Source organism: Brachyistius frenatus, unplaced genomic scaffold (genome assembly GCF_029030835.1).
Source record: "Brachyistius frenatus isolate BFR_SWC_R1_liver_20210118 unplaced genomic scaffold, ASM2903083v1 Contig_85, whole genome shotgun sequence".
Lineage (NCBI taxonomy): Eukaryota > Metazoa > Chordata > Actinopteri > Embiotocidae > Brachyistius > Brachyistius frenatus.
In genome coordinates, this window is record NW_027210684.1 from 396,726 (window position 1) to 468,250 (window position 71,525).

General features: G+C 41.4%; 4 protein-coding genes across 5 annotated transcripts; 1 reads left to right on the forward strand and 3 right to left on the reverse strand.

Annotated features, from left to right (window-relative positions):
- Positions 1–3,858: 3,858 nt before the first annotated feature.
- LOC138627477 (E3 ubiquitin-protein ligase MARCHF6-like) lies at positions 3,859–23,762 on the reverse strand. The gene is made up of 26 exons (XM_069709827.1): positions 23,624–23,762; positions 21,178–21,277; positions 20,850–20,923; positions 20,586–20,729; positions 19,125–19,197; positions 18,689–18,869; positions 17,732–17,978; positions 16,661–16,722; positions 16,320–16,352; positions 15,640–15,691; positions 14,465–14,523; positions 14,302–14,382; positions 13,791–13,859; positions 13,540–13,614; positions 13,217–13,351; positions 13,011–13,130; positions 11,572–11,672; positions 11,305–11,442; positions 10,413–10,605; positions 10,242–10,311; positions 9,940–10,121; positions 9,669–9,803; positions 9,195–9,284; positions 8,812–8,944; positions 7,317–7,452; positions 3,859–5,000 (listed from the first exon to the last, which is right to left on the reverse strand). The coding sequence occupies exons 1-26, from the start codon at positions 23,640–23,642 to the stop codon at positions 4,913–4,915; spliced, it is 2,790 nt and encodes a 929-aa protein (XP_069565928.1). The 5' UTR covers positions 23,643–23,762; the 3' UTR covers positions 3,859–4,912.
- A 205-nt stretch (positions 23,763–23,967) lies between these two features.
- Positions 23,968–26,605, reverse strand: atpsckmt (fATP synthase c subunit lysine N-methyltransferase). Of its 2 annotated transcripts, none has more exons than XM_069709782.1 (4): positions 26,123–26,605; positions 25,547–25,684; positions 25,337–25,387; positions 23,968–24,263 (listed from the first exon to the last, which is right to left on the reverse strand). In XM_069709782.1, exons 1-4 carry the CDS (start codon positions 26,321–26,323, stop codon positions 24,051–24,053), a joined length of 603 nt encoding a protein of 200 aa, XP_069565883.1. In that variant the 5' UTR covers positions 26,324–26,605; the 3' UTR covers positions 23,968–24,050. The 2 variants fall into 2 exon arrangements, with proteins under 2 accessions (XP_069565883.1, XP_069565882.1); XM_069709781.1 differs by having other exon boundaries at positions 26,048–26,602.
- A 283-nt stretch (positions 26,606–26,888) lies between these two features.
- Positions 26,889–40,291, reverse strand: LOC138627471 (neuropilin and tolloid-like protein 1). Its single transcript, XM_069709813.1, has 10 exons — positions 40,153–40,291; positions 39,899–39,964; positions 38,777–38,911; positions 38,442–38,690; positions 32,570–32,611; positions 31,303–31,430; positions 30,017–30,245; positions 29,368–29,481; positions 29,130–29,274; positions 26,889–28,169 (listed from the first exon to the last, which is right to left on the reverse strand). The coding sequence occupies exons 1-10, from the start codon at positions 40,178–40,180 to the stop codon at positions 27,635–27,637; spliced, it is 1,671 nt and encodes a 556-aa protein (XP_069565914.1). The 5' UTR covers positions 40,181–40,291; the 3' UTR covers positions 26,889–27,634.
- A 9,444-nt stretch (positions 40,292–49,735) lies between these two features.
- Positions 49,736–63,930, forward strand: crispld1b (cysteine-rich secretory protein LCCL domain containing 1b). The gene is made up of 14 exons (XM_069709811.1): positions 49,736–50,037; positions 55,908–56,026; positions 57,097–57,229; positions 57,546–57,661; positions 57,984–58,084; positions 58,337–58,504; positions 58,645–58,705; positions 58,846–58,912; positions 59,007–59,137; positions 59,810–59,853; positions 59,954–60,026; positions 61,278–61,347; positions 62,026–62,159; positions 62,332–63,930. The coding sequence occupies exons 1-14, from the start codon at positions 49,771–49,773 to the stop codon at positions 62,381–62,383; spliced, it is 1,536 nt and encodes a 511-aa protein (XP_069565912.1). The 5' UTR covers positions 49,736–49,770; the 3' UTR covers positions 62,384–63,930.
- The last annotated feature ends 7,595 nt before the right edge of the window (positions 63,931–71,525 follow it).

Below are 71,525 nucleotides of genomic sequence, written 5' to 3' on the forward strand. Positions count from 1 at the left end.
ATTTTAAATTTCCGTTTGTTTTTTGGCTTGCATTTGCTTCCATAGCGAGTTATGCAATGAGTTGCATTCTTTGTATTAGTTTGTAAATCATTCGCGGTATCATGGTTACAATCTGAACTGTAATATCAGACAATTTGGGATTAATTCAAAGAGTATCGCGTCAAGTAGTTTAGGCAAATTGGGCTGAGGACACAGTTCACACTGAGCCAACATGTTTACTGGCAAAATAACATTTGTCTGTTGCTGGTGAATCCTATATAATTTTGTGATATACAATTCAGTTCTTGACTAATATTTCCAAGGTGTGAAACTACTTTGTGCAGTCATAATCAGTGCTAGAAAAACTACTGGTTTTACAACAGAGCAGAGGAAGAAAGTCTTTCTGAATCAGCACTAATCTCTCCAGAGCTCCTTAAACGGGGACGAACCACAGGCGCTTATACTCCATGATCTGATCGCTATGAAAACGCTCATCCCATTGTGGTTGTGAAAAATGAAGGGCGAGTTGGAGAAATCACATTCAGCCTGACAGGAGAAATGTTGTTTCAGCTGCGTGTAGGCTCCTAATCCGTAGCCTTCTTGGACTAACTGTTCAGACTGCGCATTGGCAGAAAGGTAATTGGATTCAGCAGAAATAACCCCCCATCCTGTTTACAAGGGCTGCGCTCTCCAGCAGCAGCAAACATGAGCCCAATATAGAGCTGGGCTGCTTTTAATGACTGACTCTGATTTATAGTACGCGTGTGTCTGGTTGCATGTGTTTGCTTAAGCTACATTTTGTTGCTCTCAACCAACAACAACAATTCATTCATTTGTTTTTTAGGTAAACACTCAACTCCTTGTTATTCCTCAAACTATTTGTCTGCGCTGAAAGGAAAAATGGCACAACACCTTGTTTCTTCTAATGCTTTTATATAAAATGTGTGTGGCATACTAGTTGTTAAAAATACTGGAGCAGACTGTGCAAGATATAATCATGAAATATATATATATATAAATATACAGCTTTGATTTTATTGTATTGTTATCTTTATTTTCATGATTTTTATCTTATTACTTTTACAGCCCAACTGATAGTGGGTTTAGCGGGTCGATGCCAATACTCATATTACATCATATAGTGAGGCTAATGTAGATATATCACTGCAGTGACACATAAATTCACTGGGAATTTAATAATCATAAATATCGATTGAACGAAACAAAGCACAAACAGGACGATTTCTAATTTACCTCGATCAGCTTTTACTACTTTTTGTTTTGTAAACCCAGTTTTCATATCGGCCAACATATACAGATACCAATATATTTCTAAATAGATCTGCCAGCCAGACTATCGGTTGGGCTCTTAATATATGGTCTTCATCACAGGATGCATTTGCCAGAAACAATGATTCATTTCTAATGATTTATCAAGTTTATGATTTTTCGAGGCCCGTGGAGGATTTTCTGAGAATAACAAACTTCATAATGAAGGTTTTTATTTTGGTTTAAGCACCTCACGACTCCTGTGATTTATCATACGACCGCTCGTGACAACGATGGGAGCCTCAGCTGTTCGCCAAAGTAGACACGAGGAACGTCAGTGACATTTATTTGAATTGCATGTTGTCTGCAGTGTAAAGAAGGAAACAGGACGCTTGAGGAATCATTACAACTATTTATTATTGTTTCATATGACTGAAGCAACAATCAATAGACCTTTAGGTATATACCTTTATGTTTCAGTACATGCCGCTGCCTTTTTCTGCACATATAAAAATAGAAATCATTTGCTTCTAGAAATTGAAACACCAAAATTCAAAGTGTCCAGTTCAGTTCAAAGATACTAAAAGGTCACTTATAGCATCATGTATATTTATATACATATATATATATGTATATATATATATATATAAATAAATAAATAATGTGAGCATTCCACACAGCAGCAGCCCTAAAGCTGTCTGCACTAGATTTAATGTAAGTCACAATCCATATCAACAGAAAAAGCAGCCTATATGAACTCCTCCTAACGCGGTGCGAGATGCAAACCTGTGATTCATCCTTTGAGTTAAACCCACTAGAGTCACCACAGTGAAATACTGACATCGCTCAGTAAACACACACATCCTGCTCTGCTCACTGTTACAACGGATTGTGAAGTGACTGCGAATGTGGTTTAAAGTGCAACACATTCAAACACTTGCATGAAGAAAACATTTTAATCACTACTCGCTCGTAACTGGTCAGAAAAAAATAAAAAATAAAAAAAAAGGTAAAAGATTTCAAACGTCTCTTTTGGGATCGTTGACCCCATCTGACCTTTTGACTCTGTTCTCATTGGCAGCAAGAAGGATTTGACGGACAGCCGGGGCTCCTTTCTGACACTGAAAATACTTTAACGCCCCTTTACGTCTTTACTCTTTCGTTGAATGGTCTCGCTCCGTGCTGGCTCTATGAATGGAACTACCGATGACTTCTACTCTCGAGAAAGGAGGACTTTTCTGGAGGCGAGCAGAGCTGAAGAGACGCTGTGGTCACACAGGTGAGACACGGAGCACAACACCCGAACGCTCACTTCACAATCACGCGCGAGGAGGGATTTGATCTTTTGGAAAATATGCTTCTTCACATTGCTGTCAGCTGAATAACTTCCAGTCATTGTCGAGCAAAGACCGACTTCCCGGTCTGTGACCTCCGGTGAAGCTGCAAATCTAATATTTCACATTTCATTTTGTTTGGTGAGAATAATCGTACATTCGTGAGCTTGAGACTTGTTGGCAGGCGGATTTTGGAGCGTTTGGATGAAGACGGTCTTTACGCGAAGCTAACCAGCTCCTTCTTCGCTGCATATTGTTAACGGTGGTATTAATGATCTTATCTAATTTTAGGGAGTATTCACAGAATGTTGAACTTTCCCTTAAAGTGTAAATTTGCAAAGCCAAGTTGAATGGAAAGTTATTCTGCGAGTGTGTTGCTGATTAGTGTCTGGTGTGTAGAATCAGTAATCTGTGCTCTTCATGTAGAATCAACTGTCAGGACTATTAAAAAAGCAGCGTCTCATATTTTCCCAACAAAAACACCATCTTGATATATTTTTTATTTGACTTCTGTTGCATTATATAACAACTCAGTACGACCAACACCAGAAAATGGTATGAAAAAGTGATGCAGTAGGCTCAAGGATAGAAACCCAATGAACCAATGACATCACGGTGAGTCAACTGCGATTGGTCGAGGACAGACGTGCAGTCTGTCTCGTCTTTCGGCGAAAACTGTAGAACTTGATAACCGCCTAATCTACCGAGAAACTCAATTTATTACGAGGTGATTTGAACACACTGACATGACTCAGCTCACCAGGTCACAGACGGGAAGGAATTCATCAGAGCAATGTGGGGGAAACCCCCCCCCCAAAAAAAAACAAGGTCAAAGGTCAAATCCCCACCTCCACCGACTCTGTATGGATCTCGTGGCGTCGTCTCCTCCTTTACTGGCCCATGCAGCCGGCTCCGATCAGGCGACTCCCGTCTGCCAGTTGAGAGTTTCACACCTGAACTAGTTTCGTTCACGAGTCCCTTTTTTCTGACGGTAGTTAGTGTTTCGCTGTTTGTTTTCAGCTTTAGTCTGTGAACCACTGAGAATGCAGACAGATAACAGTTTGATCAGCTGATTAGCAGCAACACAAGCCCCGCACACCAGTCGGCCCACTTTCTGCTTTTATCTTCAGAATAAATATTTCCATGGGATCAGCGGGGTGCAGTTTGTCCGGTTTAAAATGCGCACTGCGCGGTGCCTCCGTCCTCGCTGACGCGGGACCCTTCTTCCTCTAAAACCAACCGCAGCGCGTGGAAATCTAAAAACAACGAGTTAAAAACCCGAGCGCTGAAAAGGCCGACGGTGGCGGCGAGCTGATGAGATGACGTTAACTCCAACCTGGTGAAGATGCAACGAGATACGTAGCAACAGTTTCTGCCGCCGCTGCGTTTCTTGCGTGTTTCTCTCTTCTGTCCTCCGCTGCTCGGCAGGAGCAGAATCACCTGCTCCAACGTTTCCGTGCGGATGGAAGTATTTTGCATAAACGAGCTGAAACGCCAGCTGACGACGTGCGCGACAACAGAAAAGCACCGTTTCTCAGGCTTAACGTGGACGCAGCTGAAAGCGCTCCGGCTCTGTGCTGCGTTAAGTCAGCTGGACTCTCCCGCTTAGGAGCAACACGTCCCGGGCTCCGGTTCCAAGTCACAGGAGGACGCCTTCAGAAAAAAAAAACAAGAGCGGTGTCCACAACAACAACAAAAAAAGAAGTCATTTTCTTCTTCTGTCGTTGAAAGGAATCCTCAGAGGACCATCTAACAGCTCACTCCAGAAATAGAACACAAAAAATATATGAAAACACGTCTAATAAAAAATATCTAAAAAAAAAAGAGACAAAAAAATACAATCACGTTGCTACGTCTATGTCCCTCCTTAACACTGACAACCTCCATCTGATGAAGAGGTCTTTTGAGAAAAATCAGAAATGAGAAGAGGACCATGGAGGCAGTCCAAACATCTCCACGGCTCCAAAAAAAAAAAAAGAAACACTCGACAATATTTCACAACAAACATTCAAAGGGAAGCACAATCTGAGGTAAAAGCTCTTCAGCCGACCCGACTTCAAGCCAAACCTTTGTCAAATGAAGGAAATGAAAAGACGAGTCGCGCCGTGACACGTGTAACGGGACGGACAGTTTGTGGTTCGGCTGAGATTCGGCCGAGCTCACAGCTTTTGCAGGTCGGTTATTAAACGTGTTCAGAATCGAGACGTTTCTGTCTTTAAAGTGTCCTCGCCTGTGATCGTGGCGGATTGTGTGTGTTTGACAGCCAAGCAGGGACAATAGAAAACCTTTTCACCAGTGGAGCTGGTGGAGGCTCCCGGAGCGGGTGGGGTCTAAGAGGAGGTGCCGTAGGAGGAGGAGGAGGACGGGCTCCTTCCCGCCTTACGTTCATAGTTGACCAGTCGCTGTCCAACCAGGTATCTGCAGGACAAACAGCAACGTTTTAGAAAGACAACCGCTGCATCGCGGTTCTTCTTGTTTCTAACTTTACAGACGGAGCTGGAGGAGACGGCAGCCAAACAATCAGCGGATTAATAGCACGTCGGCTTTTTACTGCTCCAAACTGTTCGACCTCCGACAGTACAGACCGTTATTGGCACAATTGTTGATTTGTGTCCGAGCACTCCTGCAACCAAACTTATTTGTTAGTTGCAGCCTGAACGTTCGAGGCTTCGATAAATCAGCTGTAACATGCTATGAGGTTAGCATTTCAAGCTACGCAGACTTCTCAATTTGAAACTCTAAAATACATTTTTAGTACCGGGCGTTCACTCACACCACGAGTCTGAGTGAACTTTCCTGCACGCAAACAGTCTGGTCACACTAATGTCAGCACAAAGCAGTTTTGTTGAGAGTCGCTGACGTCGACCAAACAGAGAAAGGCCGAGTTCATTTGTTCAAATCTAAAGTTTAATTGCACTTCTGCGTTTACCGCAATTCAAAGGTTTAATAAAATCCCCGCAGTGTCTGCCCAGTTTGTAACGCTAATCCTGCTAATGTTCCAGTCCCTCCAGGAAACTGGATCGCAATCATTCATGCAAATTAAAGCAAACTCTGCAATATTTGCGGGAGCTTGCAATTTCGGGGAAATTGCCGCAAAAAAATGCCGTCAGCAGAAGCTGTGCTGAAAGTATGAGGACAGAAAGGAAGTCTTTCCAGACAAAACGCGCTTTACGAAAACAAGTAACTGTCAGTTACAGTGAGTACGGCTCTCCTCCTGACAATAACAATATGAAGCTACTTCTTCGAAGTCAGACAGGTGAGCCGTCTCAGACTCAGTTTATCAGCTGCAGTTCAACTATTGATCCACAGCGTCCGTCCTCACAGCGAGGCCGAGTATCAATAACAGCTGTCGGGATACTTGTATTTTACCGTTTGGAAGTCTGATCTGCTTTCTAAACTCCCGACAGTCATGTCAGCGTTTTATTACGGAGAGATTTCACAGTCTCACAGCGGCATATTTGCAGTGTATTATTGCGCGTGTAGATGAGCTTCCATTACTAACGTCACCTCTCCGATCAATAACGGAAACTAACGACCAAAATGTGGAAATGAGTAACCCGGCAACAATAAAAACACGTTGTTGTCGCCAACTTTGAGTTGCATTAACACAACTGTCTTTGTTTAGGGAATCACAAATGAACTATACCAACACAAATATTGTATCGGCTCCGCACGCAGCAGATCTGAGCCGATTACGTTTACTCATTTATTTCGGGCCAATTGTGTTTCGGGACTTTATGAGTGAAGAAGTCCAGGTTTTTACAGCCTGCATGAACACACGGGACAAAGTGTCGACGATGCGCTTTTTGTAGCTCATCCTGTGAACATTGGAGTTTCACCCGCCGTGGCATCGTTACGGAGCGTCGTGGAGTCGGAGTCTCCCAACGGTCCTTAGGAGTTCTCCTGCTCATCTTTCCTTCCCACCTCGTGACGTTTTCTACCGGGGTGAAGGAACAGAGCTGAGGAACGGACTTACGAGGTCGACCGTCGGACCGCAGCCAAACTCTGCTCACCGGTGGAACAAACGGAACAAACGGAAGTGGCGGGTTTGCAGAAAATGCAGCCGTCACAAGACATTTTTCGAATGAAATGCTTATTATTAATGGAAGTGATTACATATTACTGGATGCTAAGATTTATACACGTCAAGTTGTAAGAGACTGCACTGGCCTGTGTTGAATGAACATGAATTAAACAGCATCTAAAGCTCTTATTCTGACGGCTGATGTCGTCGTTGTTTCTGTTAGTCACAGACTCCGTTCTGTAAAGCTGCGTCACTTTTATGATTTATTTTTGTAACTTTTATCTCCGTGGTTGAATAAATAAATAAATAAAAAAGATTATAACTAAAATATTTCTGTGACGTGCACGCTTGAAGTTTTGCTTTGACAGGGCGATGCTCTTATTTTGAAATTGTTTGTATTTCCCGAACCATGGAGGTCCGATGGCAAAGCGAGCATCGCGTCCTGAAGAGTTCAGGACGAACACACGCAGCGTTACATCCATCACAAATACACAGAAACAGATTTTCAGCTGAGCTACAACTCCCGCTCAGGTTTACAGGTTTTGAATGTAGGACGTCTTCACCCTATCAATGTCCATTTCTGCTCGTATCCCACAGCCTACTATTCAATGACAGAAATGTCTTATCATCAGTAAACAGAAACACCGAAACAATTAGTTGTTGTCTTTTTCTCTGCGCGTTGACACGAAACATTTTCAGGTTCTACCTACTTGTCGTTTTTGATGTGTTCGTAGAGGCGTTTGAACTGTCGTATCTGAAAGGACAGGATGGCCAGCAGCATCACCACCATCATCAGGAACGGGTAGATCCTCCTCTCCACCAGAGTCTGCATGTCCGGCTGCACTCCTGCAGAGAGACAGAGTGACACACTGTTCATCATTTCAGTGTAATAAGACAGCGTGGCGAGACTTGAGCCTTGAGACAAAACAATCAGTTTCACTTTGTCTTGCGCATCAGATTCCTCTTCATCCCCACAAGGCTGGCTGTTCTCAACAGGGCAGCTGTTTCAATGCAATTCGCCTCCGAGTCAACATCAGAAACAAGCGTCTGCACTACAACCGGTGGCTCGGTGAGCTTTGCATAAGAAGCAGTTTTGAAATGAGCCCCGTGTCTAAATGAGAGAGGATGTGTGTCCGGAGCAGTCGGCTGCCTCTCGGCCTCAATTTCATCTCTTTCTAATTTAGTCAGAAACCAAAACAACACTTTGCACAGCTCTCGCTGGGAACTCCTGTTCATGTGGGGATATTTAGTTATTCATTAATGACAAGTCTGAATCACATAATTACTCTTAAATTTGTTCTGAAACACTGATGCTTAAATGTCGTGTAACATTAAAAAATGACACTTCCATCAATCCTTCCCAGCTGTAACCCAGAGGACACACACGCATACACAGTTGTTGTATTGCAGTAGAACCGGGTCTTGTTGTTTGGTTATGTTTTATGTTTCCTTTATGTTTGGGTTTTCAGCATCGGCAAGCAAGCTCCTCTGTTCAATGGTTCCTTTTTTGGTTTAATTCTGTTCATTGTTGTTATTTCTTGCTTTGTTGTGCTGTAGTCTAGAGGCAATGTTAACACGTGCATTCTCATAATTGTTTAGTAACTGCGCGTCAGCAGGAGAATGCAATTATGGTCTTACTTAAACAACACAGGGGCGGTGATGTAGTAGTGAAATGCATTCAGGGATCTGCACAGAGATTTATTGTGAAAATTGTCAGGATTCTTTGTCCTCTTCCTGTGTCTTACTTCCTGCCTGGCTGATCTGCTCTGTGCAGCTTGACACAGCTTCAGTCATAAATAGACCAGGTGTATATTTCGAGTGCTTGTGAAACACGCTGCGGCGCATCGGTTTGAATCACCAGGATTCAGTAGAATAGCTGCGATCGGCTCCTGTGGCTGCGTCGCAGCTGAAACGTGACGCAGTCGTTTCCTGATGGGATCCAGCCTTAAAGAACTCACGACGGCTTTTGATAAAAGACATTGTGCATTTTGACAAGGGATCCGAGGTTGTGCTCAAAATACAGCTGAAAGAAATACAGCCAGAAAGCAGTTCTGTATTATTTCCCCAAGTCAGACCAGTGTGATTTTGAGCTGCTGTGTGACGTTACCACTGGATACAGATGCAGGTTTTGAACGATCCAAAAATCGGAGAGAATGAAAGCAAAGATATTATTCCCCGTGAGGCCATCGACACTCAGAGACTCACCCAGCAGTGGTGTGATGCCTTGAGAGATGGTGTAGGGCACGCAGAGAGACAGCAGCAGGACACAGATGACGGGGGCCGCCAGCCTTCGCACGATGAAGTGGAGGTCGATGTTTCTGATACCGTTAGCATAAACCTGCAGTGGAGAGAGAGAGACGGGCGGGTTTTACTTCATCCGATGTCACATACGTTCCTTCTGTCCAGGATAATACAAATTAAAACATTTGAAAACAATATGAAACAACAAGCAACCCTCAATACAAAGAAGATGGTTTTACTACAGTTGGATAATAAAGATTCTTGCTTTTTTTTTTTTTTTTTTTGACTGTGTATGTAAACATCAGTGTTTTTCCTCTGTTCTAGTTGACTGACTGTAACTCGCCCACCTGTTCGATGACGGTTTTGAGCCACCACTGAGGGCCCATCAGTGTTATGGCAGCAATGATTTTAGCATGAAGCACACCCAAGGCCCAGTCCTGCAAGACAAACAGGGAGCGGTGGTCATATTACAACCAAGACACAATGAGGCGGTCACAATTCATCATCGACCCACTTTGAAAGTGAACTGCACTCGGCCTGAATTCAAAGAAAGATGTCAAAGTTCTCAAACAAGAAAATAAACTTGCTTAATAGTGTAAAAAATAACTGATATCAATCAGGAACGATCACTCATCATTTTATGTCCGAATTTTCTATACTTTGTGCCGTGAAACATTTTTGTAGACTCCACAACAGTCTGACTGACAACATTCATTCACCAAAACAGTGACAATTTCTCAATAAAATAATCAACGATATCTTCAGATGATACAATCAAGCGATATGTGTCGGGTATAACACTCATTCCCACGCAGTCCTACCTGCCAGGGGTAGAAGAGAGGCGTCTGGTCCAGTGCAACTCTGAGAGCAGCGACGATGACCAGCTCAAACAGCAGACCCAACAGCAGAGGGATCACCCCGGCCAGCAGCACAGCCACCACCACCGTCTTCAGGATCTGTTCCCACCGAGACATCGCAGCCACAAAACCCAAACACACATTCAAACACGGCACTTGATCACGGAACACGCAAGGAGAGGCGGTATATCTGTTGAAATTGGCCGGGATGACCGCAGAGACACGTCCACGTTACCATGAGTGTCCACTCGTGGACTTTGACCATGATGACCATCCGTCCCTGCGGCATCCAGGACAGCAGCACTGTGGCGGCTCGAATGGACAGCCAGCACACGTACAGACCGCTGGCTGCTGTGTACAGCTCGTGAACCATGGCGCTGCCCATCCAGAAGGACATCAGCCAACGACCCACACACACTGGAGGAGAGGAAGGGGACAGAGTGAAGTGGGGAGGACACAGAGAGGGGAACATGTCTTACTGACGGAGAACAGGGAGGTGGAGCGGTGATGCGCAGACAGAACCTGCAGGTGGTTTACCTGGCAGCGTGAGGCAGATCAGGCTCGCTAGTAACAGTGTGACACACATGAAGACAACCAGCATAATGATCTAAACAAGAAACACACACAAAATAACAAATACCACTTAATATGAGCACAGTTCAGAGCTGACAGGACCGTGATATGATTGACAGTCCAGCTGTCCGTCACCTTGAGGGGGAAGTTGATGGGCCGATGGTACGGCTGGAAGCCCACAGGACCGCCCTGCTGCAGGATGGCCTGATGGGCCGCGTGAAGCCCCTCCCCCAGACCAGGGATCCGGTTGTTGTTATGGCGACCGGGAGGGTTATTAGGTTGGTTGTCATCGTCCTCGTGGTCTCCCAGCAGGTACGAGTGAAGGTCACTGAGGGAAGCCATTATTATCTTACGATGTATGTGAAGTGACATCATTTTTCGAGGATATAAAATGTTTTTATATCGTGACATAATGTAATGACGTCGTACTTTTACGCAGCGGAAAAGTACGACGTAGATTTGCAGCGTATCGAGCAACAAGTATGGCTGACAGCCGCTGAATTCTGCAGGAGCCGAATTGACGGACTCCTTGCTTCACACGGCGAGCAGCATACGATGTACAGCGCAGCACACGCTCAGCTGAACGAGTTACGTTCAACAAAAGCCCAAAACCACGTTATTAAATGGACAAATGTCGACGCGAAACTTCAGACAATCCGGCCAGACGATCGCTGAATCTGCCGACAGCGGTGAGGAAGTAATTAGAAGCTCTGCAGCGGATTACGGTCGTCCTGACAGAGCAGCAGCTCTTCTGCAGCTCTGGACACAATCTGAATCTCACTTCGAGGGACGGTTGGTGCTGACATAACTCTATAACCCTTTTGTTGAAATTGAAATTAAAATTAATAATCACATATTTTTCTGTATTTTGTCATATCGTCAAGAATATCACAAAAATAGCCAGATATATCGTGATATTATTTTAGGGCCGTATCGCCTCGAGAAAGCTAACAAACATGGATGCTCATATTCTTGACATTGTGTGTGTGTGTGTGTGTGTGTGTGTGTGCGTGCGCCTCCAGCTTACAGCATGTATCCAGCTGTGAAGGTCCAGGCGTGGACGAGGCGTTTGAGCCACTGGCGGGTGTGACCCTGCTCCAACAACGCCGGCAGAACCACCTGCAGTAACAACAGCTCCAACGACAGCTCGCTGACCGGAGCGTCGCTGCGGAGCCACGACAGGAACACAAGCTCATTCACATCCTCCAAATTGTATATTTGTGGCAGCTCATTTACTCCAGCAGGGTCCTATTTTTGGTGATGCATCAACAGAGAATAGAAGAATCTGGTGTACCTGTAGAGCATGACGTTGTAGGGCAGGAAGGTTGGGAAGAACAGTTTGATGATTCTGATGGGAAGCCAAAGCATCAGCAGAACTATGGAGCCAAACACCACCTGCACACGCGCACACACACACACACACACACACACACACGTAAACGGATTTACGAATACATGCCAGACGTTCAGCTAACTAGACGACATCCCGAGAGAAAAAAAAGTCAAAGTGCCTCTCTGCATCTCTGTTCAGCCGTTCCTGCCGGCTCATTACATTCTCACATTACTGCTTCGAGCCATCCACATCATTCCCACACTGAAGTATATGTCCCAGCTACTGTGTAGAACGCTGCCATGTTTACGCTGCATCAGCAGTGTCATAAAAGATTCACCACATACCGTTGGACTAATTTAATAAGTTGACATGTGTGCCGGCTCAACGCTGTCATTAGCAGCAAATAGTACATCTGACTGGCCCTGACTGCTCCCCATTACTGAAGTCATGTTCTGCTTTATCTACTGGGACACACACCTACGCAGTGTTACTGGAAACACCACATTCACACAGATTAAACTGGGCTGGAGTACACAAAGACCAGTCTGCATGATTCTAGTGAGACATTTATCCTCCTAAGAGCCTGGACAAAAAGTTACCATGTGTTTGACTGTCCACCATCACCGCCTTACTACTGCCGGAGTGGCTGGATTCTACTTTCTTTCTATATGCGAAAAAGCCATTTCCTGACAAATTTCCTTCATCCTCAGAAGAAGGCTGTGCTCATAAAAAAGTCTCCGAACCACCGTCCTCATGAGATCTTGCCACACGGGTTTGGTTATATTAGTGCAGGTTAGGAGATATCTCAAATAAATGCTGCCACTTAAACACAATAGAGATGCACCAAATTTTATTACGGTGCTAAAAGCTCTTCGTCAATACACAAAAACCTCCAAAATAAATGTCCCTGTAAGAGCCTCCATTCATACGGACTATTCGTTTGATAGAAAATAGTTTAAATTAAAACTGATTACAGTGAAGTCTGTGACTTATCTAGAATACCGTTTACAGAGAGAAACATTGGTGTTTTCGTGCTGCAAGACAAACAGAGATGAAAATCCACCCAACTGCATTGTAGGATGGCGGAGGCAGAAATCTCAGAACCTCGACAACTAAAAAACAAAACTCCAAACAGCTAGATACACTTCACTGGAGGTAAAAGCCAAATATGTACTGATGCTTGTTTTGTGCACTTATATCTGTCTGTGTTGTTTTTTTCTAATTACTACTTTTGTCATTTTTGCACTTTTATTATACTTAATTCTTTTCTCTGGATAGCAACATAAAACCCTTTAACTTGATGTAACGACAGCATATTTCTGTATTTAGTATTAAGAGTGAACAGATATCTGGGTGTTGTTGTGACCCCGAAGTTTGGGTTTGGGGGCTATTTGACTCACCACAGAGAGTATAAAACGCCGCAGGTGTCGGTAGATGGGAAGGTGAATCATCTCTTGGACTGGGTTGAAGTCCGGATCGTTCAGGTTCCTGAGGAACCATAACACACCTGGCCGAAGCACCTGCACACACAAACACATGATGCCGTGTTTTGTGAGTTTTTACTTGTCACAGTACATAAGTGGGACTTGATGAGGTCGTCGTTTACCTCTCTGAGCAGAAGGATGAAGGAGGCGAAGTAGAAGACGTAGACCATACCAACCAGCCAGTGCAGGAACATGGTGGTACCAGGAGCCGAGTCAAAGCTCTGCTCTCTGTCCTTCAGAGTGGCATCGAACATCTCCTGCGGTGAATAAAGAGACAGACTTTTTAACACCAATGAGCCAGACCAGATGACTTTTTAGGAATCGGTCCAATCAGTGTAACAGTGCCAGATTTATTTTCTTGATCAAAGGTGTACAACACTGATCAGGAGAGCATCTATTTGGTTAGTATTGGCTGTGCTGAGTTCACTCTGCATGTTCGTCTTACCAGTGAACAAATGTCAAGCCACCAACCACAAATCAGCGGGAACAAGCCTATCTCCATGACAACCAGCAGGGACACCTGCAACATGTAAAAAAAAAAAAAAAAAAAAAAGGAAAAAAGAAAAAACGCCTGCAATTTAGTTAATGTTTTCATCTAATCATCATTTTCCTAATTAATGCTTCATGTAAAAGCTTTTCTAGTTTGATAAACACTAAATCAGCAGATTACTGAGAATACGTCAGTGCCAGGTTTACCTTGACAACTATGTAGCAGACACCGAGGAGACGTCGGGACCGCTGGAACTTCACTAATGAAGCCAGAGCCTGAAGCAGCCAGTGAAGGCCTCACACAGTTTGACATGAACAAGCTGCAGTTCCAAACCAGCACTATCACAAGTAAGAAATTTCTCTCACACACACACACACACACACACACACACACACACACACACACACACACACACACACACACACACACACACACACACACACACACACACACACAGTCTAAGTGGATCAATAAACTGTTTCTCTTGCCGTCCCTGTATGACTATGCAACTTACAAGATTACAATTACAAGACACAATAGGTGTCTTTTTAAATGAATGAGCTGGATCACACAGCTAATTATAATAAATATAATCAACTTTAAGTACTTAAGCACAAACTAAAGATAATACACCAAGATATAAATCACACAACTGGTACAATAACTAGACACATTTATAAAATACACACAAAGTCATGTGTAATATGTCGAGGATACATGGCAGACAATGAGAGCTCCAGCCAGGAGGATGTAGCCCAGTATGGTGGTGATGAGGCCGTCAAAATGTGAGGCTTTGACCTGCAGACAGAAATAATATCATAATCATCATCCTCAGATAACATTCATCAATGCAGGACAAAAAAATTAAAACTGTACTTACATAGTTTTCAAAGCCCAGTCCAACCACTGAGAAATGGCCAATGTGATACGGGCAAAAAGCTAGAGGGAAATACAGAGGGTACGTTAGGACCGATGGGGTACGTTAGGACCGATGGGGTACGTTAGGACTGACGGGGTACGTTAGGACCGATGGGGTACGTTAGGACCGACGGGGTACGTTAGGACCGACGGAGTACGTTAGGACCGACGGGGTACGTTAGGACTGACGGAGTACGTTAGGACCGATGGGGTACGTTAGGACCGACGGAGTACGTTAGGACCGACGGGGTACGTTAGGACCGATGGGGTACGTTAGGACGGAGTACGTTAGGACGTTAGGACCGACGGGGTACGTTAGGACCGACGGAGTACGTTAGGACCGACGGGGTACGTTAGGACTGACGGAGTACGTTAGGACCGATGGGGTACGTTAGGACCGACGGAGTACGTTAGGACCGACGGGGTACGTTAGGACCGACGGGGTACGTTAGGACCGACGGAGTACGTTAGGACCGATGGGGTACGCGTGTTCGCTCTGGTCCAAATCAGTTGATGAGTTTGTAAACTTGTCGTGTTTTCCCTTTGGTCTGGTTTCTTTTCACACTGAGAAAAAAAATCGAAGTGAACCAAAATGCATCCAAAAAAACCCACATGAGAATGTTGACTCCAGTTAACGGTCTGATGTGTCGGAGGAGGGAACAAGAAAGTGAAGACAGGAAGAAGATCCTCTGTTCTGGAGTAGTGCAGTAAGAGAAACATTGTTCTGCATTTAAACATGGAGCAACAGCAGAGTTGGAATTTAGTCAAAACTGAGGTCATTATCGAGGCAGTGTAAGACATGCTGCCTTCAGACGACTCAGCAGAACAAGGGACAGAATACTGAGCATGTTTAGTTCATTACCTGAAAGTATTGAACTAAACACAATGAGGTTGGATCACTTTCCCACCAGGACCAAAATGACCAGACCCTGATTTAAATAGACTTTAAAGCGCAGGTGTGGAAACACCCTGAGACGACGCTCAGGATTGTTTCACACCGTCAGACTGAACTCTAATGACAACATATGTTCTGATAAAAATGCTGTTCAAATTGGGGTTAAAAGCTTTTATCATAATGGAGTGAAAGCCTGGTAGTTTCAAAAGTAATGATTGAATGTATCTGCAGGTTTGACTCACCAAAGACCAGGATGAAGAGTGTGTTGAGGGAAACCACCCAGAAGACATGCTCCTGGAGAGGACACACACCACAGAGCACTTTCTCAAAAACACAGTCTAAGGCGACTGGAACAAACAATATTCACTTTCACTTTCTAATCTGTTTTCATTTTTGGAATTCAATTGTAGTTATGTTGCGCCAAATCACAAAACAAGGCATTAATGTAGAAACATCCTTTCACAGAGGCTTCCGATATAGAATTTGAAAGCAGCTGATAGAGCTTCAGTCAGTCGTGTCATTAACATGAAAACCTTCCAAAACAACATCACTGGGCAGCATATCTTGCATATCAATTTTGTTATCTTGTCAGTGATGGCCCTTTCAGGAGCTTCTATAAAGGTCCTGAGGATAAGTTGACGTGGCACTACTTGTTTCAGGAGCCTCTGTTACTTGGATAGCGAAGCAGCATGTGAGTCCTTAGATTAGTTGTCATTTTACATCCTTATCTTTGGTGGAGATTTCATCTTTTACTGCTCGGCAGGGCAAACTAGTTCTAGGTCATATTTTCGGTTTCTAACATCCAAATGCAAGTTCAAGTTTCAAAAATATGAAATAAAAATCAACAAATATGTCCTCGAATTATATTGACAAACATTTGACGCTGTGTGAGAGTAGTTGAAGAAGGAGAGTGTATCCTTACCAAGAAAACTAAGGAACCATCCAGTCCTAACATCTGGAACACAAACAGAGTGCAATGTTACAGTCACAACTTAGAAACATGTGAATTAGCACGGTAATACAACTATTTAAATGCAGAAACGACTTCGACTTCTACATAGAAGGAGACTTTTATTGATTATACCGACTACAAACTTAACTTCAGAGTTCTGCATCTGCTATCACCACGAGATGCACATTTTCTGTTATAGAGACCATCAGCCCACATTTATGTGCTATCGAACTGCTACCCTCCGTACGCTTCGCTTTATTGGCATCATGTCACACCGCTTCATAAACAGGAGCCGGAGGCATTAAGCTCACCCTCTCCCAGGTCAGCTCCTCGGCTGCTCGGTCCCATTCCAGGGCGTTCCAGTTCAGATCTTCTGCAGAGAAGAGACACGGACAGCAAGGAACAATGTCCTGTCAAATGATTTCTCTACAACGGCTTTTAATGTGGGCTGGGTTATGGATTTCTGAAAACACCACTTCACGCATATCTTCACATAGACTGAGGCTTTCAAGCCTTCTTTATGCAAACGTGTCTATTTAATTAGACCACATTGATTATCCAGACCAGCTCTCAACTTGAATGATCATTCACTCACCAAACAGAAGAGAGGAACTTCCTCACAGTGAAGCTGTGGGCATTAAAACTTCCTTAATGTTTTAATGCTCGCTGGTAAAAGATCTGCATATATATAGTGGTTTGTCACCTCGGCAATCTAAAGGCACTTTACCCCCCCCCCCACACACACACACAGGGGGGGGGTTTCTTTCTTTTAAAGCCTGCAGGGTTTTTAATTTAAAAAAGTACAGGAAGTGTTGCGTTTCTGTTGACCCGTAATCCAAAACTGACAACGCAAACGGTAGCGGATCACAACAGAGCTTCAAGTGAATCAGTGAATACATCTTAAATTTAATGATGATAAATTTAAACCGTTCCATTTGTTTTTATTGGCCCTCTCGAATACAACACGCTTTGGATCTTCAAACAGATCAAATATGTACATGAATTTCAACCAAAGGATCAAGTAAACTGAAAACTTGATTTCCTCAATTAGAGAAATAAGTGGTGGAGCGTCGCTCCGGCAGCGGGAGAGTTTTCAGTTCATATTGACAGTGTGGATGCAAACAGCAGAAGGCCTTATAACCCTTTATGTTCTGGGTGAAAATCCGTGGGGGGTCCTCCTGCCAAGAAAGTCCCTCCAACTGTTTGGTCTGAAAACAGCTATTCACACACTAGAGCTGCTGTCCAAGGTGCTCGCTCACCATGAGGAGCAATTCTGGGTTCAGTGTGCTGCCCGACACTTCGGCATGTGGACAGGAGGAACCGGGTTCGAACCGCCAACCTCTCGATTAGTAGGCGAGCCGCTCTACCATCCGCCCACTGACCTTGCCCTCCATTGTTGGCATCGGCGGCATCCTCTTCCCTGCCTTCCTCATCTTCCTCCTCCTCTTCGTCTTCATCCCCGTCGTCATCGTCGTCTTCATCGTTGTCCAGCTCGGCCTCGTCTTCGTGGTTGCCGGCCTGGCGTGGGTTGTCGGGCGGCAGGCCGTCCGGACCGGGTTCTGCAGGGTTCTGAGCAGCTGCGGCGTCGGCAGCAGCCTGAACGTTGACGGCAGCGTGTCCTCCTGGACCCTGCAGAGACACGACACGATGAACGGACATATTACAGGTTACTTGCCACAGCATACAGTTTAATGATGTAACATTTTATTTCCTATATACTCATTAACCACACTCACTGTTCTACTTATCAAATGTACAACATCGAAAAAAAACACAACTGCTTTGTCATTAGTGAAGATATTTCAGTTCTGAGCTGTATTTCTTATTCCAATACTGACAGCAGAGGACTGACAATATCTGTCAATGACTGTGCCACTCACTTTGTTTTGTGGAAACACAGACATGTCTTTGCTACCTCAGCAAGCACATTCTCAGTCTGACAACTTAAATGTCCTGAAGTTTCTCCTAAAAGGAAATATTGGCTGATCATGCAGGTGAAAACAAATGGGACCCCACACAGGAAAGGAGCAAAGATAAACTTGCATTATTTATTTCTCACTGTATCAAAAAAGTCATACTTTATTCAAATATGTGAAAACATTTCTGATTTTGAATAAACTTAGTTGTAAGAGTCAGCAAGCAAACTAGAAATGAATTAGACAACCATGACCTCACTGGCTTGTTACAGATATGAACTTGTGACTGTGCCAACTGTGTCAGAGTGTAAAAAATATGGGGAAGCAGATCGGCTTCAGTAAGTCATTATTATCTCCCCACTCTATGTGCAGGCAGGAAAAAAACAGGGAACCCCATTGGCCTTCGGCGTAAACTGAGCTCACCTCATTAGCTGGTACCGGGGCGTTGGGCTGGTTTGGAACCAGAGGGGGCGGATTCTGTTCTAACCACTGGGGGGCGCCACCGTGGACAATCTGCTCTCTGAGCCACACCAGGCTGATGAAGGCACACAGTGTGCATGTGACCACAAAACAGCCCTGCAGGCAGTCTGCAAGCAGGTTTTGCCTGCAATTGAAGACATTTGCATGTTCTTTTTTTTTTTATCATATTGAGTCACATCAACAAATACTTCTCTACAGAGAGCTGAACAAAGAGAGAGAGTGGATGACATGGTGAATGAAAGGAGCTATTATGCAAAGTCACACTTGGATTGCTAATTACATCTGAGCCATCTTTATGAGTTTTAACTCCATTCATGAAGAACACAAAGACCTCAAATATACAGCAGTATGACAGTGTGAGAGAGAACCAGAGACTTACGTTGAAAGCATGTCTAATGGCAGAGTAAGGAGAGAGCTCACGGAGCCAGTAAATAAACACTTGTAGATACGACCTGTTAGGAAAGCAGACATAACACATGGTGAAGTCAACAACAACGTCTTGAAAATCATTTCTTCACCTGCCAAATGGTGTGAAGTTGAAAACATTGTTCTAGATTTGAATTTAGTTGCACTTCAAGGTGAACTACAACATTTATTTAGAGCATAAGCGATTAAATGAATCAACCTGGCACTCAAACCAGATTGAGTTCATATATTTTACATGAAGGTACCATACGGTATAAATTCATATTTCCATTTCCTCTTCATGGGAAAGAGTCTTAACACTTAATCCAAAAAAGAAATGCACACAACCAATATTCAGGACCTGTGCTGTTTGGACTTTTTGTAAGTTTGTGATGTCACAAACCAACACCCATGTCATATGTACGCCCTCATCACGACCCACAGCCCAACACTTTAAGTGAAAGAAAACACAGGGTAAGAAAACAGCCTGCTCTTCATAGATCTTCACAAACAAACTTTAGAGAGGAGATTATAAAACGACATGTGGAAATATATTATTATGGATATCAAGACCTGAAATAAAACACAAAAAATTGGACCTTTAACAGTCAATTCTTCGGACTGAAAGATGTTAATTGTGGTACGTCAACCGGCTCTTAACAAATGAGCTCAAAAGTTCAGGCTATGTTTCAGATTCAACTGTAAACTATCCTTGGATGTTTCCCTCTGCTGCAAACTTTAACTGTCAAAAGGTTTCTAATCATTCGTGTTTTCCAGTAAACTCATAAAAGCTCATTAAAAGTCTCTGTTAAAACAGGTATTTGAGCATTAAAACTAGAGCTGCAACTAACAACTGTTTTCATTCTGATTATTTTTATTGATGACTAATTTGATGATGATCTTTTTAATCAATTGTTTTGGTGTATGATCAGTCAAAAAGACTGTGAAAATAAATATCACAATCACAACTGTGTGTCCAAAATGTAATGGTAATCACGCAGACAGAATTTTTCACATTTTTGCTTCATAAATTACTAAAACAATGAATCCACTGTGAAAATGGTTGCTAGTTCTGTCAATCCACGAATCAATTCATCATTTCAGATTTACCTAAAACATTTCCATCAACATTGTTTGACCTGTTGTGAGAATGAACATGGTCTTACATATAGGAGGGCAGTGTGTCAGGGGGTGTGTACGATGTGCAGCCACAACACAACTAATGATTAAACCTTCTCCTGTTTTGTCATTCAGTTTTTGTTTAGTCGAAACATTAGCAGTTACTGGTTTCATTTTTTCAAATGTGCCGGCAGACACTTTTCAGAATCATTATTTCCTTTGTATAACATATTATGGGATAAATAATAATGAATGAATTGAGAAAATTATTTTCAGATTCACATAAACATTAGTTGCAACCAAAAATGGGACTTGCATGCTGTGAGAGGCACCACGCCGAGCCAGGCAAAGGCCACCAGCGTGTAGTGGAACCAGTATCTGATGGCTGTTCCAATACTGGTGACGAGCCCTGCAAAGATGTCCTGGACAGGCAAGCGAGACGGCATGTCTGGAGAGTAGACTGGAGAGAAAACGGAGAGAAGGATATGGAAGTAAGAGAAACAGAAAGTCAGAATTAGTCACTTGGATTAACACAAATGTAAATGTATTAAACTGAATTCCCGAAAAACAAGCGACTTACTTGGCGTAAATGCAAACCTGTGTTTGCATAATTCACAGTATTCTTTTCTACTGTGTTTTAACCACTGTAGTAAGCTGTGGAAACAAAAGGACACGTAGAGAGCTTACTCTTTTCATCTTATAGAAACCTGCACTTTATGTCCAACAATGTTCCTTAACGGCTCTGCAGTAAAATCACCCGTTTCCATGACGCTTTGACCACTCCCAAGCCCAAAGTGTCTTACTATCGTTTCGTTATCACTCTTTAAAATATATTTAAACAACACCCGACATATAATGCAAAAGAAAATAGCAGAGCTTCACACATCTTTGGATGAACACTAACATACCACTCTTGATGGATAAACTTGATGCTGCCAGTGCAAACACACGGGTGGTAGAGCGGCTTGTCCTGGCTGCCCTCCGACCGACACACCCGGCAGATGTCCGCTGCACAACGGGAACAGAATAAGGTTGTTGGTACAGACTGAGATCATTCAATGAACCTGGTACTGCGTTTCTTTACCTTCATATCTTCAGCCACACTAATAACACACCGCAGACGCGAAAACACCTCAAACTACATACAAGCTGCACATTAACATTATTACACAGACACCAGGGTAACAACATAAGTCACGTGACTGCAGTGGACACAGGAGGACAGGTCAGGATTATAATCCTCGGATGATCTGAAGGAAATAAAAAGCCTATAATGACGTCAGGATGAAGGAGACACCAGGTTCACATCTTCCTGGATAGACGTGGACAGAAAGTCCACACTCGTCACACTGAACGTGTCCAGGTGGTTGTTCGAGATGATATCAGTCCAGGAATCATCTGGAACAAGAACAAACCCTCAGTGGTCGAGTTGATGAACTTCTTCAGTGGTCGAGTTGATGAACTTCTTCAGTGGTCGAGATGATGAACTTCTTCAGTGGTCGAGATGATGAACTTCTTCAGTGGTCGAGTTGATGAACTTCTTCAGTGGTCGAGTTGATGAACTTCTTCAGTGGTCGAGTTGATGAACTTCTTCAGTGGTCGAGATGATGAACTTCTTCAGTGGTCGAGTTGATGAACTTCTTCAGTGGTTGAGATGATGAACTTCTTCAGTGGTCGAGTTGATGAACTTCTTCAGTGGTCGAGTTGATGAACTTCTTCAGTGGTCGAGTTGATGAACTTCTTCAGTGGTTGAGATGATGAACTTCTTCAGTGGTCGAGTTGATGAACTTCTTCAGTGGTCGAGTTGATGAACTTCTTCAGTGGTCGAGTTGATGAACTTCTTCAGTGGTTGAGATGATGAACTTCTTCAGTGGTCGAGTTGATGAACTTCTTCAGTGGTCGAGTTGATGAACTTCTTCAGTGGTCGAGATGATGAACTTCTTCAGTGGTCGAGTTGATGAACTTCTTCAGTGGTCGAGTTGATGAACTTCTTCAGTGGTCGAGATGATGAACTTCTTCAGTGGTCGAGTTGATGAACTTCTTCAGTTCAGTGATGAACTTCTTCAGTGGTCGAGTTGATGAACTTCTTCAGTGGTCGAGTTGATGAACTTCTTCAGTGGTCGAGTTGATGAACTTCTTCAGTGGTCGAGTTGATGAACTTCTTCAGTGGTCGAGTTGATGAACTTCTTCAGTGGTCGAGTTGATGAACTTCTTCAGTGGTCGAGTTGATGAACTTCTTCAGTGGTCGAGTTGATGAACTTCTTCAGTGGTCGAGTTGATGAACTTCTTCAGTGGTCGAGTTGATGAACTTCTTCAGTGGTCGAGTTGATGAACTTCTTCAGTGGTCGAGTTGATGAACTTCTTCAGTGGTCGAGTTGATGAACTTCTTCAGTGGTCGAGATGATGAACTTCTTCAGTGGATGAACTTCTTCGAGTTGATGAACTTCTTCAGTGGTCGAGTTGATGAACTTCTTCAGTGGTCGAGTTGATGAACTTCTTCAGTGGTCGAGTTGATGAACTTCTTCAGTGGTCGAGTTGATGAACTTCTTCAGTGGTCGAGTTGATGAACTTCTTCAGTGGTTGATGAACTTCTTCAGTGGTCGAGATGATGAACTTCTTCAGTGGTTGATGAACTTCTTCAGTGGTCGAGATGATGAACTTCTTCAGTGGTCGAGTTGATGAACTTCTTCAGTGGTCGAGTTGATGAACTTCTTCAGTGGTCGAGATGATGAACTTCTTCAGTGGTCGAGATGATGAACTTCTTCAGTGGTCGAGTTGATGAACTTCTTCAGTGGTCGAGTTGATGAACTTCTTCAGTGGTTGATGAACTTCTTCAGTGGTCGAGTTGATGAACTTCTTCAGTGGTTGATGAACTTCTTCAGTGGTCGAGTTGATGAACTTCTTCAGTGGTTGATGAACTTCTTCAGACCGACGGCAGCTCGTTGTCTTAATGTTGTGATAACGGTTACGAGACAAACTCATCAAACGTTACTTCACAACGACATAATGATCTACTTTATTGTGAAACAGGACTTCTAACGTCCTCGGGCTCCGTGTAATAATAATAATAATAATAATAATAATAATAATCTGCGACAGTAAAACAACAGAAACCTGAAGTTGCAGCTTTTACCGACAAACAGCTGACGGCTAACGGACGTGAGCTAATACCGAGTTAGCAGGCTAGCTAGCGGTTTCTTTATTTGTGGTGGAGCCTTTAAACGGGAACAACTCGGTCGTCAACATCGACTGAAGGTGAAGCTGACGTCCACTGTTACACACGCATCGCTGGCGGAGTTCATTTAACCAGAAAACGCGAGACAAGAAGGGAAATCAAACTCCATCAGCAGCGACCTTCCTCGGCGGTGTCCATCTTGGCCGGCGGCTCCGCGCTGCTCCGGTCGGTCGGTCGGTCAGTCGGTCAGTCGGTCGGGAGAAAAGCAGCAACTGTCCCGCATCTGAACATGTTCGAGTCCGTGTCCACACCAAGCCGCCGCCGCCGTCGCGTTTCGAGACTAAATTAAAGTCGCTGTGTCTTCATCGTTCATCAGCTCGCGCGGTCGGGACGTAGTGGGAGCACCAGCACGTGACCGAGGAATATTCCCGCCACCAGATGGCGCTCAAATCAAAGAAACATGCTTCAACACGTACATGTGGATTTTTATTCGTACATACACAAACGTGAAGACACCTGATTCGGGGTTTACTGTCGGGTCTCAAAAGAAACACTCCATCCCAGATTGCAGTGGCAATTTAACAGCAAGATCTGCGTGTTTACACGCTACGTGTGTGAGTCCCGCTGTCCTGTTGTTGTTTTACTTATCATCCCACGTTGCAGGTGTGATTTAAATGTCTTGGCATCGTACACCCATACTGTGTCTATGCCCTCCCCGGCGGTGTGTTCAGGGACCCAGGTTGGGAATGGGAAGCGACAGGCCACCACCTTGGCCGTGCTCGGCAGCTCGCTGGCCAACTTCAGCTCCAGCTGGTCCATCTGCAGACACCGAGCAGCAATTACAACAGGAAAACAAACACTTTTGGAAAAGTTCAAAGCAACAATCAAGGACGTCAGGATACTTTGTATCAGAACTAATTCATTATGGTAGAAATAATTCATTTGACAGTTTTAGTGATTTCTAAGGAGCCCCAAGGGGTCATGATAAGATGTTTTTTGCCTTTTGCCCTACTTCTTCCATCCCTTCGGAGCTACGTGCTCACATGTTTAGCTGCTCTGGTCTATATAAAATGTTGGTGCGTTGGTCCAGTGAAAGGAAACACTATAGATACTACGGGAAGGAGAGACGCTTCGACACTTCCCTGATAAATGTGGTGCCTGTTCATTTTAAAAGACAGCCTGACAGATCAGACAGTATCCAGCTGTAGCCGCTCTGCCTGCTGTGACGGGTGAAGCTGTGGCAGGACACGGTTATTGTTTAGACTTCGTTCTGCCGCTTTGGTTCAGTCTGTGGTGGTATGGGTACGTCCAGCTGTTACTATTTGAATCTGCAGGGTTTCTATGACAATAAGTGTAACAACTATTAAAAACGAATATCTTAACCCTGCTTATAACAACTCAAATACGGCCTAAACTGAAATCATAATTAGAGCTACAGTCTGTGATGGAGCTGATGACGTGCAAGTATTGAGAGGTGATAAAAAAAAATTAAAAAAATGAGTAGAGAAACTGGCTCCAGATGAAACCAGCGGCATCTTGCAGATTACTGTACTGCTTTCTTCTGAAGAGACATTGACCAAAGAGTTTATTTAAGGTTCCTTTCACCATTAATACAACTGTAAATTGAACACATGTACGTGATGCCTGATTCATAGTAACATTAAAGGAAGTGATTCATGTTGGGATGCTGGGAGTAGCTGAGCAGAAACAGATATATGGCTCAGAAGGAACGGGAGAAGAAAAGTATTACGAGAGAATGCAAACTTATTTATTGCCGGGGACCCCTCGGGGACTCTGCATATTTTAATCGGCACACATGGTTACGCATTATATTCTATGGAATTGACATCATTGTGACGTTCATTAAAATTGTGAGCAATAGCAGAACTCACCATTTGAGGGACTCCAAAAATGACAACATTGGAGTACTGAGCAAAACTGACCTAGCAAAAGAATCACAAACATTAGGACTGACATTGTGAAGAGACACCTTGTTTGTAAAATTGTTTTTTTTTTCTTTCCACCGAGACGTCTGAAAGAAGAGGGCTCTGTCCAGAACATGCTGTATACACACTACACTGGATCCATCAGGTGGCACTGACCTTCCACAGGTCAGAGATGTGGAAGGAGGTGGAGCGGTGGACTCCCTCTCTCCACGCCTTGTAGCGAGAGTAACACACCAGCCACGGGTTCAGCTCGAAGCCGGCTGCCTGAAAGCCACGTTTGGCTGCTGCGATCACCTGCGACGGGACGGAGGAAGCAGAGAAATACACAGAATTACAAAGCAGCAGGATGTAAAGATCATCTGGAAGTAGTTGTGTTATTTGTGGAGCAGGAACCTGTCGACAACACGATGGATCGGTCACTGCTGAAAAGCTTTGTCCTGTCAGGACTCATAGTGTCACTGAAAGTGGTGCTTCTTAAGACGTGTGAGGATTACATTGATTTATAATAATACTCAAACTGGAAAGTGTATGCTTTAACTCGGAGGTGAGATGTCAAGTCAGCAAAGAATTGATGGTAAAATTGTGTCATCACAGTATGCGTAGAAATGTCCTCCCTCCCCAGTATATCCAGGATCAGCGGGGCCGACCAACACGTACTATCCTCCCATCTCCGCTCCCGATGTCCACCAGCCTCCCCGATCTGGCCCGCAGCACCTTCAGCACGTTGTCCACCTGAGCTGAGGTCGCCGGAACAAACGGGAGGCAGATTGTTCTCAGCGCCGGAGCGACGAACGGAGCCGCCACCGCGTTCAGGGCGAGCAGCGAGCCGCCCAACACACCGGTGACGACGAGGCCGAGGCGACCTCCGCTCGTCCTCCCCTGACCGTCCCCGGAACCCGCTCCCGGGTCCAGGAAGAGCTCCTCTTGTGACATGACGCGAGCTTCACTCCACCAATGACAGCCAGCAGTTTCCCGAGGTTTAGGTTGTCACGAGTACAATTCAGTAGTACTCAAACAAAACCGCAAAGCGCTCGCCGTGCTCGGTCACAAGCGTCAAAGAAATGATCATCAGCAAAAAAAACACTCAGCAAGAGAAATAGCGGCGGTCCAGTTCCTCCAACCTCCATGCATTCTGCAACATGACCTGTGCAACACTGTTATCAAGCCGGGTGGATGTCAAAGATAAGCCAACGATGGTTCCTCGCTGCCTACATTTCCTAGTCGGTGTTTTTTTGCGGTTGGCAGACGGGCTTCAAGGTGCATCACCGCCACCTACTGGACTGGAGTGTGGAGAGGAAGATTGGCAGAAAAAAAACTCAATTCTATTAACTAAACCCGTTTCATTATCGAAATGGTCTGAGATCAAAAAATGTTCCCTGTCGTTATCATATTTATTGCCGTCTACCCTGGTAGGTGCTCGACAGCACAAGTCAATACAAATCAACTTCAGTGAATATACTGCTAAATACACACATTAAATGACAACGCCTCAGGGACATTCAAAGTACAGGGACAATATTTAATTAAATAAATACACAGAAATCAGCCACAATCTGGCATGAATTACATTTAAAATATAGATGACGTCGATCATTTACCAAACACATGTTCTCTTGCTTTGGTGGTACAATAAGGTCCAAACATAAAGGAAACACTACAATCATTCATTCATAAAATGACTTCAAACATGATGTACTCATACATCAGAAATATTCTACCCCCGAGTTGAAACCTGAAATTAAACAAGGAACAAAGAAGGAAAAAGGGAACTTTAATCCAGTAGAATGGTTTATATTTATCTCAGTATCTGCATATACAGTAAATCTGTCTTTAATCCAATCCTATCAAGTATTATAGTTTACTTCATCGCCACTCTGGCACAACATCATTACATTGCCATTGTAGTGTAGTATTAAAAACAGCTCCTAAACTTTTTGGCTTGCGGGAATAAAAAATATCATCATTAGTGTGTGTTTCACAGCTGTAGTACACTTGGATTTCATTTAGAATATATGAGACAAAGAAACCCTCTATGAAGAGCTGCAATAATCAGCACTACTAATTTAAAACTTGACGTTTTTCGCCTCAGTAGACAAAGACCTAGGTTGAGTTCTACTACTTTTTTATCAAATTTAAATTTTCCAACTTACATCTGTCTATCTTTATCCCTGCCATCAATTTACCGGCAGCCTCATTTGGATTTTGAGTACAGAACCATTTTCTTTATTTGTATGTGGCCTTGAATTAGAAGTCATTAGAAAGTGTGCGATGGACAGCGTGGTCCAGCCCAGACGGGCCATGGTGGATGTGATGGTGGTACATGTGGTGCTGGCTGGTGGTGGGACCACCATCCATCATCAAATCATCCTCCTCCTCCTCTGCCCCGTACCCCTCCGCCCCGTCCTGAGAGTAGCTGTGCTTCATCACCAGGATGCTCCGCCGACTTGTTGGTGTGGTGTGGTGAGAGAGGCGTGGCGACTGCTGGCTCACCATTATTGGTGGCAGCGGGGGCACGAGAGCCCCACTGTCCGGGGCAATGGTGGCGTCCCGAATGCTCAGGTTGCTACGGCTACCGTGGACACTGCCGTGCACGCTCCCCTGCTGGGAGCCACAGTGGTGGTCGCGGATGCATTTGCTTTCGGAGCGCCGAAGCTTGTGGAACTTCTCAAAGTCCTCGGGCATGGCGGCATCGGTCTGGTCACCGGACGGGCGCAGAGTGCAGAGCTCATAGTGAGGAGGCTCTAAGCCCGGGTGGAGGAGGGTGGGGTCAAAGTCATCTCTGTGGATGCAGAGAGGAGGAGAGTACACCCATAGACATCACCACATACAGTAAAGTAGGAAATGTTCAGGAAAACACAACAAAAAAGCTGGTAGTAGTTCTCAAACTGATTTTAAACTTGGTGTCAGGACACTGATGAATAGGTACAAATCCAAATGCAGATGAAAAAAACAGTATGACAGATAAATGTATTCATGTCGACATATATTCATCTTATGTTTGAACACGAAGGCCTGTGTTTCACACATTAATATTTCTAATCTGACAAACCCTTTTACTGACATTTCGGAATGTGTTCTTCTCATCAGGGCTGGAGGTCAGCAGCATTTCATTGCCGCAAAACAACCATTATGTGTATCGAACCAGAATCCTTTAAAATCCCTAAACAAGTCATTTTGTCACTTCATTAACATTTATTCATGAGCATCCTGACTCATTTAATTCTACTGCTGTAGTTCTGGTACATAACTCAGCTAATGTCCTTCCGCCTTAAACCTATAACCATGTTGCCTTTTATGTGTAGGCAAAACCACGACATTGAGACGCTACCCTCCAATGGACTGATGGATATATTACACCCTTTGACGTGATACCGGGTTGGGTGGCTTGGTTTTAAAAACTCCTATGATTACATTTTGAAATATTTGAAATATGCACTGCTAGGTTCGCCAGTTATTTTGTGTCTGCTGTCAGTGCACACTGGAAAAGAGGATGATGAGCTGGTGAACCCGAAAACCAAAGCAATGAGCTAAAAGAGGCTAAAAAACTATAAATGGGGGGACGGTGTCATTACTGTTAGTGGCCGCTTTTACATTACGCATCACCGTGACAGTAACAACTTTTTAAAGGAAACATTAATTACTGCAGCTTTAAGCCTGTCTTTTTGTCTTGAGTGCCTTGCCAATAATAATTAATTTTGTAATGTGATATTATTTCCAAAGTAATTTTTAAAGCTCTCACCGGCGGATGATGTATTTCTTGCGAGGCTGTTTCACCTGGATGATGGAAGAGATGACAAGCAGGAGGACAACGAGACTACAGGTTACGCCAATGATAGTGAGGTTAGTGTTATCCAGCGAATCCAGGATACTAGCTTTCCTCTTCTCTAGATAAGGAGACCACAGAAGAGAAAAAAAAAAGTCACAGCCATGTGTTGTGAATACAGCATGAAGCTGGTGGTTGGAGTTTCTCAGCACACCTTTGCAGTGATTCTCGTCCCAGGGGTAAACACAGTTCTGGATGCCGTTGCAGACCAGCGTGTTGTTGATGCACATGTTGCTGTGGCAAAAAAATGTGTCTCTTTCACACGGAGCTAAAAAAAAAAAGAAGAAAAAAACCAGGCAGGAGACATGCAGCTTTATATTGAACAAAACAAAACCCTTTCCGCTTTCAACTCTTTTCATTGTAGAAATGGATTTTAATGGCTCTATTTGCTGTTTTTCATCCTGTAATTTAATGCGTTTGAATATTTTGTTGTTTTGTTGTTTGTTTTGTAAAATACCACCAGTCCAAGCCATTAAGTTATTTTCTGATCATAGTGGCCGAAAAGCTTTGTAAAGGTGAGAGACATTACAAAATCAGGTGGTAATAGTCGTTCAATTAATTGTTATAATATAAAATATTGATGTTAGTTTTTTGATCTTCAATTTTGAAATGGTTTAATCCAAAAGGGGAAATGTGCTCTCAAAATTCTTGATATAATAAAACAAAACTACCGCAATTACCAATTACCAAAGCCAGTTTGATCTGATGAACATCTTTACCTTTTCACACAAGAAATAGTATTTCCTGATTTTCCTTGATGTAAACATTAATCTACAGTATGTCACGCAGAGAGATTGACTCACGCTCATGGAAGGTTGTGAAGAGGATCCTGAATCTGCTCTTCCTGCTCCCCTCGTCAGCCCACAGTCTCACAACGCCCACAGAGGACACCAGCATCACATCGTTGGCCACCGTGGAGCAGAACTTGTTCTTCAGGTGCTCAACTGAGCTGCTGCCGTCGTAGATGGCGACAAAGTTGCGCTTGCACTCGTTTGAGTTGTGCATCTCATACTCCAGAAAACGCATGTAGATCTGTGGAGGGGATGAACGGAGACATGGTGCGGTGAATGGACCAGGGTTTAATCACATGTTGGCTCATCCAACAAACTGTTTTTCTCACTACGGATTTTCTCACTTACTTAAGACAAAGATAGACAAATGTGTCTATAACAAGTAGAACCTATAAAACAGTAGGAATACTTTATAAAGTTTAACATCGACACTGTTTAAAGACAAGTTCACTGTTTTCCAAGTATGATTTATCAAAAGCATTGATGGCTGACATTTTTGTTTAAATAACAGTATAAACTACAGGTATAACAGGTAGAGCGTGACATCTACTACAACTTACTGTCTCAACAAACGCTACTTGCCCAGAAAAGGAAGATAACGTTTTCTTTGATAAAACTATTTTGTGAAAAGTAGGATCTCTGATCAATCTCTGACAGAGACAGAACTGGTCAGGACCTAATGTATGTAATGTCAGACATTGCATTCTGCACTTTTACTTCCGACAGGCAAGTTGTCACAGTTTATAGGTTACTTAAAGTGTCCGTCCACCCAAATTGCTAATAAAACAACTGAGTAACCTCCGGTGGCATCCATCCATCCATCCATCCATCCATCCATCCATCCATCCATCCATCCATCCATCCATCCATCCATCCATCCATCCATCCATCCATCCAGATGTAAGTTTCCGTAGCTAGGTTGTGTTTGTCCAAGCTATTTTAATGGAATTTAATCAATTTAATCTGTGATGATTGCCAGAAGTATTCAAATATGTTAAACAACTTCAGTCCAAACAATGGGTCAAAAATGTTTCAAACAAATCAAACAAAAAGGAAGAAAAACATAACCGACATAAACAACGAGTGACAAAAACAAACATCCTGAACTGTGTAAGTGTACATTTCTGCTGGTGAATAAAACCACACAATACAGTGTGTAAACAGTTTATCCAGACACAGGATGAACTACCACAAATCACTGTCAAATAACCTAATGAGACCTGTCTGCTACCAGAATCTGTGATGATCGCAGGATTTTCTATATGCTTTCAAAAAGAGATGAAATACAGTATACATACCCGAGATCTTGGTGGCGCTTTGATGTACCACCTGCAGTCCACAGCATCAGTCTGCTCCGCCCGGCCCTCCGTGGTGATCTGCAGCGACTCTACAAAGCCTTCTGGACCACTCAGCTCAAAGTCACAAACTGTGGAGAGCAACAATTTTGTGTGACAGTTAAGCTAATGCTGGTACTGAAACCATGACTTTGTAATTGTGTGTAACAGTGGTGTGTACCTGCCACTTTGTAGTTAAAGGTACACACCACAGCTAAACAAGGTTGTTCTGTTTTCTTGTCATTGGTGTCTATTCTTACACTTAAGATTTAGCATGCTGGATTGAGCCAGTTCCTTAAGATCCCCTGCAAGTATGTCTGAAGGTTTACAAAAAGACTGCTTTGAATGATAACTTTTGTGTCCGACAATTTCTTTCCCAAAAAACAAACGTTTGATTATCTCATTAAAAGTAGCATCTATGCCTCATCCATCACGGAAAAATCCAGAGCCTATGAATAAACAAATGTTGTTATTTCAAAAGTATAACGGCTATGTACAATGCAGACTTCCACATCACAGTAAATTGCTTATTTGACCAAGACTGGATTTCAAGCAGTCACAAATCATGTCTGCAGGCGTTCACTTCTCCTCAGGCTTTAGGTGAGCTTAGAGGAACGTCCTACTTTCACCAGAAGAATCTGAAAACAGACTTCAAAAGTCAAACTCAACACATCATTCTGCGGGAGAAGTAGCACTGACCAAAAACACCTTTCTGAGTGGAGGGAGTTCACTTACATTTATGTACAGTTTACTACAGCATCTGTTTTAAGTTTGTATGTCTGGCCTTCAGTTTTGATGGCACTCCAGTCAAGTCGTTTTCTGAACACAGTAGGATCATTCAAAACAAGTCAAACGGGGCATCAACCATCGAAAAGGAAACCAAAGAGAATTGTAAAATTACCACCCAACCTGTTTGTTAAAAACAACCATTACAGTTGACATCTTGTGTAATTTTTGACCTACTGCCCTAATGTCAACTTTGCAGGTGCACTCTCAGCTTGTTTACAAGCTGTAGGCTCATCAGATCGTTCATGCTTGTTGCCCTGTTGGACCATTTTCTGCAAAGTCACGGTGTTCCAAAATCTCAGCTTTATAATAAAAGCCAATTGGTAATAAACAGCAGTTTTCTTTGGAAAGTATGTTCTTTCTGCAGCATAAACATATATTTTACTGCTCAGTGCAGAAAACTGAATATCATGTTGTGTCATGATGACACAAGTTAAATACTCACATGGTAAAGCTGGCAGATCCCCGAGCTCTTTAAACTCAGGATCTAAAAGCAGAAGACAACAACCGTTTGTGAGTTTTAAAGTTCAGAGAAGTGTTTAATGTGCAAACACTGGTGAAAAATGGACAGATGATGCATTTAATATGCTCGATACACTTTTGTTTATCGTGACAAAATACAGTTTAGGAGGAAGAAAATGCAGGAATATATTTTCTTAAGAAAATGAAATGTGTGTTCACAATATTCACCACTATGAAAGGAAAGGGGTGGAGATTAAAATAAAATCTCTGAGCCCAGACTTTTGGGTTGAGTGCAAAGTAAAAATAAACAAGCACAACAGACTGAAAATAACAATATTAAAGATATATTGCAAAACAAAATAAAAAATAAACAGCTGGCCAAAGTTTACATAATCTATGTGCAAGCACATTCCCTCTGCCCTCATTTAAATCACCCTGAAATCCTGATGTCCTTCATCTGAAAAGAAAAACACACTCAGCCTCTCAAAGGGAACAGATATTGTATTCTAAACCTTTGTGCTGATGAATCTTCTTGCTGGCGGGATTATAAATCCTGATATAGCAGCTTAGTTCGGGACAGATTAGACTGCGGCAGCAATCACAACCTGGTGAATATTTGTACTTTTCTCTCGGACACAACTAGTTTGATGTTATGTGAAAAAACACATGGAAGTCAGAAACACTAAACACTGTAAGATATGAAAACAACAATGCTCCTGTGGGTTCAAAGAAGGAAACAGTGTCGAGTGGAAAAAGGGGACTTTTTAAATAAGGTTGATTTCATTTCTTGCATTTTAAATTATTTTTCATGTCTGGGTAATGCAGAACAGTGGAGTTTGATTGTGATGTCAGAAGAGCAGGTGATGAACTCGACTGAGGCTCAAATCAACAAGGACTCTTATTAATCCTTTCATGTTTCTTCCTTAATTCTGCTCCAGGCTTGGCCAGATTATTCACATCCAGTCCTGTGTGTGTGTGTGTGTGTGTGTGTGTGTGTGTGTGTGTGTGTGTGTGTGTGTGTGTGTGTGTGTGTGTGTGTGTGTGTGTGTGTGTGTGTGTGTGTGTGTGTGTGTGTGTGTGTGTGTGATGTGAAAATGCATTCTCAGCTTTGTGCCCAATACGAGAGAAAAAGTGTAATGATGAGATAAAGGAGGGATATAGGATGCTTTATGTAAAATCTTCCTCTCACATTGTTCAGTTTATGTATGGAACACAGAAGAACAGTTATGTGTATTACAAAAGATACCAATTTAGCGATTTAGTTATCTGTCAGATATTATTGGTATGATAAATAACCAATGACAGTGTTATTGTCCACTTGCACCTATCTGACGGAGACAAATCCGAGGTGTTGCCAGAAGCAGACGTGCCGCCATTTAACACAAATCTGCACATAACACTGTAATGTAAATGATTTCCTTTTTACGTGTTCTTGGCAAGAAATCTGTCTCGGAGATTCTGTGGAAATAATATGCTGAAGTGAAGGGAAACGCTCCGTACTTTCTTAAATCTCCCTCGTTACTTAATCCTCATGTTTTAATCACATTATGTGTGGGGTTTTTTAATTTAAAAAAATAGTTGTTTGTGATTACAATGCACAAACAGGTAGCAAATGAATCCTACTGCTTTAGTCAGCTGCACCACACATCCCGGTCATACCCACATGGTGGAGTCGGACAGAAGTGCCCTCAGATTAATAATGTGAGACTGAATAATTTATATATTTATATTTAAACTGCACATTATGCTGGTAACATCAGTCACCAGATTCCTCACCCGCAAAGGTTCAGATACACATGCTGTATACGGAATAAGAAGTGTATACCCACACTGTCCTGAGTCCTGACTGTTACCACAATAGGAAGTCATCACGACTACATTTACATGGCTCATGAATTTACAATCATTCCCCAGAATTCCCTACACACTATTCTTTATTTAAAAAAAAAATAGTTTTCTTGATGTTCTACTTCCTCAAAAACAATATTTTGTGTATGAATGTGTACTTTTGAAGATTGACTATGTATGAATATGTCTTTACACTAGTAGTAACAGATGATTTTGGTGACTTTGGTGCAGTGGAAACAGGCTGTAACCCCAAAATGGACATGGCTAATACATGGATAACTTGCTTGTTCATTTGTAGTAATGTTTGTGTCCACCTGATACACCTGGTTTGCTCTACACTGAGAAGAATATCTGAATATTTAGCCTTTAAATGATCCATTATGTTCACCAGCTCGTCACTGACTGTGTCTGTTTGACGTTCGATGATGAGTAGGATGCAGACGGTTGACTTTTAGAGCTTTTAAAACACTGATGTATGATCGCACTACTAAAGCAACAAGAAAAAGAGATAATACGTATTGTAACGGTATAATAAAAAATAAAAAATAAATCCACAGAGCAACTTTAAGTTTTGCTTAATTATTTGCACACAAACAAATTCCAGCATTAATTAGAGATAATATGAATAAAAAATAGATTCTCTGCTAAAGTGTAAGCAGTGTTAGCATCATGTTATTCTTGCAAGTGGAAACTCAGCATCTCATTGGTTGGTGAATTTTTGTTGTGTTGCCTCGAGTCTGAAAGTTTGACCGTTGACACCGTTACTGCTGTTGTTTTAGGGCCGAAGTGACCATATGTGGATGAGACGACTGGAGATTGCTTCATATCTAATTAATTATAGTTTCCAGAGGGACCACCACAAGAGTAATTAAGAGTGAATTTAGCTAATGACACCATAATGATCTTTAGAACAAATTGATTGACTTTAAATTCCATGAGAGAAGGTTTGTGGGTGAATTTATTCTCTCCTACCACCCTTGATTGGCAGAATCAGACAGGTGAATAACATTTAGCATTAAGGATTTATTATACTTGATGTAAACAGCTTCAGATGTAAAAAGTATGTTTTTAAAGGAACAGTTCATGTTAGGCATCTGTTTATAAAAAGTGATCCCACAAATCTTAACTTATCTGAATGAGTTGTTAACACTGGAAGGTAAGATGACCTAACTGAAAAGTATTGTGGAATAATGCGGAAGTTATGTCTGATATTTTCAGAAAAACAGCACTGAGCCATGAAATACACATTTGGCAAATGACCTCAGTCCTCTGGCAGCCTATGATGGACTCAGAAGACTAAAACTGGAACAATCCCCTGTGGAATAAAAAGAATAACCCACCAAGATTGAATCCTGTGAAGAAAGAAGGAAAGAAGAAAATAACGATGGCTGGATGGATAGATGGACAGAGGGATGCAGATTAGTCATTGCCCCCCGTCAGTGTAGGTGGCCTATAAAATCTGCTGTTAATAAAGCCTCCGCCTCAGACTCCCTTAAGCTGCTACTGCGGCTCAGCGCTGACAAGCTGTATTCCCCTGAAGACAAGCTTTCATTAACTCTTGTGTGTGAGGGACTGATGGAACAAGTGCCTCTGTGTGTGTTTGTGCATGCGAGTGTTCTTCTCTTACCAGCTGCAGCTGGTGTGCCTGCGCTACAAATAGAAATGAGAGCACATTCCCAACAGCATGCAACCAGACCATGATTAAAGTTGGAACATACAACTTTTTTCTTATTTTTTTTCCCCTGCATTTTTTAATGCAATTTAAGGATTATAAAGTATTTCAATAGGACTGATCTCATCGTGATATCATAAGTGTAAATGACATCATGGCCCTGGGAATACAAGAGTGCACTGTGAATGTGTTCCTTTGTGACCGAAAAAGACAGGGAGATTTTAAGTGGGCTCCAGCTTTGGTATGTGGCAGGCAACAATGTCAAAGCAGCAAGGGAGGTGGATTGGGAGAGAGTGCCAAGGAAAGGAAGCAGAGGCTTAGAGCAGTGGTAATACTTGTAACATGTTTTCCTCCCCCCACCTCTGACCACCCCAATCAGCCAGACAGAGCTGCAGCTGGTATGATGTAAGAACAATAATATAACAGAACTTCCCAGAAAAATGGGTCTGTTTTTTTGTTTTTGTTTTGTTTTGTTTTGTTTTGTTTCCACACTCTCAACTGACCCTGAGGTCAAGGTAGGGTATTTAGTGAGAAGTTGACTTAGCGTCCTTATTTACCGATGAAGCAAATGAAACTCACACCACCATTGTGGCTCTTTAGCTATAAAGCCCTGTAGTATGTATGCAAATTATTAGGTACACCTGGCTAAAACTAATCCATTACAATTCAACAGCCAATAAATGCTATTTCATGGTTACACTGTTTTGTTGGGTATTCATTTAACTACCTGTTAAAAGTAATGAAATCAATAGGTAGGTGTTATAATTTGCTACCCTTCCAATATAGCATTGATACATATACCTGATGTATATGTACAGTATGTGGAACATTGATTGAAAACTTAGAAAGGCTGTCAACTATCATTTTTCACCATCGGGTCAGTGCAATATGCTACAACTTAAAGATCCAATGGTTTTGTCATCCGCTGTGCTGATGGCAAATTCAGCACTTCATCTTGTTTTGAATGAAACTAGCCTTTTAAGTGTGGTGCTAAGATCCTTTTTACACCAATTCAAATATATAAAAGAAAAAGGAATTTTTAAGTATTCATTCATTATTCTTAATTATATAAATAAATCTATTAAGAGAAAATGGAATTTCAGCTGATTATTAGTGGACTTAAACACAAGAATTCTTATGCAAAAAAAAGACTTCAAATTTACAGAGTATAAATACTTAGGACACAATATTACCAATCAGTAACTGAGCTTTTTGGTTACAGATTTAAAGCAGCATTGATTAAAATCTTTGGCATGTTAGCATACATTTGCATATCTAAACATCCAGCAAACAGAAGGTGGCAGCATCATCATTCATTTGAAGTCTTTTTTTTGGCCACCAGATGACTATAAGCCTGAAAAGCACCCAAACTTCTGCTCTGTTTTAGTATACCTGGTTCTTTTCTACTTAACGCTCCATTATACTCTCCAGCCAGCTGGTAATTTTGTTAACTTTGAAATTTGATGCTGGGTAGGTAACATGCAGGGAATATTTCAATTTTTTTTTCACTAAAATAAAGTAGCATTCAGCTCCTGGAAAGATTAGTGAGACTAAACCAAATCGAAAAACCAAAACAATGAGCTGAAAGATGCTCAAATTCTCCCTAAAACTGAAGAATAGTGCAGTCAAGTGATAGCTTAGCTCGGTATCACGCCAAAGCATGTAATACAGCCGTCAGTCAACTAGAGGTTGCAATGTCAGTGTCATGTTTTACTTTGTGTGGGGAAACAGCCCATTCAGCAGTTCTTGTGTCAAAATACAGAGAGTGATAAAGTCCTCATATGGAGGAGGTTGAGGTGGTTGCCAGGAGACCAGATGTCAAGTCTTTGAGAAGGCTTAAGTCAGTAGGGATTTTTTTAAACAATGTAAGTAAGCTACTTACATAAAGTAACATATTTAATTGACGTAGCAAACGTTAAGCAACTTGCGTGACATACATGACATTACTCGTGTAAAATGCCTTTTTTTTACCCACACCATGATCTTTTAACGTTAACTGAGTGGTTCCGATGCCTATATCCAACCAAAATTCAAAGATTCTTAAATCTAACCACATGGTTATTGATGCCTAAAACCTAAAGCACTTTGTTTTTAATGCCTATGCACACAAACATCTTGGTGTGATTCCTGGGTTGGATCTTTTTAAGGTTTGTCACTAGGAGCAACCTTGATTTATGTCAAAGTCATTTGCTCCATTTCTAATAGAGAAATATTTATTAGTGCAGCTTTAAAGACAGGCTCAAAAACACAGCTCTCCTCATTCTAACAAGTGTGTTGGCTTACATTTAACTCTGTATCATCAAGAAAGAACTTGGTCTTTACTTCCATCGCTTACCTTTCGTGAAGTTATACCGGGCAGAGAAACCGATGGCCTCCAGTTCACCATCCGCCACAAACTTGATGTACAGGTACCTCCCACTGGAGCGGACGTATGAGGGGCTTTCCTGCCCGCAGTAGCGACCGATGATGGTCGAGAAGCTAAAGGGACCATCGCGGACTTCAATGTGGTCGAACTTACACTCCCAGGAGGGCTCAATGGAGTACTTCTCATCGAAGAACAAGTCGATACACTGTCGAGGAGAGGCTGCAGCATGACAAGAGGTCAAGTGGAGTCTACATTCAAAGCAGGAGGGGTGGACAGTGACTGTGGCTAAAAAGATGAAGTCTCACCTTCTATAATGTAAATGCATTCCCTCTCAGGTGGGTACTTCTCAGGGTAGTTGGGTGAGGTGAAATAGCCTCCATCGGGCTCCTTTACCCAGGTCCCACACTGCCCTGCTGGGGTCACACCTGAGTTGTTCTTCACTGGAAACAGGCAGACAGACACAAATATGAGACACAATTTACCATAACTACAGCATATATTTGTATTTCTTGCTTTTAAAAATCTCAAAATTGAATTTAAGATATAAATGATTTTTTTTAATCCATTGAATTTTACTGCACATTGGGGACAGTAGATTTACATTTATGTGATGTTATCTTTACCTTTTTTTTTTTTTATTGGAAACTGACAGAAAATCTAAACCATTAAAATAACAGACTTGTTATCATCACAGATTGATAAGCTTCTTATTGTAATTGTGAAATTGCACACATACTTTGCCTTTTTGTCTCTTTCAGAATGTAAAACCCACCCATGCAGCACACTTTATGACACATTACAAGACCAACACAAAGATTATTTTTCATTGTCCAATAAAGTCCTTGCAGAAAGACAAATTATTGGCTGTATTTCTTGATCATGATTGCTTATTAGAAAGTTAACACTCCGATCTACCCAAATAAATAAACCCACTTTGCCCATTTGACTGAAGGAATCTAATATCACTGTGAATGAGATATTGTATACTCACACTCATTAGACATATAATCATGAACTGGTGATGTCACTAGTAATTATTTCCACAAGTTTTATCAAATAATCAATCAGTCATATAAGTCTATAAAATGTCAAAAAGTTTCCCAGAGCTCAATTTACAACAAGTAAAACCCACCCATGCAGGCCTATTTAACAAGTTCAGATACACATCACAGGAATTTCTGCTTTGTTAAAGATTTAATTATATGAGAATCAAAACGGCTTCCTATTAACTTTTTCTTGGTCAAATGAATCCATTTATCTATTTTGGGGGGGATTTTCCTCAGAAATCATGCATCATTAATATGTAAACAACCCCTTTTTGGATTGTTTTTACATCAGTGTTGTGTATGTACTGTACTACCAGAGATTTTTTATTTTTGATTTTATTTGAATGCTCAACAGTGTATCAGGATGTGACAGGACACTACCTTGAGTTTTTGTTTTAGTGGCTGTGGCACCAGAGAGCTCAGGTGACATGAGGCTTGCTGCTAAAGCTGAGGAACAAAAGAATAAAGGTCATGTTGTTGGTCAGACAGCTGTTTAAACTTCCGAAGGGAAAGGAAAAAGTCTCCTAACCTAATTAGAACAGTTACAGCCTACAGAGAAACACAGCAGAACAATCACAACATCACGTGCATCTACAAGTCGTCTACGTTATGAAACATGTTCAGTGGAGACTTACCGATGGGCAGCAGAAGTTTGTGCAGCATTTCTGTTCCCTGAGGATGAGCTCTGTCTCAATATTTCCATGAAATGATCTTCACTGAACGGGCTCGTGGGGTCCTGCGCCCCCTTCAACCGGTAGTTCCAGAAAGTGTTGTCAATTCCTCCCGAGAAGCGGCAGATCGGAGAGCAGAGACTTCGGCATGTCCACCCCCCCCCCACACACACACACACACACACACACACACACACAAACACACACAAACACACACACACACCGTGTCTCCCGGACAGCTCACGGGATTAAACTCCCGTCCGCCGTGAACCTTCACAATATTTTCTCCACCTTTAGGCTGCATTAATCCGCTCACAAGATATACGGTCATCCACAAAGCTTCGCTCGATGCAGAAGTGGGCCTCTGTGTGTGTGTGTGTGTGTGTGTGTGTGTGTGTGTGTGTGTGTGTGTGTGTGTGTGTGTGTGTGTGTGTGTGTGTGTGTGTGTGTGTGTGTGCATTCTAATATTTAATGGCTTAATTCAACCTTCAATAACACAATCAGCACCGATATGAAAAGCTAAGATTCAATACATGTTTTCTAAATTGTAAATTAATTTTCTAAATTCTATAGTAATAATATTAACAGCAATAGTTGTTTCTATTATTGTTATCATTAATTTGATCATTTATGGAGGACCACAGGCATCACAAAAACAGAAACAGTACTGAAGGTTTTCATTGATTAAATTGTACAATAAAACAAAACATGAATTTGATTTCATATTAATGGATTAATCCATAAATAAATAGACAGAATACAGAAGTCATTATTTGATATTTAAAGGTAATAATAAAGAGTGACATACTTTAATGGTTTCCAAACCACATTATATGACAGCTCAACACTGTGATATGGACCAGTAAAGAATTAGCTACTCTTACACTTGATATGGAAACTCTGCTGCTGATACTCCATTAATCCCAGTGAAAGATACATTAGGGGATATTTGGCCACCAGGGGTCACACATTTTCAAATTATCTAACAGTAGCCCAGCAGGAAAAAGTATATTGTTCACTGACATTTAGTGCACTTGAGTGCAATTTTGTGTAATTAAATAAATTAGAATTGTTTCCATTTTACTTGAGAACCAGTACCTTAACTAACACAGAAAATGGAACTTCTTGAGTATTTCTGTCTACGCCACAATTCAAAGGCAGACATTGTATATTTTTTTATTCCACTATCTTTATCTAATTATTTAAATGACTACTTTGCCAGTCCAGATTACAGATTATTGTTACAAAATATAATAAACAAATAAAGTATAATTTATTACCAAAGGTTAAAAAAAAACAATCATCCCAGCAGTATATTTATTAATAAATTAGTCCAAACCTCACCGGACATACAACATAACAATAATGTAAACATTAATGTATCAATAATCACTATCAAATCCTGAAATGGGTCTTTTTTCATTACTACCACTACTTTTTTTTCAATGTTTGATGCTATCATTTGAAGTCAGTTAGCTCATAGGAGACTACCCTGGTAATTCAGAATCACAGAAGAAGAGTGTGCCTTTTACAGTTTGCACCTGTTGGATTATGAATAGATTTTTCAATCGTATGGCTCACTTTTAAGGCATTAAATCTTCTTGCTTAATTCAGAATCACAGAAGAAGAGTGAAGCTAAAAGAGCTTCAGTTTTTGCTGATAACGTCTGTCATTTTTCTGTGTGTACATTTATTGACAATTGACACATTGGGAATACAGTGTATTGTATTGTGTCTACACATGTCCACATAAAGCACAGAAGTCATTTCCAAAGCTTTAAAACGATTTCAAAGTGTTTCCCATCATCATGTTGATGATTGTGACGTCTTCATTTAGTGGTAACGTGTGGTTTTCTCCCAGGTTGTCTAAAGCTTGGTCATCAGCTGTTAACTGATTGATGTACCTGAGTGAGATATAAAGACAGCAAGATCACACAAGCTCACGCATACATATTCTGCAATGACAAACGGGTTGTATAGGGCACATGCATATAAATACACATCTCAGTGCCTACCTCTCTGTCTCCTCTCTCATCCGGCTGGGGTTGTTTGCAATGTGGGGTACCAGCCTCAGGTACTCGCTGATCGTGTCGACGTGCGGTGGGTAGTACCCTCTCAGGTCTTTGAGAAACAAACCTGGAATGGGCCCTGAGTCGGACTCAGACTCGCCCCTCACCTGTTTTGCAAGAGTGTCAAACAGCCCAGCCAGGGACAGGGCCACCACCCCGAACCCACCCAGAGTGACCCTGCCCTCCCTGCCGAATGTAGTCCTCAGGCCCTGGGTGAAGTCCTCCAGCTGCTTGAGGGTAAGGGAGGTCTGCACTGCTGTGTAGTGGTCCCTCAGCTGAAGCGTGGAGTTGGTGGTGACAATGTTGATTAAATGAGGGCTGGGATTGTAGTTTGGGAAAGGGCAGATGCCTCGAGCAACAGAGGCCACGCGGGCTGCGTCCTCCGCAGGGCAATGCATGTTCCCCATCTTGATGTGAATTTGTCAGTTGGAGATTTGACTAGTTAGGATCTCTGCAAATATTTTAAGAGCTGCAAAACACCATCTACAGAGCATGTGCCCAAAACTTCCCCTGGACATTATAAATCAAAATCTATAGTAAATCATGCACCTGGTTCTTCCCGTACATGACTGTCTGTGTGTGTTTTTTGCAATAATGTTTGATCTGATGGACCAAAGAAGAAACATTGACTTATTGTGTGAGATAAAGACAGCACAAGCAAAAAAAAAATCTATGCAGGACCCTGCCACAAATGTGCATATTATGTTTATAGTAAATTGACAGCTCAATATCAAAACACTGACCTATAAAATATGTCTTAAACATTCTATTACTACATTTAGAATTCAGATCAAATGGCTTTACAAAACAATGTTTTGATTCATAAAAATGATTTAAACTGACCGGTGACCAGCCTTTCACTTCTTGTTCTTTGCCCATTTTTTATTATGCTTTTAAATCCATCAGTTGAGGAGCATTAGTCCGAAAGTGCAGCATTAAAAAGACCATCAGCATCAAAAGTAATACCATTAAATGTCTTTCATGAGGTAAAGATTATTCATCTTTTAGAAACATCTTATTTAATCTCTTTGTGCCCCCTCCAATGTTTGAAATAATAATAAGTTGCGCAATCACAAAACATATAGAAATATAAGATGAAACGACTTCAGTTGACAGGGAGTGCTGAAGGGTTTCTCAGTTTCAACATCAGAATTAACGCTGGAGAAGGAAAAAAAAAAAATATATATATATATATACTGTATGTCAGTACAAAATTCAGACAGTCACACATCTGGAAATGACATGAAATGACACAGAAAACATTTATAAAGCTTCAAGGTAGTTCAGGCAGGTACAGAGTGTCACTGGCCCTTTTTCCTTGCAGTCATGAGGCTTCACTCCACCCCTCCAAATGAATGTGCTTTAAAACCGTGCCCCGTTCATTCATTGGCATTGCTCTTCAACGACCGGCTGCTAATCTCCCCAGCCTCCTCCTACATTAACAAGTGTTTTGTCTGTTTATATTGTGTCTATTCTTTCAAAAGTTGTGAATTTCAGGCTCCGCCGGGGGGATCTTGTGATCTCAAGAATGGTCTGTGTCATGCTTGCTCAGACTGTTCTACAGCATCACTCGTGCAGAGTCATCGCCAAACAAAAATGTATGTATGTTTTTAACAAATGGCTAAATTTGATGCAGCGTCCTGACTGAACTGAATAAAGAATAAAGTTCTGTGCATACACACACCAAAGTGTTGGAGATGGGGAGAACAAATTAAATTTGTTTGTACTCTGGTTTAAGAAGAAAACAAAGAGGAGCTGCTTCGTCCATACACACACTAAGAGTGGACGGTATGAGCTGATGGCCTGAAGGCTTCCTCCTCATGCTTTTCTTCGTTTTACATTATAGCACCAAAATTCTACGGAAGCACATTGTATTAAAAAAAAAGAAAAAGAAAAGTGGTTTAGACCTTATCCCATATATATGAGAAACTATCTCAATATTACAAGTAAAGATCTCAGAAAACGTATAGTTCGGAGATACAATATGCTGATGCTGCAGGAAGTAGAATTCTTCAGAAGTTCATTGAGGCTCCTCGGGTTTCTTAAGATTTCTTCTGAATCAAAGTGTTTCACAAAGAACTTTTCCCCCTCCCTCTTATTTCTCTTTTTGTTCATGCAGATGGCAACGTAATCTTGTATTCGTTCACTCAGGTCTCTCTTGATTGGAATAGCAGATGTTCTGTGGCTGGCAGTGAAGTTCAGACAGACTGTGGGTCAGTTGGTTGGTGGGTCCACTGCCTAAGAAGAGATCATTAGGAGTGGAAAACGATTTATTGAAGTAATGACAGTTTGACTGATACGTTTTGGCGGTTAGACTCCGACGATGAGAGGTCACTTTGTAGAGCGATGTCCCAAATGGATGTAGGAGATAGGACAAGACCCCCCGGAGCCTTGACGCTGGAGGTGGTGGAGTGGAGTATACAATTTAGAAATTTGTGTTAATGTAACGCAAGAAGATAACATAAGACATCAAATCCCACATGATTGGCAGCTGGGAGGAAAAAACTCCCTTTTAAAGGAAGAAAAACCTCCGACAGAACCAAGCTCAGAGGTGAGCTTGTCATCTGCCTCGACCGGATGGGGAGAGGGAGATCAGGGTTAAAGGATGTAAACTTCGGTGGAGATTCCCAGGAAAACCAGACGAATGAGGTAGTGATGGGGAGGAGGAGGGTTGCTATTTAAAGAATTGGCCAAATAAGGTGACGACAAGAATATGAATGAGTGATTTGACAGCGTGGGAAAGCGGAAGTGACACGGAATATAGCACAGGAGGATTAATTCACAGAGGTGCAATTAATACCATCACGCGAGGTCAGAGATCTTCCTTATTGAACTCACGTAAAAAGTTCATTCTCATGTCCTTCTCCAGATAAATTGTATTTGACCAATACTTGGGTTCATGTCTAAATAGCCTACTATCACTTGACTTACAATTGTGAACTTCCCATCAGAAGTTCATTGAGGCTCCTCGGGTTTCTTAAGATTTCTTCTGTATCAAAGTGTTGTACTTTGGGTTTAGTGAAAATATATTTGAAAAAAAAAAAGTCATTTTAATATGTCTGCTCAACATTTTACAACCAGTGACAAAATGAAATACTTGTGAATGCCAAAACATGCAAGAATGTACTCCAGAGTGAACTACCACTTGACTTACAAAGATTGAGGAAAGGGACCCTCAACTCACAACCATTTTACAACAAAAAAAATGGAACAAGTAAAAGTTTCAATCAACTGTGATTAATATAGGAGCTAAATTATAGTCTTTTCCCCTCCTTTTTATTATTCACGTGTTTTATTTGTGGAACCGATAGATCAGAACTACTTTTGGCATAACTTCACTGTTTGCAGGGAAAGAGCTGAGGGCTGCAGCTGGACTCTGCTTGGCCTCTTTATCTGTTGTCCTCCTTGTTGTCAGTAATGCTTACCTAACTACTGGCATGTGATTGAGTTCCACAAACAATAATGTTTTACTTTTAGTGTGAGTTCAGGGCAAATTACTAGAAGTTACATACGATGACAGAGTCTGATGATTGATGCAGGTATTGTCAGTTCTTAAATCACCATATGGCTCATCATTTCATTTTAGTTGGAACTAATGTCATACTGAGTACTGACATTTTAAAGCTATGCTGCACAAACAGAAATGTAAACACATCATTTGTGGTTTTACAGCGAGTTACATTTTGTAAAATATATATATTTTTGTAATCCACCAAGCATTTCCCGTGCAGCATCTCTGTCGGTTGCCTGGCAACCTCACTGTGACAGGAAGTCACTGTGGCTCTGGAGAAATAATTACAATTCCTCCCTGTTAAACCACCAATTATCCTTATTATATGTTACTGCTTGTGTCGAGGAAGATAACATATCTTAAATATTTTTTACAAACACGTGCCAGTTTGAGCCTTTTGTCCTCTATGTATTTTTTATTTTCATTCACCAACATATATTTGCTGTTTAGAGATTAAAACAACACTTTTTGAAAGTTTACTTTGGAGACCGTTTAAATTATTGTCAGTCATACTGCTTTACAAAAACTGTACAATCTATAGTGATTGTGTTACATTTGCTGTTATACAACCTAGCACATAAACCATTGTGTTCATTCATTAGTACATGTATTACCCTGTATAAATGCACATAGACTGGATGTTTGCTCTCTGAATCTTTAGATGGGCCTAAAAGAGCTCTAATAGGAGTTACATTAAAACGTCCCATGAGAGTTCCTGGTTGGATTGCCATTGTAAAAGTTAATGAATCACTACATGAGAAAACGTTCTTATCTTTAACTGATTTAGAATTGGAAATTAACGAGCACAACTACATGGCTCAGCTCAAACACGGCTGAGGCATGGATGTTTTTTGTTTGTTTGTTTGTTTGTTTGATTGTTTGTTTGGGTTTTTTTGGGGAGGAGGGGGGGTGAAAAGCTCATTGTATCCAAGAGAGGGCAGCAGGTGACTGAACATTATATCAAATTACAGGTTTTCTCATGAGAAGGTTCTCCGGGTTTTATTTATCAGACAAAACAAACAATTTGAAAACATCACCTTAGAATTTTTCTACACTTTTTTTTTTACATGTTATAGACCAAATGATTGACTAGTAGAGAATAAAAAATGAGCTGCATCTACATTTAAATATACTTTATATATATAAGTAGCAATGAAATAAGTTACTGATGACTTTGGTCCATGTGTAGATCTGATAAGCTAAAATGAATTGAACCGTCATCTCACTGTGCTCCCCTTGCCCTCCAGGCATCAACACACCATTCGTTTTTATTTATCCCTTTGCTGTTCACTTTTGTTCTTACATTAACTATTTTAATGATGTTTTGCTTTGTGATTGTTTGCACTTTCTGTTTTTAATATTTACTATATGTTTCATTGTACATATTTGTGGTTGTAAAGTGTAATGGGACCATCTTCCTTGGTGATTTTACACAATAAAAAAAACTGAATTGAATTGAATTGAACTAAAATAAATCAAAATAGTGCAGAGGTTCCTAAACGTTTTAGACCATGTACCACTAAATACCAAACTAAATATCCCAAGAACCACTTCTCACTGCAAATACCAACAACTTATTTCTACAAAATAAAATTCAGAAATGTTAAGTAACAACAATACAAGGCTAATCAAAGAATACATACTCGGCGGCTTTACTGCTCCTCTTCAGCACTGAAAGGTTCTTCTGACCTGTCAGCTCCAACATTGTCACTTCCCCCTCGACTTTTGGACCTCGTAGCCATTTCAGAATTCAACACATTCTGTAATCAACGAGAACTCTGAGTCTGACTGCTTTAAACCAACATTAGCACAATTCTACGTCACACAAGATGTCACCCCGTGCAGCTAAACAGTCAAATCGTATTACTAACATACAAAAAAAAAAAAAAAATACAAAAAAAAGTTTTACATCTTTGTAAATTAAAAGAAATGAAAAATGTTTGGTCTTTGGCCAGATGGAGTGCAGTTTTTGTACCTTTTAGCAGAACTATTGTGTTCCACCAGGGGGAGCCTTGTGTACCACTGAACCACAGTTTGGGAATCACTGTATTCTGGGGCTCTAGGTTGCAATGTGCCAATGTTGCAGGCATAAAATATTAATGGCACCCCACTCTATGTGCAATATGCAGTATCTGATTCATTATTTCACTAGTGTATCACCTCCACCCCAGCCTGACCACACTGTCTGCATGGCTTGTGATCTTATTTTGGTTTATTTCTCTTCGTTTTACAATATTTCTCTTCATTTTCCCTTTGTACCATAGTGACAGTATCATGTCTGATGGACAGTCGAACATGTTGGAATAAAGGAAGCAAAGTGAGGGGACAGAAAGAACATAAACACACACACACAAAGCCCACAAACTTTCACAAATGTTCTAGCGTGTGTTAAGGCAGATGAATCAGTGCTTTGTGGTCGTGTCGCAGGGGAAATACTGGCCACCATGCTGGCTGCTGCTGTTGCTGCTTCTGCCATTCTCACAAGCGGAAATGAATGAATGATACACCACTCAGAGATTCCTCGGATGTTTGGTGCATTTGTGAAAACAGTGAGGATAATTAAAATTATTTTCCACTGTTTTTGCTCAGACAATGTACTGATATGAAAGGTAGCTGCATAAATGCCGAGATAATACTAGAGGCAATATGATGAGAGAAAAGGAAACAGCTCCAAATTGGCCTCTTAATCCATTCTTTATTGTGGCTTTTAATTTCAAAAGCCACAGTTTCTTGGACAGACTGAAGCCAACTTTCATCTGCCAATAACTGGTGTTGACCTTTTCTTCCTTTAAAAAAAAAATAATAAAAAAATAAATCTGGAAGCATCAAAATGTGCAGTATTTGTAACAGGAGTGGGCTGCTCTCACAACATCCTCAAGTTTACCTTCACGTCACTTCTACTGCGATCAGTTGCCTCCTCAAATAGATCAACTCTGGGCTTCCAACAGATCCCTGCCGGCCTGTGTGAGCGTGTGTTTGTGCGTGTTTATGTGTCTGTTAGGTAAGAGTTAGCGAGCGTGGTTGTAGAGGCGTGGTCCGCTGCGTTGCGCGCTGCTAAGCGCACATTTGGCATATAAACGCAAAATGAGCAGCAGTCCCTTGCAGGCTGCGGCGCATTGAGGAATTCAACAGGTACCTATAGACGTTTGGGAGCTCTCTGTCCTCCGGCGTGGATGTACAGTGTGAGAGTGATCCGACTGCCTGCGCTTTTGTGTGATGGATGGATTTAAAGGCTGACTGGATTGGAAAACTGTCATCCTGCAGTAATCTCCAGCATCTGGAATATTACACCTGGGAGATATTTTGATCACTTTGGAGGTACAGTAGAACTACAATCTGTGAGGTGTGAGAGTATAGTGTTCATAGTCTTGTTTCTAATTTCTACTGATGTATTTTTTACATTTATATATTTTGCATCCCAAAAAAATAGCAGTCTTTATTGTCGAACTTTTCCTTTATTCTAATATTAAAACGTATGAATATATTACAGTATTGTAGCTCTTATCTAGCAATTATGTAATCTCTGTTTGTCATTTCACAAATTAAAAGTCTCTCTGGAGGGCATGTTAGCACAGAGTGTAATTCAAGCATGCACACTAAATGTCCTGCTCTGTAACATAACGTGTGAAAATCAGTTCACACTGGTCCCACTGTGTGTACTGATGCAGTGACCCACAGATGCACTCCAACTGCTGAAAGCTCTATCGGGCTGCTGTTTGAAGTGAAGTCTCCTATAATTAAAGCATTATTAAAATGAGACGGGGGACAGATTCAAGGCACCTTTGGGCTCTTCTTTTTAAAGATGCTCCAGTGTTGAATTGAAAGAAGAGGATTAATACGAACATTGATAGAGATGTTAATATCTGGATCTGCAGACTTTTGTTTAATATAGAGTGAGCCGTCTGAAGTGAAATTCAAACTCAAGCTGTTTTGCCTCAATGCGTGCTCCTTCTCTGTTCTGCAGAAACTTAGTATCCCTCATAGCATCCGTCGTTTCCCCGTCATGAAGAGGACTTTCCCCTTCCCTGGCTGGGTTAGAGCAACGAGCTTGTTCCTGTGCTTGACCCAGAGCGTCCTGGCCATGGTTCTCACCAACACCACACGCCTCGAGTCCATCCTGGACAAGTACAGGAACAAGGATGAGGAGTGGTGGAGGGCCAGGTCGAGAGGGAAGAGAGCCATCAGCGAGGGAGACATGCACCTGATCCTGGACCTGCACAACAAGCTGCGGGGTCAGGTCCACCCTCCTGCCTCCAACATGGAGTACATGGTAAGTGCTGAGGTCACAGCTGCCTATCATGTAGTGTAGGTAAATGTTATCATACTGGAATACATCTTATCACTCAAAAAAATCTGCATGTTTCTGTCATTTGAATGAATAAACTAATATAAATGTGTTATAGATAAAGATTCAGGATTAAATTCATTTGGCTTGACTGTTCACTAAACCCCATCCAATCACACCTTAGCAACTGTAATTGGGCCCAGAAGGCCTGTAATCGTTGGATCTCTAAACGTGCTGAAGTGGTGCCAAAGAAACTCGTAGAAAAACGATTTGAAGAGTTTTTCTGAAACAAAACTCATCCTGTTCCATTATGAGCTGCGATCGTTAGCATTTCTGACTCACTACTACTTACAGGAGTAGCCCAGCATTACTTCCACACAAAAGAGTACATTATCAATTGCCTAGGTTATATGAGTTTATGGGGTTACAGGTAAGAGAAGGTCCGGGGCACGAATAGCACATTACATTGTATTTGTTCTGGTCCTGGATGCCATCACATTAAGGATTAATATTAAGAACTGTCCTGCTCCTTAAGTTTGTCCAACAGTAAGTCCTCATTCAAAAAGCTTTTTTATTGTGCACACAATATAAACACAAAGCATCTACTCAGGGTCATCATAGAGAAATAGTTAGTCCATTTTCCTTATGCAATACTTGGACTAACCCTACACTTCATTGTAAGAACAATAAGCACTTCAGTTGGACACATCATATTCTGTGACCTTTGTCAAATTTGACCGCACGGGGCGCTGTTGGACGGTTGTTACTTTGCAGTCGTTGTTGGTATAAATGTTTCTCAGTCTTCAGGTTAAAGAACGATGAAGTACCTGACATTAATTCGATGATCATTTTTTTAATTACCAGACACGTTAGTGTGGTGACGCACGGGTCGACCTTAAAATCCGCAGGTCCGGGTCGGTCTGGTCAAAAAGTGACAAAGTAGCTTTCTGACTAAATTATAAATAACTGAGAGGAGTTTTGTCTTCATTAGGACATAGGGATCACCGTCGCATAATCTAAAGCATTTTACTGCACAATGCCCCCCAACACGTAGCTGAAAAATACAGTGTACACCCACATACAGTATGTAGGTCTAAACTGGTATTTAGTTTAAGGTCGCTGTTAAGATGTGAACAATGCATCATGTATGTGGGAGAGACAGAGTTCATGTATTTACTGAAGGGTGACTTGATTATCTGGCTGCCAATAAACCATGAAGAAGCTTGTTTGGAACAGTTTGGGCTTGACCTCAGCGCTATTAGCCCTATTTTAAATAAATTATGCTAACCTTTGGGTAAACAGCCCAAAAATTAAATACTGCTCATTTTGCTGTAGCCTATGATGGCTTGTGGTCTACAAGAATATCTGTCCTTTTTGAAACAGGTACTAAATAAGAAAATTCCATCTCCTACATAGATTGTGGATGCCATCGTTATACACTGTATAGCAATCAGGCTTAAATTGGTGGTCTGCGGGGGATTGATTTACACATATTTTTCCAAGTTGACATCCGTGACGATTGCCACACCCTGAAGTTCCTGGTTTGAAATCAAACTCTACCATTGCGCCAATCTGGTGATCCCCATGGTAATATTCAGTGCTTTGACTTCCAAAACTGGGTGAATGGCTCCTGTAGATCACAGCCTCTGGGGTCTGTGTCAGAAGAATGCAGTTCTAGGAAGAGCTAAGATACTGCACAGAAAACTCTGACTGAATATTATTAATCACAACAGTCTAGCATACAAAGGAATATCTATGTATATGCGATGTGACAACTGCATTTTTATACCTCCTCCATCAGCAAATGTTAATTATGTAGCTGATAAAATATGCTGGTGACGTGATCTGACAAAATCACCAGCTAGAAATAAGAAGTGGCTTTTGTTTCACGCTGTGAAATGAATGTCAATGTCCTCAACCACATGTTGTGGGGGGTCGTAGCAACATTAAGTAAGGGCTAACATACTGCTCAGATTTGTTCTCTCCTGTATGTATTTTTCTTGAAGTAAATATAAAAACAATCAGGATGAATGATCTGGATCAAGAGAGCAACACCCTGGGAGTTCATTTATATCAATAAAATGTAATCGACACAGAGTCATTTCTGGTGACCTCGGCCCAATCGGGAAGGTTTGACATGAAAGTCGTTCTCAGAGAAAAGCACTTTTCTGACTCTGTCAGCTAACGACAGCAGATTAGAGAAGGAAAGAGAGAAAATGAGATCTGCAAACCAAAGCCACCATCCGACTCGCTCCAGCTCCTGCCTCCCGCTCGCCCGCCCTCGCTGACCCTGGCTCAGATCCAGTTTTCACCCCCGCAGTGTTGTCCTGCCCTCTACCTCAACCACCCGGCCCTCCCTCCCCCTCTTCCTGCCCTGCCTCTCCTTACTCTATCACTCAATTTCTCTCCTCGCTAGCTCTCTTTCTCGCTGCCTTTCTCATTTGCTTGCTTGATCTCCAGCCTCACAAACTTTCCTTCAGGCTTTTCTTCACCCTCCTCCACTTTCCCCTTCGACTCCTCTCTCTCCATCCATCGCAGCTCACTCAAACTCCGGCCCAAGCCAATGTTATCTTTTATTTGATCCTCCACGCATCTCATTTTGGGTGCCACAGTGGTGAATCTATTTCAAACATGTCGAGCCTCTCTGTTTGAAGTGTGGGCCACAGTAGTGCAAATGTATGTTATGTACACTAATGCAGTGTTTCTTTAGTGAGGGATACTATTACTGATGATAATGATGTGGTAACACAGGGAACTAATGAGGGCCATGTATATGGTTTTCAGATTGCAGGATCTGGAGGACAAAGGGGCTGCACCTTCATCGCATCTTTGACTTCTAAATTTCATACAAAAGCTGATCAGTAAATGCCTTTAAAGCTCGTGTTTGCATCCGTTCATGTAAAGCACGTCACTTCTTTCCCAGCAGATCTTCTTGTGAAATAGAGACACAGAATAGAGACTCTTTACAGGTTCCCATAATCACAACAATCACTTTCCATACTGTAGGTTGAATTGCAAGCATTTACGTGAAGGACTCGTTATACTTTGAAATACAAAAATGTAGGATGGTTTCCTGTTTTTTTTTCTTCAATATTTTTCTTTCTGCAAAGTGCTGCCTTGAGCACTTGTCTTAAATCTGTTGCTGAAAGAATGCACATCTTGCACTTAGCTCTGTAGCAGAGGTGGTCCTGGCAGATGGCTGGAGGCTGGTCCGTATTTTGGAAACTTAATGCTCTTTGGAATGCAAAAGGAGATTGGAAGTTGTTACCCTGACCTTTCTCCAAAGGCTGGCGGGCAGTCCATCTTTCCCTCTGCTGGATAATTGAAGGGGAAGAATAACAAGGACATGAAGAGAATAACGAGCTGGCAGACATCATTAGTATCCGCTGTAGATTGTTTGCAGTGAAAGCTTTGTGCTGAACTCCAATTTCTTTATAGCCTGAAAAAGTGGTGACACCTGGGTCATGCAGGTGCGCAGTATTACCTTATGGGTACGGTTAACGGTTCAGTTTACTTTGAAAAAACGATGTCCTATGACATGTTGTCACAACTCCATCTGCAGTTACAAAGTGCAGAAATGGGGATAGCAATACCCAATTCCTCAAAAGTATTAAAGGTGTTTCTCAGTGCCGGAGAGAGAAGTTTAATTCCTACACTGTCTCACCTGCGCACATCTGACAATTTGCTGCATAAATATGAGGTGCCTGAGGAGATGAGGAAGCAAATAACTTCCAAGCATGGTCGAGGTAAAGCCTACAAGAGCATCTCCAAGCAGCCTGACGTTCTTCTGAACACAGCTGCTGTGGTTCATGGGGTCGTAGCCGATCTCCATGGAAACCAGACTGAACAGGGCAGTTCAAATGTTGGGAAAAGAAATGAGAGAAAACTTAAATACATATACAGGCTGCCCTCCAAGATCAAGATTCAACAGTATATGGTTGCACCATGTGTTGCTTTCTGAATCAAAGAGGGATCAAACTGACCCAAAACACACAACTAAAAGCACCAAGAATGGATGAGAAAAAAAACACTGGACTGTTGTAAAGTGGTTCGCTGTGAGTCCTCAACTTAATCCAATTGAACATCTATGGAAGGAGCTGAAAGGCACCCATCAAACCTGTGAGAACTGGTGCCGTTTGCTCAAGTAGATTTGGCCAAATAACCACTTGAGAAGTGCAGCAGTCTTGTGTCAATTTTAGATGACTGAAAACTGGTTTTGTGAAAAATTGTGAAGGGGTAGCAAGAGTTTTGCCCCGTCTGTTTTTGAGACGGATGATGTAATGATTGTTGGCACTGTAACCTTGGCATTTCAGTCATCATCATATTGTAATTTGCCAGAAGTTTTTGCTGTCTTGTATCCCCTCAAATTTATCGATATTACATCACACATGTTCAGGGTTACTATAGCAACACGCTCCCATGGAAGCATCTTGCATTGGTGTTTTTGGTTTGAGCACTTCTGAGCAGGATGCCTTGACCTGACCGGTGATGAATTCATATAGTGGTTGTTTTTGGTATTTAAACAATGTAGGTTGTCATAGCTCTGTTTTCCTAATCAAGGATAATGAAAACAGAGTATCATACAATCTTTTTCCTGTATTTACAAGTAAATGAAAATACAATCAAAACTGGCATGATGAGAACTCTTACATCTACCACATAATATAACGGTCTTGGAAAAATACAGTATCACATAGCAAACATGAAGGAGTCCTCGCTGGTATACCGGCCACAGCTGAACTAAAGAGTCAAAATATCACTTTTCCAATCAGACCTGAACAGTAAGCAGCAGCACAGTGAATGACAACAGTGTGCACAGTGTGTCAGCCCCACACCAAACATATGGAACACATTATAGTGGTCAAGCAGAGCAGCTACAACTCCACACTTAGACATTATCCTATTAGTTTTGACGCGTGATAGCCGTAATGCAGCTAAACAGTTTGCCAACAGCGGAGCACACTGCACCTATTCTTCTCCCTCCCCAACAGAGTCAACAGTAAATTAACTTTGCCGCACCATTTAAATTGCTTGGCCCTGTAGCCACAGTTTGCTTTGTTCAAAACAAGAGGTGTGTGAATAGTTTTCAGGTATTTTGACTTCACTTGAACTGACTTTGTTAAGCTTTTACAGAAAAGATGGCATCAAGCCCCCAAACAGAGACTCTCTGTGTTGCTATTTTTTCTCAGCTTTTTTTTCCCCTCTCAGATTGTTTTATGAGACCAGAACTTACTGGAACCAAGCTATGAAACAACCTCAGTGAATAGTGGCACAAAGCTGCAAGTTGATGTGGTGGCCTCTCATGTATGTGTCTGTGTGTAAGAGAGTGTGTTTAATAGGAGAGGCCTAGTTTTGACTTTACGGTGTCAAATTTGCGAGAGGCATGCGTACAGCCACAGTTCTTTTGAGCAAAGAGCAGGTTCCCTTTACCTCAAGTGTGTGGGGTTACTCTCAGATGGGTTTCAATGGAATTTATGGTCGTTTAGTTTCCTTGAAGGGAATGATGCGATATCTGAACAAGTTGTAATGAGTAGCAATTTAAACCACAAGTATGGTAAGTGGTCACTTAGACGTCCTAAGTCAGTAGGGTGATCCAGAGTGGGGTTTCAGGTTTGCAAACATCTGTCACAGGCAAAGCTGCAGTGGACTCGTTAGATTAACCTACTGCCCAAGAGAAAACTAATATTACTAAACCTAAAATCAACAAAATATTAGCTACTTCCTCTGGATAACTTTAAAATTGACCTTCTAAGTCTGACCTTCCAACGGCAAAGCACTTTTTACCCAAGAACCTGTGTGTTGTTCTGTGCATTCATATGTGCGGGTGTATATGTGTTTGTGTGTGTTTCCCTCAGGCATGGGATTATGAGCTGGAGAGGAGCGCAGAGCACTGGGCACATACTTGTCGATGGGAACATGGACCAAGCCACATGTTGACACAAATAGGTCAAAACCTTGGAGCGCACTGGGGCAGGTACGTATGTGCAAAGACGAGGGGGGAAGTGAGTCAGTTAAGTTACGTTTTATGTGATAAAACGTGGCGACAGCTGTAAAGCGGGCTGTCTACTGGACCGTTTTGGTGAAGAGGGAGCTGGGTTGGAAGTCAAAGTTTTTGATTTACCATTCGATCTACGTTCTGACCCTCACCTGTGGTCATGAGTCCGGGGCGGTGACTGAAATACATTTTCCTCAGCCTTAGAGTTAAGGTAAGGAGCTCCAACATTCAGAGGGAGCTTGGAGTAGAGACTCTGCTCCTTCGTGGTGAGTTGAGGTAGATTAGCATGTCTCCTGGGGGCCGTCCATCGAAGGTCTTCCTGGCGTGTACAACTCGTAGAACAACCCGTGGTAGACCCAGAACTGACAGGGGGGGGATTATGTATCTCATCTGGCCTGGGAATGCCTTGGAGATCCCCAAGAGGAGCCGGAAAACGTTCCTGCTGAGATTTAAGGATGTTTGGGCTAACTTGCTCAGCTTGCTGCAACCTCATCATGATAAGTCAAAGAATAGAAGAATAATGGTGTTTTCGCACTGTCCTTTTCCAAATTCATGTAATACCAATGAAAATTAATTGTGTTCCTAGTTATTTCTGTACTTTTAAAGCTACAATAAACAGTTTTGATAATCTTCAAAATGTATCAAGTGACTGTGTAGTGTGAAAAAGTCAGAGTAACTAACACAATGGGATTGTTTACCTGTCTGCAGTTCACCTCAAATCCACTGCCAGCATCCTTTAGGTGACCTGTCCAGCAGCAGAGGCTGGATCATTAGTGAGTAGCTGTTAAACACAAGGATAGCAGCTTGAAGAAATAGTCTGACATATTTGTCTCCTGGTCGAGAGTTAGATGAGACAATCCATATTCTTTATATTTTTATCTTGCGAGTTAGCTTTGCTCAGCTGAGCACAAAGTGAGATAACTTGGAATATTTACTCATGAAAGTTACTGATCCATGTGTATTACTTTGCTGCGCTCTGTATGTGTGCAACAATAAGGTTGAACTTTTTGAATTTAATGTCAAGTGGAACACCTTTTTTGTCACTTCAGGGACCGGCCCCCAACCTACCATGTCCAAGCCTGGTATGATGAGGTGAGGTACTACAGCTATCCCTACTCCCAGGAGTGTAACCCACACTGTCCGTTAAGGTGTTCAGGACCTGTTTGCACTCATTACACGCAGGTGAGGACTTTCAAAGTACTTGTCCTAACAGGTAAACTGTCACCAGGGATCAACTCTGGCAATGTTCTTACAAAAATGTATATTCATTTGTGATATCAACAAAGTCTTCTGATTTCAAAGCTTAGCTGAGTAGAGCTCTAAGAATAAGCCAAACTGGCTAAAAATTGTGTAAAAACGGTCCTACATGTAACTATGAGAGTCACAGTGATCCAAAATCATTTACCGCTGCCTTGTTGTACTTCAGCTCTTTGTTCCAACTAATGTGATTAAAGGACCACAGATTAGTTTACACTGTTTGAATGTTTGTTTTTTTTAGTTGGTGTGGGCGACCAGTAATCGTATTGGCTGTGCCATCAATGTGTGTTACAACATGAATGTGTGGGGAATGATCTGGGCCAAAGCTGTCTATCTGGTCTGCAACTACTCTCCGCCGTAAGTTTTCACCAGTGGCAATCACATGGTATAAAACTGTCCAAAAAAAACCCAACAATTTCATTACTTCACATACTTGGTAACACCAGAGGTCTGTCATCAATAAATAAAGTGTCATATACAAGAGTAAGAGCAGGAACTCACACAGGCCACAACAGATACAATTATGCTGTTGTCATTCATTTTCTTTTTTTTAAACAACATTCAAACTGTGAAGATTTCTGCTAAAACAAAACATGAACAAAATAATGTATAGATGTATAAAAGCTGAACTTGCTGTTTTTATTTGTGACAAAATCAGTGATATAATTGTTTCTTTCAGGGGCAACTGGTGGGGTCATGCTCCATACAAATATGGAGCTCCCTGCTCTGCCTGTCCAGCCAGCTATGCTGGAGGCTGCAGGGATAACCTCTGCTTTAAAGGTTGGTTACATAGTACATCCTATCTCCTTACTTACCTTTGTCAGAACCAAATAGTTTGTGCTATTAATACTTTTAGTGAAAGACCCTATGTTTTAATAATTAATAGCATTTCACTGTGCCGTGTCTCCATGATTTTGTCCATTTTATGAATATTGGATATGAGATATACGTACAATATCCAGGAGAGGTGCAAAGAAATTTCTAGAATCAAGGGAAATAACATAATGATATAATCTTCTTACTGTATTTTAGATGGTGGTGTTGACAGGCGTCCAGCTCCTGAGATCGAGGAGACCAACTACATCGAACCAGAACCAGAACCAGTGAGGGACAGGGAGCCCCAACCCAGGGCCCAGTCCCCAGACACCTCGCCCAACGACAACCTGGAGAGAAACCAGGTTGTCAGCACAGAGCAGATGTGTAAGGATGCTCCAACAATCTCCATGAAATTTCCCCACTGTGGGATTAATAAAGTCAAATCTATCTATGCATTTATAAATACATTACATTTGGACTAATATTAGAAATAATTTATGCTTTTTTTTTTTTTTTTACTTAAGGCCAACAGGTGGACTGTGAGACCAAGCTGAGAGATCAGTGCAAGGGAACCACCTGTAACAGGTAGATGCTGAGTGAAAGGATGACCAACATCAAACATATAATACACAGATTTCACTTTACATGGATAGACTTTCCATATCTTAATATTATCTTCTAATATATTGAAAGCATGTTTATTTCACTGTGGTTTCTCTCTGTAGATATGAGTGTCCACCTGGTTGCCTTGACACACCTGGAAAAATAGTTGGCACTCCGTATTATGATATGGCAAGTGATTACCAGTAACAGTCATCAATGTATGTCTCACATTTATGTGAATAGTGTATGAAAAGACCGTGTCTGTCTTTGACTAATCCTCCAGCAATCCAGTGTGTGTGGAGCCGGGCTACACGCCGGTGTTATTGACAACGATGGAGGATGGCTGGATGTGACCAGACTGGGCAGAAAACAACATTTCACCAAATCATACAAGAATGGTATTCAATCCATTGGGTAAGGATCAGTCCATTTAGTTTATTTATCAAATATCTGTAGAAATTGTCTCAAAGAGTTTATTTTAATTTCCGTTAATGTCTGTTAAGTTGCCATCTATAACCGAATGAGGTAGCACAATAGTGACTGAGTCTGTGGTCCACTGATGAAAGTCCTTGCATTTGTAGTATCAGGACCTGAAGCAGCTGGGTATCTGTGGTGACATTTTTGGGCAAAATCCCAAGCAGTGATGCATTTTTCATCAGCCAGCAGTAGTTGTTCTGCTGAGAGGCCATTCTTGCTTTTTAATTCACTTGAGCGTGAAGTGAGAAGAAGAAGAAGAAAAAGAAGCGGTATACCGTTCTAGAGTCTCTGCTAGCTCCTCAGAAGAGATTAAGACCCTTTTAGCTTTCCTGTGTTTCTGACTTTGAAATTGTAATGGAGGTTTAGCCTGAATGCAAAATGTCACTGACATCACACTGTTTGGATCTCTCAGAAGAAAAGTCAAACAACACTGCTGCAATGGCCAATTATCATCAGAATGCGCCAACGAGAAGGAAAACAGAGATCTTTGAGATTGTTTATGAAACAGTATTGATAGATATTGACCTTCTGTATTGAGGCTGCTTACTTGGTGATGTATGGCTGTTCCTTGTTCAGACAAACTTGATACATTTTGTTTTAACTTCACAGGAAAAACAGAAGTGCTAATTCCTTCAAAGTAGAGTCGGTACCTGGTAAGCAGCCCATTCCACCATTACATCTCACTTTGTCTCGTCGTCTGTGCACAGAACTGAATTTTTTTTTTTTCTGTGCTTTGTCTAATTATTCTCCCAGTCAAGGCAGTGAGATGTGATACAACAGTGACACTTTTCTGTCCTTTCAAGAAACCTGTGCGACACTGTCCCAGGTAACATTCTGCTTTAAATTAATTTAGAACTGCTGGAGGTTTTGTGGAGACAGTCATAGTCATTGTGAGTGAGCTATTTAACCCATGTGGCCAATCTAAATTTTGAATTAAGTTGCAACACAAGCCTGTAGCCAGGGTAAGCCAACACACTATTGTCCATTTATTTTAACCGTTGAGCATCATCAATGAGGGATTTATACATTTGCTATGCATATTAGATTTTTTTTATTGTTCTTCTTACCCGAGCATCATTGCTGCCATTTTATCAAAGTCATTGGTGTAAGAGAGATACACACAAGGTGCCCATGACCACCCAAGTTGAAAAAGGAGGTCATATGATAGACTTGAAAAAGTCACAAAGTTCACAAAGTGTGGTGGTTGGGTGGATCAAACACAGGATTTTAATCCAGGAGGCCAGTAGTTGTGTCTGAGAAAGTGGTCAGATTTCTATAAAGCAAGTAAGTAAGGGCTCCCAGCCCATATCCGTTTTTTGTCATGTGCAGATTTTATCCGGATTTGTTTTTGAAAGTCTGGACAGCAAAAAAAAAAACACATGCGATTTTTGCAAATCGGCTGAAAACCACATTTTGAAGTGGTTTAAAAATCAAATTTCGACAGATGAATCTCAGTCGTGACTTTTTGGCGTCTCAATGATGACGTCATTTTCAGAGTGACAGAGTGAGCAGAATCTCTGCTACCACGAGCAGAGCACTATCAGAGAGTGTAGATTTAGGCGCTATGAAGGACAACGACAGTCCACAGACAGACGCCAAAATAAATTGTTTGCTGGCACTTTGCTTCTGCATTGAAAAGCCACATTACCAGAATAGCTACATGTTACCACAGCAACCCATACAGACAGGTTGGGGATGTCTGGACACACCAAATCCAATCCGCTCCCTTGTGAATAACAGTGTCGACGGTCTGCCTTAAGATCTAATTTGAGAAACAAATCCGATTAGCCTGCAGTCTGAACAAAGACCGATACTTACACAATGTAACATTTAAGTTACGCACGTAAAGCAATTTACATAACATAATGTTACTTACATGAAATTACTTATTTTAACCCAATCCACTATCTTTTCATGAGCTAGCTGGTTTTCATTGCCAAAACCTAAATCTCCGTCTATCTCTCGGACGCCAGCCAACTGTGACAAAATGGCAGAATTTAACGCCTCGGATGAGAACGGGTTTGAAAAGAATATGGACTAAAAATAATCTATGACCTTACATGAGCCCTTTTTTCAGGTTGTATTGTCCCAGGAACTGTTTGCGTGACAGTCAAGCTCGAGTCATTGGGACAAAGTACTACTCAGATGTAAGTTATTGCATCATTGTCTTCAATTACTGACCATTACTGTGTTTTATTGATTGACTGGAAGCAATAACCTTTTTTAATTTGTCATAGCAATGAAGGCATATGACTTCAGACCATGGTCTCCATGCCGAAGCAGCATGCATTGGAACTGTTATGCATGAGTTGAATATATACCTGTGCTTCTGCTGCTCTGACAAGTCACAGTGAGGCAGCATGCAGAGTGGCAAGGCTAAAATGCTGACTTTGTCTTGGTATTCAGCCTTTGATGGACCCATTATACCAAAACACATTTTAAAAAAACACCTTGTCCAAAAGCATCGTATACAGTGAACCCTCGCTATAACGCGGTTCACCTTTCACGGTCTCGCTGCTTCACGGATTTGCATCGTGCATTGAAATCACATTACGACTATATGTAACGTAGATATATTTAATGTCCAGTTCTATCTATTTCAATTGTAAAATAAAGGTTACTACTTCACGGATTTCGCCTATCACGGTTTCTTCTAATCACATTACTATTGGTGGATGTCCCATTTTAATTTCTCATGTGGTTTTGATGTGAAATGATTGCAGTAAACAGCAGTCATCAGCCTTTTATTCTTTCCAGAAAAAGGTTGAGTGTTCTAAGGACTTCCAGGGATAACTTGATGTGACCTCTTATCAATGATTTTTCAGAAATCCAGTATCTGCAGAGCAGCCATTCATGCTGGTGTGATCCAGAACGATGCAGGAGGTTACCTTGATGTGATGCCAGTGGATAAAAGGAGGCAGTACAGTGGCAGTTATCAGAATGGCATCACCTCGGAGAGGTCTCATTTTAATCCTATATATTTGAAGACAACTTTAAATATATAGGATTTCAACATTTGTATATTTTGATTGGTGTCCAGAATAACACCTTGCTAAAGCAGCACATTAAATGTAACACATCTCTACATTCAAACGTGTCATTGGTTCTCTCCTCTGCTTTTTCTCTTCCAGCCTACTGAACCCCACGGTTGGAAAAGCCTTCAGAGTGTTTGCAGTGATCTGAAAAATAACTCTCAAAGGCGAAAGTACCATCAAACATGGCCACTTCATATCCAGCAAACCCACTCGTTATGAACTTACAACCTGCAATTACATTCATTCCTGCAATAACATAAATCAGCGTTTCTAGTCCTGACACTAAACGTCTAACTCAAGGTTTCCCTTCTATCTTTGGTCATGAGGAAATCTCAGCCCAAATATAGTGTAGGAAAGGATTTTTGGTCAATGATGATCTTGGATTTCTTTTGCCTTCCATCTTTCCTTAAATAGCTCAAGCTGACCGTAATAGACACATTGGACTGCCATGCAACTTTGGCAGACAAAATATCATGACATCATGAATTTGAACACTCAAAGTTGAATTACACCCCCATAATTAGCACCATTCCAACTGACTCCTGTAATTTCAAAGCTAAAGGGTAAAAGTGTCATTAAATATGTTGTATGCACCATTTCTGTGTGAAAGAAAAGGTCAGTGAAGGGCCTCCACTGGTACCAAAGGGAAATTCTGAGAGCTAAAATAACGTGTTTCTCTTTAACAGACCATTAATGAGCACAAGTTTCCCATCACACTTTCACCAAACACTGTCAGGTGCATCTCTATGAAGGATCAAACAGGCCATAAATTAATTTCCTTCTCCAAACAGCATATTTTATTATCTTTCTTTAGCAATATCTTCAATATGATAATGTACTTATTTTGTCTTAAGTATACAAATCAGAGGCTTCAAAATCTTATATTCCTGATTGATGTCATGACATCCATTTTCACAACCTATCACTATACTGAGGTTAAATTTTAAGTTTACCGCATACAGAATACAATGCATTTATATTTTACATAAATGCAGCACTACTGTAACACACTAAACTAATTGAGGTTCCACTTCAATGAGCTATGACCTCAATTCTTGCTCTATAGTATAGAAAATACATGGAAGGCCAGCCCTATTTCTTTTTACTTTATTTATCCATCTACAGTAAGGTTAAGGCAATCAAAAAAAACACCTCATCATAAATAAACTTGGGTTAAGGTGAAGCAACTAAAACATTTGGTCAAGGGTTGGGAAATCCCAACTGCCCTGCCTTATACTGGCACTCCACACTGGAATTATAATACGGACTCCATAAATTGTTTGTCTGGTTACAGTGGTTATATACAGTATGGCAACAAGGCAGGCAGTTAAAAGACAAAGTGTATATTTTTGTACATAATAATGTTGTAAATAATTTTGAAAACATGCTTGAAATGCTTGCTACTGTTGCCTTTTCTGTAAAAAAAAAAAAATCAAACAGGCAATACATAGTAGATGGTGAAACCGCTTCTGCATGCAAAACATATATTTACCACTCAAACTTGTATTTTTTCCAAAGAAAAATTTCACCATTATGACAGTGTATTCATGTGTTTGTAAATATTGTATGTGTAACATATATATTTTTTATTCTATGCTGCATCGCCCAGCTTTTGTTTATACATCTATATAAATAGACCCTGGCTGGCCAGGTATGTGCATGGCAGAATCCCAATTAAAGTACTTGAGATTTAAATGTTTTTGTGTGTGTGTGTGTGTGTGTGTGTGTGTGTGTGTGTGTGTGTGTGTGTGTGTGTGTGTGTGTGTGTGTGTGTGTGTGTGTGTGTGTGTGTGTGTGTGTGTGTGTGTGTGTGTGTGTGTGTGTGTGTGTGTGTGTGTGTGTGTGTGTGTGTGTCATTTGTCACAATATTTAGCAGCTCTTTACTATAAAATCAACAACTTATATTTTTCTTCTCGTGAAGTCGGAGAAAACATCGAACTGGAATGATTCAGCAACAACCTTAACAGTGGTTGGATCCTGCATACCCCAAGTTACAGGCTCATACTGTATGTGTGCTTTAGCTTACATTGTATTACATTACACTTGTTTTTAGTTTTTGCAGACATATGGTGGTAGACATATGGTTGAGCGGCCACACTATTTTAATATCAGTCCCCATAGCTTCCAGATAGCCTGAGGAATCCAGGCATTAACATCTCAACACCGTCTCAAATTCAGCTGTGGATCAAACTTTCAGGAGAAATTTATTTCTCGAAAGCTGTGGGTGTTTCCAGGAACTGAGGGGAACACAGAGGAAGAGAAAGCTGCTTGTTTCTGGTCCAAGGAGGAGATCTTATCTACTAGTTGGCTTTGCATGGTTCCAGTTAAGTGCAAAAAAAGCAAACACATGAATATTTCAGTTTACCAACTAAAACTTAAATAAACTATTCACAGCCTGTCAGGCTGATATGATATTTGAGGTGTACCTAAATGTTTAAAGTAATTCCTCACAGTTCAGTAGTGCAGATAGCGAATTCAAGATGCACAACAATTTAATTCCAGGATAAAAAAAAAAAAAACTCTAATGAAGAAAATGAGCTATTTCAATAACAGCAGCCGGACTGCAGTCTATATTAAAGCTTTTCTCTTTAACTTCGGTTCCTGCAGTCTTCTTCATCACGTCTGTTTTTGAGAGTCAACAGTGTTTTGATCTCAGCTTTCAACTGGTATCAAAGTGCTCAGGGTCCCTTGCTGCGCCAGAAGCCACACAGACAAAGACCAACTTTGTGTTTTGTTGACCTTGATCGCTCAGCTTCCCAGGATGCATTTCCGGTCCTTCCTCTGGCCTATCACAGATGTGTTGAGGCTTCAACTGAAAAGTCCCCGTCAGTCACCCTTTGACACACATGAGGAGCCATGCACAGGAGGTCACGCGGGAAGATGCACATTCATATAAGGAAAACACACAAAAACTCATTTGCTGTTACTTTGCAAACTTTCCACTGATGTAGATTCGATTCAGCAGGTTCTGATAAGGAAAACAGACCAAGACAAGTCTTAAAGACAGACAGTCCAACTGTCATGAGCCTGCTTGGATTGGACATGACCTCTTGCTGAATGTATGTCACATAAAGAAACTGAACCGAGATAAAAAAAAAAAAAAAAATTTAAAAAAAACATGCTCACTGGGTTTGGTCCAGGTTTCCTAGAGAAAAAAGGCAAGCATCGCAGCACTGTTAAAATTCACAGGGCCCTGTTGCAGAGGCGGCACCTGGCACAGGACCCCTGTGAACTGCTCCGGTCAGTTACCCAGGCTGTCAGTCAAAAAACAGCCATCCAGTCAGTCAGGCATCATGCCACTCAAAAAGAAGCATTGAAGCTGGTGAGTCATTACTCCATGAGGCAGACAGGCAGCTAGTTTGGTCAGACAAATAGCTACCCATTTAGCCAAGCAGTCCATTACAGCAGAGAAGCAGGTTTTCTGTCACTCAACCACAGTGTCAGTCAAGCAAAGTTTTACAGTTGATTCCAGGATTCTGGCTCCTCACATCAAGCAATAGTTCACCATGTTTGGAAATAAGCTTATTTGCTGTTTTAAGGTGTCTGTGTTGGCAGAAAGCGTTCAGGCACAGTGTGGAGCTGTTTTGGAAGTGCTCAGAGACCATTGCACAGTCTCTGCACTTACCAGCATCAAACACAAGAAAATAGACTTGATGCATGAAAATGGGCCTCAATATCATCTGGGTGGAACCAAAACTAGCTGCGTGACACGATACCACTAAGGGTGAATGAGAAAATATGCTTGTTCATTATCTACGTGAACTGCATATTTACAGATTAATATATGTAAATATATATATATGTACACACACACACACACACACACACACACACACACACACACACACACACACACACACACACACACACACACACACACACACACACACACACACACACACACACACACACAGCACTGTCAAGCATGAAAACATGCTGAGGACATGGATTGTGTACTCTGTTGCGTAAATTGAGTATGGAACCCGCAACACTTTTCACCTTCAGCCACCATCATGGCCATGTAATGAAATGGGAGAGACCACCAATGTTTTCAAAATGCAGTAGTCAAGAAAGCCGCAGTTTTTGGAGATCGCAACGGTACGGTAACTGCTATCTGATTTAGGTGCTGTTTTTGGTGCAAAATAACATAGACTCTGAAGGGTTATGTGCTGAGTTGCCGAGTTTAAAGAAACAAATCCCGCCTCTTCAAATGTTTCTGCGCCAATTTGTACACCGTTATATTTTCTGAGGCAGTTATCACACCATAAAAAACTTTGAATGACAGACTCCCTTCTAATGCCGACACTCTACAACACACGTATTGCATTTTTTTTCCCCATGCAAACATGTTTAGTAAATGAAAAACTGAAAGCTAACTAAAGTCGGTGGGCAGGACGTAGTACCGCCGGGTTTCCAATCAGATCCCCTTCTCGCTCCCTCCCAGCTCTTCGAAATAGAGTCACTTCCAACTCCAAACCGCCCAAAACTAGCAAGGTGGCGCCAGACAAAATCCGAACTCGAGGCTTCATAACAGCCACTCACTAACCAATGGGTGAAATTGTTTTTTAGTCAAACCATTGCTATAGGTTTCTTAATAATGGGTGTAGTGATTTATAGTCATGTGTAAAATCAATAGTAGAGTGATAATAACTAGTACAAAACATACATTATTGTCATGCGTAGTACAAAGCTGTTTCTCAGTGCTCTGTGAAACTCAGCAGAGTCTGCAGTATTTAAATGGGCCCAGGTGCACTGCAAGGAATTCCAGGCCCCTTGACCTTGATGTGTTGAACTTAGCTCAGTATAACCTGGCCCCTTTCAGAGGGCCCCCACAGGGTTCGAGGGTGTACTCTCCTTTCCATGTGCCACACTTCTCAGCAAGCCACTGCATACATCGAATGCTTCAGAAGATCTGCATCAGAGTCGAAACCTTCAACATGTTCTCTCCAACCAAACTAAACTGAGTCACCCTACTTTGCTTCTATTCTTTGCACGTGTAGTCATAACTGTCATCTCATGAGTCTTTAAATAATGCTAGTTACAGGCCTGGAACACTTAATCCATGCTATTTAACTGTAAGGGAAAGTATGAGTCTTTTCATAGCAAATGAATAAATAGTCCTGGCTGGTATTTGTCTAAGTCTAACAACATACTCCTGTGTTGCCAGTTTTAGCGATAAAACCTTTTTGATTGTGTGTGTTGGTCAGTAAAATACAGAAACGTCAAATGGACGTAGCAATTATGAGGGTTTTTGAGATATGTTTGAAATTTAGACACAGCTGGCCGTGCCTGAAACACACCAGTGTGCGTGTTTAAATGTGTGTGTGTTTATGTGTGCGTACACCTTCACGGACAAATGTGCAGTGGTGCATGTGTAGAAATGAGGCACTTTCTAAATATGACTCGTGCAATCACTCTCATGCTTTATGGCTGGCTCTGCTGGCGGTTAACTCCTGGGTGGACACACACTATGCATGTGGCCTAACAATCACTGCGGGCCAGGATGAGAAGTAACGTGTGTGTGTGTGTGTGTGTGTGTGTGTGTGTGTGTGTGTGTGTGTGTGTGTGTGTGTGTGTGTGTGTGTGTGTGTGTGTGTGTGTGTGTGTGTGTGTGTGTGTGTGTGTGTGTGAGTGTGTGGTTGGACTTCCTCCTCTCAGCCCTCCACCACTCATAGATTTAGACGTTGTTATTATTTTAACATAGTTAGCAGCTGTGTTTTGGTGGCGAAACGTGGTAATCATCTGCCCACTGCGGGGTTTTCTGTTGATTGAGGCGTATTTATAACTTTCACTCTACTTTCTCATGACACAACACAGATCTGGAAGATTCTCCGAGTCATATTTAGTCCGTCTTTGTGTCAGAATCATTAGGTATAACTCAGTATGTCCGAACTTGTTTGTTAAACTCTAACAATCCACAAATCAGATTAAAACACAGTTTTTGGAAACGTTTTTTCTCCTATTGTCCATCAGAAACTCATGCTAGTTGCTTAAATTACAGTGGTGTGAAAAAGTGTTTGCCCCCTTCCTGATTTCTTTTTTTTTTTTTTTTGCATGTTTGTCACACTTAAATGTTTCAGATCATCAAACAAATTTAAATATTAGTCAAAGATAACACAAGTGCAAGTTATTGCAAACGCTTGATTGCAGTTGTTGCTGCTGAGGGTGGTCCAACCAGTTATTAGGTTTAGGGGGCAAACACTTTTTCACACAGGGCCATGTGGGTTTGGATTTTTTTTTTCTCCTTTAATAATAAAAACCTTCATTTATAAACTGCATTTTGTGTTTACTTGTGTTATCTTTGATTAATATTTAAATTTGTTTGATGATCTGAAACATTTAAGTGTGACAGACATGCAAAAAAAAAAAGAAATCAGGAAGGGGGCAAACACTTTTTCACACCACTGTATGTTAGTTGTTAATGTTTAAAAAGGGTTGCCATGCTATCAGCACGGTGTCCTAGTTTTTTCATCAAGCTGCTTTGAAATACAGCACAGGCTGACAACACAAAGTAGCCTACTATTAAGGCTGATGACAAGGTTACTGTTGTTATGTTCACAAACAGGTTTGGAACAAATAGAGTGTGTACCAAATACATGGTAACCCATCCTGCTCCAAGTTGTTGAGATAAGAATTTCTGACCTCCAAGTACAACTTAGTACTGTCAAAGTACTGTTTAATTCTAATAAAACATGAACATAATCAGGTAGAGAAATGTTCTTTCCAAACATTTTGTACATCCCTCAGGCCATCAGCATTTCAGCATTTAAAAAAAACCAAACTATTTTCAACAGAACCACACCTAACACAACAAACTAATATACTTATTTTTTAATGGGTCGGTGCCTCTTCACTTCAGATTATGAGATAATAGGGCCAAACATGCACCCCCACCCCTCCAATGAGGCCTCTGAGGCTCATAATGTATTCAGTCCTAAGGTAATACAATGCAGGCTAACGATGGTTTTTTTTTTTTACCAAAAATGTGAAGACAATCTATTTGCGGAAGAGCATTTCCCACTTACATACCATCCTTTAGAGACACCACTAAACTCAGCATTTGCAGATTGTATTAATGTGCCCTGATTGTTTTTATTTATTTTACATGTGCTACATACATTGCTGAGACACCTATTTACTTTAGTTAAATCAGTATCCACAAACACAGATGAATGTTTTTATTTTTGCGCCAACAGGTTTTACCAGAAGGAAAGAGGGTCACTGCCAGTGTTCTCCCACTCTGCCAGAAAGTGAGTGGGTGATGACAGGTGACAGAAATATGGAGGAGAACGATATATCTCAGTTACAAAATGTTTTTAAACACCCTTAACAAACATGTCTATTGGACCACGTACTGTAAACGGTCACATTTCAAAGCAGGTAATTGGTTTTAGATCTTGCCTCGTGTCTGGCACTGTCTCCAAGTCCTGCTTGTACTGCTTAAAACTCCAGGAGGGCTTCGGTCTCTAAAATACCGCGCTGCACAAAAGTCCCTCCGCTCACTCTTGTGATACAAGATTTCAGACTCACTTTTCTTGTTGCTAAACTGTCCGTCTTAGTTACCTCTCGCATTTTTATTCATACTCATACTGAAAGCTCTTCATTTCTCCTTCTTTTTTTCCACCATAGACATCCTCTAAGTATTTGTCACCAGAGAAGTGGTCTGTCTTGTCTGTTTTGTTTCAAGAAGCTGACATTAAAAAGGAACGCTGACTTGATTTCACCCCTAGATTGCACTACGAAACATTTTTTTTTGCAGGTGGAAAGTATTTTGAGGACGATGAATTCTGGCTCCTCCACTCACCTCCCACCTACCAGACGCACTTGCGCACACATACTGATCCCAAACTCAAATTATGGGCTTGGCATCTCTACCTCTCCTCCTGTTTTGTTGGTAACCCACATGCAGACCTCCAGTGCCAGTAGAGTGTGGCAGAGGGTCACTGTTTCCCACAGTCCTCCGAGATTCACAGACTTTCTTCTTACCCCCTGATCCTGTGCTGTTGGTTCCCACTCGAAAGCAAAATTTTCCACTTGCACCAAAAATAGTTGTCTGACTCCTGGCCATGCTTGCCTGGTGCCCTCCTGTCGCTTACGGCGAGCTGAGTACACACACAGACTCTTAATAGTTATGAAACTAATTCATTTATTGTTGTTGTTGTTGTTGTTGTTTCTTTTACCGTGACGAAAGAACACCCGGTTTTTGTGTAAGAGAAAGACTTTGAGAAAGTGGGATGAAATAAATCAAAATACTACTGGGTGTTCTGGGCATTGCGTCATCAAGAGTGGGCATGTCACTAAAAAAAGATGAGGGATGTGGACAAGGTAGGCACTATATGATCTTCAATGCTTCTATACAGTATAGTACTTGCCCAAAAATACCCAATTTATTATTTGATGAAAAGCTAACATTTTAAAATAATGTGGTTTGAGGATTATATGGCCAACTTGGTGTCTCTACACTTAAAAAAAAAAAAGCTCTAATAAAAAGGTTCGCTTCAGTAACACCACAGTTAAATTCCACAAATGTGTTTCCTCAAATGATTTGAATAAAATATTTTCTCTCAAACTTGAACAATCTTTTTGTTCAGAATTTTATATTACCTACAAGTAAATGTGAGCAAAGGCTAACTGCTGCTTAGCTAAACCCCAATTTACAGTCAAATACAGTAACTTTCTGGTAAAATGAATGTAACTTAAACAAAGTGGGTGGCTAACCAAGTAGCTTTATGTTAGTTCAAGAGAATATTTCTTACAGTGTTGTATCAAATTTAACATGTATGTAACAGTAAAATATTTCATCTTTAATAAGATAACTTTTCAGTGTTGCTACGTTTTTACAACAGAACTTTTACGCAACATGGCGGCGGCAGAGACGCATCTCACGATATCCATGCAGTGAATGCCAGCTACCTTTAGCCACGTTTGAACTATGGTACAGCTCTTAAATGAATGAACAGCCATTAGCCAGAAATTATAAAAACAAACTCAATAAATGCACTTTTTACTTCAGTGTCTATGTGCCTGCGTTTCTTAGACTATCATTGGAAAGCTGATCTTTTATTACTTCTTCTATGATGTTCCAGTATGTTAAAGACATGTGCATTTCACAAGTAAACATTACAATTGTAAGTTATGCTTTTTATTTAACTGCTGTCTGCATGAGCCCATTTTTCTCCATTTATCAAGTTGTCATGTGTGCTTCAAAAATAAGAATTAGGCAAATTGCTGAAATTATCAGTCATGTTTAATTTGATGTTAATTTATTTGCATGTATTTAGTTTATTGAT

Coding starts and splice junctions, on each gene's coding strand:
- LOC138627477 (XM_069709827.1), bottom strand. Junction 10,606..11,304: donor TTCACAGCTGGATACATGCT/GTAAGCTGGAGG, acceptor GGCTTCCCTCAG/TGACCTTCACTCGTACCTGC. Junction 8,945..9,194: donor TCAAAACCGTCATCGAACAG/GTGGGCGAGTTA, acceptor TCTCCACTGCAG/GTTTATGCTAACGGTATCAG.
- atpsckmt (XM_069709781.1), bottom strand. CDS start 26,323: ATGTCACAAGAGGAGCTCTTCCTGGACCCGGGAGCGGGTTCCGGGGAC. Junction 25,685..26,047: donor GGAGCGGAGATGGGAGGATA/GTACGTGTTGGT, acceptor GTCCCGTCGCAG/GTGATCGCAGCAGCCAAACG. Junction 25,388..25,546: donor ACATCTCTGACCTGTGGAAG/GTCAGTGCCACC, acceptor TTCTTTTGCTAG/GTCAGTTTTGCTCAGTACTC.
- LOC138627471 (XM_069709813.1), bottom strand. CDS start 40,180: ATGCTGCACAAACTTCTGCTGCCCATCG. Junction 32,612..38,441: donor CCGGTATAACTTCACGAAAG/GTAAGCGATGGA, acceptor TTCTGCTTTTAG/ATCCTGAGTTTAAAGAGCTC. Junction 31,431..32,569: donor GGATCTGCCAGCTTTACCAT/GTGAGTATTTAA, acceptor TGCTCTCCACAG/TTTGTGACTTTGAGCTGAGT.
- crispld1b (XM_069709811.1), top strand. CDS start 49,771: ATGAAGAGGACTTTCCCCTTCCCTGGCTGGGTTAGAGCAACGAGCTTG. Junction 56,027..57,096: donor CTTGGAGCGCACTGGGGCAG/GTACGTATGTGC, acceptor TTGTCACTTCAG/GGACCGGCCCCCAACCTACC. Junction 61,348..62,025: donor GGACAAAGTACTACTCAGAT/GTAAGTTATTGC, acceptor ATGATTTTTCAG/AAATCCAGTATCTGCAGAGC.